Source organism: Bos javanicus, chromosome 5 (assembly GCF_032452875.1).
Source record: "Bos javanicus breed banteng chromosome 5, ARS-OSU_banteng_1.0, whole genome shotgun sequence".
In the NCBI taxonomy this organism is placed as follows: domain Eukaryota; kingdom Metazoa; phylum Chordata; class Mammalia; order Artiodactyla; family Bovidae; genus Bos; species Bos javanicus.
The window spans coordinates 25985484-26047245 of record NC_083872.1 but is presented as its reverse complement, the minus strand read 5'-3'; the positions used below and the strand labels follow the sequence as shown (position 1 = coordinate 26047245).

The window sequence follows — 61762 nt, the reverse complement described above, 5'->3', positions numbered from 1 at the left end:
TTTCTCCTCATCACTCATCCTTCTAGCCTCCAGAGTTCTTGAAATTAAAGCTCACATTCTCTAATTAGTTAGTGGATCATGGATTAGTTAGTGAACACACATCCACTTTCTGTTCACAAAAGATTTCTGCCAATGCCAAAGTAGGTGGCCATTAAGGAGGCGGCTTTAAAGGAATCCTAATTTCCTGCCAGAGTCCTAGGTAGGACTCACTTTGATGGAAGAGACTTTGCCCTGCTACAAGTCTTTAGTTCAGATTCCAGAGCATTTATTCTACAGATGTTTTAAGCAGCTAAACTGTTTTGCGTTGGGCCTTTAGCCATTGGATTTCTTTCAGAGAAGACAAAGAGGAAAGGCTGCCTACTGCAGGGGTTGAGATAAGACAGGAATGATCTCCTGGCCCTTATGGAGTTACCTATAACCAAGTCAAGACAGGGTGCTGCCTGCTCTGATGGATTCTCTCTGGGAAGCCTTAGGCTTAGGAGAAACTACCCCCTGCTCGAGGCACCAGAGAGAAGGCCACAGGCTGGAGGAGTGTCAGGAAGACCAGCTCAGGGAACCGGGGAGAGGAGTGGGTGACCATGGCCACTGAGAGCAGACGCTGTACTCTTCCGTTCAAAGGCAGGAGCACACGTGTGAGGGTCCCGTCTGGGGCTGGATTCTGGGGGTAGGTGCCTTCACTCAGCGAGTGTCAGGACTCCTCTCCAACCTCTCCCTCACGCCTGGGACGCACCGGCGGCTAGGCACGCGGGGATACATGAAACGACAGGCACATCCACAGAAACTCAAAACACACTCCCAGGGATCCCACACCACCGCCCACAGCGAAGTCCTGCCGCCCGCCGCCTGCGCTGCGCTCTGTCAACACGCACTCATATCCACCCGCGCGAGGCTCACGCAGCCTCCCGCACCCGGCGCCTGGGTGCGTGCGCTCGCCCTTGGGCTCTGCCGTCTTCGTGTGCCCCTGGCTGCCAGGCGTTCCTCCGGGAGGGGGAGGAGAGGCTGCGAGGAGTGAGAGACGAGCCGGCAGGCCGAGGAGAAGGGAGGGGGAGAGAGGGAGGGGAAGCCGGCCCGGGGAGGAGGAGAGAAGCGAGGAGGCGGCTCCGGCAGCGCGCGGCGGCGGCGCGGAGAGCTCGGACTGGGAGCCCAGAGCTCGGCTGGGCAGCGGGAGAGGAGGAGCCGCAGGAACTGCAGCTCTGCCAGCTTGGGCCGAGCTTTAGAGACCCCGGCCTGGCTGGTCCCTGCCAGCCGCAGGTGGGAAGGGGCTGGGCTGGGGGGCGCGGGTCTGCCAGCTGGGGGCTGAGCTGAACCGCGGTGCTGTCTCCTCCCTCGGTTCCGTAGACGGAGGCTGAGCATGGAGCTGTCCCCCCGCAGCCCTCCTGAGATGCTAGAGTCGGACTGCCCTTCACCCCTGGAGCTGAAGTCAGCCCCCAGCAAGAAGATGTGGATTAAGCTCCGGTCTCTGTGAGTCTCCGGGCCAGTGGGGATTGGGGGAAGGGATCTCAGGGAGCCTGAAAGGGGTGCGGGAGGTAGCTGAAGCCGGGCCGGTGGATTCACTGGGGCACACATGTTGGCAGGTGCGAGAACATAAGCTGCCCGGACACGCGTGGCCAGGCCACATGTGCAAGGCATGTGCACCGCAAGCCGGCCGCTTGGAGCGGGTTTAGGAGTTGCAGAGCTAACGAGGTGCCTGCTGACCCCCTGGGTGACACATGCGGCGCAGAGAGGCGGCACAATATTTGCGGTGTTGGCAGGGCTGCGGACGGGCAGCTTTCAGGAGGTGCCAGGCTGACTCACACGTATCTTATGTGCAGGGTTGGGTAGATGTGAGGCACATCACATGTGTGTACATGAGTGTCCCAGGGTCACAGAGAGGTCTGTAGAGTGACTGCACACAGATGCAGGTCCAGTGCATGGGGATACTTGTGCCAACCTGTGGGTCATACGTATCTCGGCTGGGATTGGTGGTTTCTGCCTCCTGCATCCTACAGAGGGTGGGGGTAGCGGAGGGGGTTGCCCCGTTCCTGAGCTGTTCATCTCTCTTGGGGCCTGGAAACACACTCTGCATACATATTAATGATGGGGACCCACCTAGGATCTAGAGAAGGGGGGAACCCTGTCCTGGGGGAGAGGGCGTGGAGCCCCAACCTGGGAGCTGGGGTGGTGGTGAGGGGAGATTGGTTGACTGGGGCAAGGTAACTGTCAAAGCCTTTTTGTCACTGTAGGGTCTCCCAAGGATCTCCAAGCACACCAAGGCATCTTTTCTTATTTTTGCAGGAAGAGGGGATGTGGAGAGGAATAAATGGGAAAGGGAAAGATTCAGGTGTCCCATACTCCAGTTCTAGGGAAGGAGAGGAAGTTTTCTTCCTGCTTATCCGAGAAGAAGAGGATTGGTTCAAAGACAAGCCATGTACCATGTTTATCTGTCAGCTGCCACCCGATAATCTCTGCAGTCTGTTGATCCTTAACCAGAAAGCAAAAGAAAGTGCTGCTCTCCCTGCTATGACTCCCCATGGCCCTAGGAGAGAGACTGCAGATGTTTGGTGAGGAAATACAGGGAACACAGCCTCAACACGCAGTTGCTCCCCAATATTCTCAATTGTGAGCACTGAAGCTTTTCATTTCTAGGTTCCGGCAGAGGGAGAGATGGGGATTGTATATGGATAGATGCTTATGATTGTGTTGTTTTAAAAATACTTCACCTGTGGCGATAAGATGATGCCTTTATGTTGGGCTGGTGGGTCTGATTTACATACCAGCTGCTTAGAAAGGCCTTAGGGAGAATGGAGGCACGTTGGGCAACAAGGCTTGAAATCCAAATGTGCTTCTCGGTCCCCTCCTTTGCTGCCTCTGGCCAGTGCAACTTGCGGGCTCCATGAATCCTTGGAATGAGGTGCTGGGATGAAGAAATGGAAAATCGGGTTGAGTCAGTTTTTGTTGGGAGGAGCACCCGGGTGATTCTTGATAGAAAACCCTGCTCTGTTGATGGTAACTAAGCTGGCAAGAAAGGTAGGTAGGGAAGTGGTTGAAAGGCAAAGAAGGGACCTCAGGGTCTAGAAATAGGACAACCCAAGCATCCCAGGATGCTTTCCCACAGCACGAGTGGCTCATCATATCTTCCCCTTGCCTCTGTTCCAGATAAGGGGCCCTGCAAAAGAGGTGGGTCTACCCATTCACTCTCTCCCACACCTTTCTAACCACAGAGCTTTTCTGGAAGCACATTGCAGTTGCTTCCTTTAGGGTGAGAAGTGGCCTATGGCAAGAAAACAGGACCCTCAGAAGAAGGCACTGAAACCCAGGGGAGGAAGGGAGTGGAGGCAGCTGCCCCTACAGAGCCTGTTAGCTGAGACATCCTTGCAGGAGATCACGGTGGACAAGGATCACTAATCTTATTGATGAGATTGTTCTGGTTTTCACTCGCTTCAGCAATCTGGTCCTTAAGAGCTCCAGCTACATGTCATAACTTATCCAGAGAAGTACCATCTCCTCAATATTAATTACCAAGGATAGATTCCCAGTCTCAAAGCAGAGGAAGATCTTGATACCAAGGTAGATCTGAAGTTGATAGCTTACTGGATTTGGCCCTGGGGAGGATTTGAATCCTGGGGAGGCTTTGCCAGTCAGATGAAGAGAAAGCAAAGGATTGAGGATTTTTCTGGGTAGGAGAGGGAGACAGCTCTCAGGGTGAAGTGGTTTCTGAAGAGGTGAGCCAAGAGGGCATTTCCACCTTAAATAGAATAAAACTCCCACCCCCACCCCAATCACCACCTGTACCCAAAAAGGCCCAGGTGGGAAGGAGCTATTTAGTCTGGAAACAGGGAGATGGGCATGATTATCTCAGGACTAGATACTGAATGGGCTTCCCTGGTGTCTCAGACAGTAAAGAATTTGCCTGCAATGCAGGAGACTCCAGGTTCGATTCCTGGATTGGGAAGATCCCCTGGAGAAGGGAATGACAACTCACTCCAGTATTCTTGCCTGGAGAATCCCATGGATAGAGGAGCCTGGCAGACTGCTGTCCATGGGGTCACACAGAGTCAAATGAAGACAGATGGAATATTCTGCTGCTCAACATGTCCTATCTCCTCCATCCTAACTACCCTTTTAATTTCTAATCTGGGACATTGAGGGTCTCTTCAGGGAAACTGGGCCTGGTGTTTTTTCTTCTGGCTAAAAAAGCCCATATGAATATAATTGTGCAGGGCAATTTCTTCTTGGGAAGGGTATCCAGGAATTCTATTTTCCATACTAGCATTCTGCCAAAGATAAATTCAGAATCTGGAACATATTAGCTGTCGGATTTCACCTCTACCTAGGGGAAATTTTCCTAAGTAAGCAGACTCATAAGCTGAGGCATGGGAGACACTGAGCCAGGCACTTCAGGGATAATGGATGAACCAGGACAAATTTCGGCATCTCTAACATTAAGATGAAGGACTGGGCTAGTCTGCCCACTCTTCTCTGAGACCAGAGAGCCTTGAGGAATGTGGGGGACGGCCAGTAGAAATGGAAAGGTTTTTCGGTGTCTTTTGCAAAACAAGAAAAACTATGAGTGGAGATTGGTTTGCCATCCTTAGCTCATTCATTCCTTCAACAACTCTTAATCGAGTGCCTCCTGTGGGGCAGATGATGTGCTGGGTGCTGGAGATATGGTGGTGGGCAAAATGGACTCAGTCCCTGATCCTGTGGAGCCTGTCATATGGTTTAACTCCATCAAAGAGAGTGGAGAGTAGGGGAGGCCCCCTGCTCCTTGTTTTCTGACACCCACCCAAGTGGTAAAATCCAACCATTCTGGTTTCTGCTTCATCGCTTACTTTGGAGGGGGGTTATACACAGTACAAGCACATATATGAATTCTCTCTCTCTCTCCCAGGATAGTACAAGCCTCACTCTTCTCTTTGCTCCAGTTTCTTCTGAAATTTTACAGACAAGACTTCCCTCTTCCTTGGCATAGCATAAAACAATCCCTTTCTCTTTTCCTTTCTCTACGTGGTGCACGCTCAGGCTTCCATGGTTTAGACTCAATGTCCTAAGCTGTGGTTCAAGGTCATTTCAGGGGAGCTGGAGCAAGGACACAGTTGGGGATTATTTTTGCCCATCTTTGTTGCATCAGAATCTAGTGTGCTACCCAGAACATAACAGGCCCTCAATAATTGCTCTTAAACAAAAGAATGAACAAATGAATGAATATACCTGTATATGTCACAGAGCCCAGTTCCGTCTCTGATTCTGTGGTGCATGTGTTCCTGTGTGCAGTGGGGGAGGGGAGTAGGCATGGGAATTGGAGAAAAGGAGAGGTTGTTTTTGTTATTGTTTTTAGAGGGTGATGCTCAAAAGTGCTGGGGTTTGAGAACCTCCGAACAGAGCCTGGAACTGAAGGAGTTACAGAAACAATCTGGAAATGTGAACAAGATGTATCAGAATGAAACTGTGAATGCCTGACATGTATACGCATGTATCTGGTGTATCTAGGTAAAGGCTGATGTGTGTGACAAGGACAGTTGGTGACGTCAGAGCTCCATAATGATGTTTCTTTGTTTGTATGTTTAGAAACAGTATGTCTGATAATAAATATGCACTTACCTGAATACCTGAAATTGTCCTATGTATGAATGAGATGATGTATTTGTGTATGTGAGTGTGTCTAGGTAATGGGATGATAGATATGTGTGATCTGTGTATGTGTTTGTGACAACTCAGATTTTTGGACAATCCTGGGGAGAGCAAATGCACAGGAGAAAGAAGCCGAAGGAAAGGACTGAATGCCTCATTGATGTCTTCTACCTTTAGTCCTCATTTTGTGTCTGCCCCACGGAATAAGCTTCTGTGGTTCTTTTTGTGCTGCTGTCCTTTCTCTGCACATGGCTGTGGAGCTGCCATGAAGACTGCGGGATAAACTGTGGCTTCTTGGGCCTCTGGAGAAGAAGGAGCATCATTTCTCTGAGGCCTTGGTGGGAATGGTTTTTAGTTCCTTCCTCCCTGGATTGCCCCTTCCTCCTTTACTTCCAACCCTGGCAAAGGGAATCCCTCCTCCCTGGGTTTTATATCCCCTCTCCCATCAGAGGTTTCTATTTTACCTGTCAACTTTGTCTTGAATGAGGCATATCTTGATGGTTGAGTGTGGAAAATTCCTGCAGTAAGCTGAGGGGGATGTGCAGAGAGAGGGGGAATTCAAATTCCGACCAGTGGAAGACCTTCACAAACCTCTGGTCACAATAGGTGGCTTCAGGGGAGAGACCAGGGAGGCAGGGTGATGGCAGTGGAGGAGCAGAGGGAATATTGGGAGACTTGAGTTCCTGTTCCCCCTCTGCCAAAGGCTAGCTGCATGATCTTGAAGTCACATAGTCTCTCTGTGTCCCTATTCTTTATTTGGTATCATCCATATGAAAGTGGTTTTTAAATGATAAACTCTGATGCTCTTTCGGCCTGGGAGAGCTTGCTGGGTGAAGAGGCAGCAGAGTAGTAATAAATGGGCAGTCACTGGCTTGGATGATGAGAAAAATCAAGATTCAAGAGGCAGGAATATGAATGATATAGTAGGTTTGAGTCCTGCTGTCTGGGGCCTGATTTGGAAGAGTCTTGGTGATGAGTGGTTGGAGGAGGTGAGGCAGGTGACTGAGCTTAGAGAATAGGAGGCTGGGTGGGCTAGGAGGAGGGCTGTCCCACAAAAGGTGTGGTCCTCTAAGGTCAAAAGAAAAGATGACAGACTTACTCTCTATCATCTTTTTTTCAATTGGGCAAACTAGAAGTGGACGGAACAATTGCCCTTGTAAGATGTAGTGGGTGCAGGGCGCCTAGGGACTGCTGTTGGTGAGTTCCAAAAGCATTGGGGAAATTCCCCTCTGGCATTTATCCTAAGTCTCTAGGCCTGGGGTGATATGATCAGCTATGACACATTCTATTTTAAAGAATCTGTGTAGTCCTTTAGAACCCAAATACCACTCTGGTTGCCCTGGAGGCTGGTTAAAAAGACGGTGGAGATCCTGCATTTGAGGTTGCACTTAGCACTTTTGCCAGGAGGAGGGTGCCATAGGTTGGGGATGAAGCTGGGACTGGAAGGCCAGGTGAGAGACCCAGGGGGAGGGAAGCGTGGATGTCTCTAGACCCCTTCCACTTGCCCCCTGTGCAGGGAGCTCCTGAATGCAAGCCAGGGGTTGTTTCACATCTTCCCCTCTTTTTTTTCAAACACCCCCATCAGACTGGGATGGAGGAGCTAGGAAACTTGAGAGAGATCTTTCCTCTTATTTGTGTCTTTAAAGGGATCATCAAGGACTTGTTTTCAGCTTTTCTGCTCCCTCTGTTTTCCTCTTTAATTTTTCCTGCATCTTTTCCTCCGCCCTTTCCCTCCTTTGTTTCCATCTCTCTCTGGCTTCTCTTTCTCTGCTGGGCACTATGGTGCTCTCTCGTGTCCCTCTTCCTCTCTCTCCCTATTCCCTTTGGCTTACCCCCTCATTCTGGCCTAGTCCCCACTCACCCTGGCCAGGAGTCTGGAAACATCCCTGCCCACCCGGGGGGTGGGGCTTCTCCAGGCCCAGGTATCCTTGTGATGGTTCAGGGCAAGGTTGCTGCAGGCACATTTGAGGCCACCTTAGGAGTCCAGCCTCAACTCCTGTATTCTACAAGGCCTTTCTTTTGTCTTCTCAGTGACCTCATCCTCCCAGCTCCTCTAGGGAGAAAGCCAGGTAATTGCCTTTGGGTCTCAGGGGACTGATTTTCACAGGTACAGAAGTTGAGTAGCTATTTTCCAGCTGTCCCCAGGACAGCAGCACAGAAAGGGGGACAGAACCAGGGCAGCAGGTGGGCTGCAGGCGAGACCACTGGGAGACTGGAAGTTGTTAGATAATGAGATTATCCCCTAAGGGAGGAAGACTTAATGGTCCAAGAGAACTGGGAGAGAATCCTGGGAACAGTGAGTGAGGCCAAGAGGAGACTTCAGGGGGAAGAAGGGCTACTCAGAAGGGAAAAGTAGAAAAGTTGAGTTGTGACCCGCCCACTGCAGGGAGGTCCCTAGTGCCAGAGCCCTCGCCCCTCTGTCCCCCATGTCCCCAGTCCTACAGTGGCTCCTCTCCCCGCAGCATCTTCTACTATATCTTCTCCCTGTCTGGGAAGAAAAGAGCAGGTTAGGATATAACTTCAGCATCCCAGACCTGGCAGAAGTCCACCGAGGGAGCTGGGATGGGGTTTTGGTGGCTAAGCAGGTGTGGTGGGGAAAAGGACATATTCAGGGAGAGGCCTGGGCGCTTAGGGCTGGGAGGAAAGCTGGAAAGCAGGTGCTCAGGTGGTACCATGTTGGATTCAGCCAAGTCCCCAGGTCAGTTGAGTCCACAGCTGCAAGGAGAAGTCAGACTTGCAAATAATCACAGTGGCTGCAGTGGGATGATTAGGCGGCCAGCTGGTGTTGGCACCGTTTAGGCTGAGAAGGGAGCTTGCCTTCCAGGGGGGCTTAATGATGCTCTGGCAGGCAGGACCTGGGGGCCAGAGAAGCTTCTTTCCTTCCTATTCCTTGGCTTCTCTGCTTCCCTGTTTATCAGCTCTTGCACATCTAACTTGGCACCATCCTCCTAGTTCTCGCCTCTGTGCCCACCTTGTTTGGAAACTTCTTGGGTTGAGCGTGCACGCATGCTGACAGTGTTGCCAGGCTCCCTAAACCCCAGCCTCTTGTCTACAAGCAGTAGCTTTAGCAACCCCAGTCTGAGAGAACTATAATAAATCAAATTGCACCAGACTCATCCCAAACACTTCTTTGTCCTGACTGTTCTCTTCCTTTCTACTCTTTGAAATGCCAAGAAAATATGCTGTTCTTTTTACTGAAGCAAGATGGACTGAAGATAGACATGCAGGAGAACTTCCCGGAAAGTTCATGGAGGTTAGAATGTAACCTCCCTATGATAAAGAAGAAAGCCACACTCTTCCTTTAAAGCATCAGTTTTGGGCTAAGTTGGGTGAAGCAGTGAGCCAGTCAAAAAAGATAAACTCCTACTCAGGCACCCTATTTTCCTAGTGTCTCCAACCCAGGCACTGAATCTGAGAACCATAATGTGTTACAGAGAGGGAAACTGATGCCCAGAAATAGTTGGTAAAGTGGGGGCAGGGCTGGGACCAGACTCAAATCCTGCTGATCCAGAATCTAGAGCTACTCCCATAGCAGTGGCAGTCAGTCCCTTGCCAAGCTTCCAACTCACTCTCCCATCTCAGGCCACCTTCAACATCTGTTAGGTTCCCCAGAAGCAGGGCATCTGCTGGGAACATCTGTTGGGATGTGGTTCGGAGGGCTGGTGGGGTGGTCTGTGTGGAGGTGGCTAACGAGCAGAATTAAATCGTGCAGGGAGGGAGAGGAGGTGTGGACAAGTGAACCAGAGCCAGAGTTCTGAGCTGGGTTCAAAGTTCAGAGTTCTGAGTCTTCCCCTCACCTTCCTGCCCACCCTCCTCTTTCCTCCGTCTTTCAGGGGCTGAAGCCGGAGGGAGAGGTGACTCATCTGTGTGCTGGGCAGGGAGCTGGGATGTCTGGGTTCTTGTTATTCTGGGCTAAGGCTCTAGCTACTTAGATTACCCACTTCCTCACTGATCTGAGCTGCGCTGGGCTGTTGCTAGGAACACCTGTTAGAAACGGTTCTAGGCAGGAGGCAGAGGGGGAGTTGCCTGCACACACACACACACACACACACACACACACACGCGTGTGTGTGTGTGTGTGTGTGTGAGTTGACTCCCTTCCCTGTTCCTCAGTGTTTCCCAGACATTCTTCTGCAGCACTTTTCAAATCTCCTTTCCTAACACTTTCTCCTGCCCCTCCCCCATCTCGCTCCACTTGCTGGGTTTCTTTCCTTCCCCCACTACCCACCCGCCTTCCCAGGTGCTGCCCATCCGCTCTCCACCCTCCTTCCGTCCAGCTCCTCTGTCCAGTGCCTAGAGAGCTCGCACCACTGCTGCCGTGTCCACCTGAGGATTGCTGCCTCCAAGGATGGCACTCTAGCTCTGTCACTAGGGGGGTTATTTTTATCTCTGGAGCCACCTCCGCCACTGTGCCCAGCCAGCTGCCCGAACCAGGGCTGCCTGTATAGCAATGTGAAACCAGGGGAGTGAGGGGAGTGGCAGTGCTTGGGAAAGGTGGGGGTCTGGCTCTTCCCGGTTTCTGGAGCTCTGTGCTCTGCAAGTCCCCAGTTTCTGCTTCCCTGGTCTCTGTGGAATAAGGAGCCAGGGAGGAGCCCCTGACATCTGGAATGGTGGTGGTGGGGATACAGGCTTTTCTATTTCAGGGGCCTTGGGTACAAGGGTGGGCACAGGGGGCTTTGTTCATGGAGCACTTGTAATGAACCTTTGCTGAATTAACAAAAACAAAAACTAAATGGTAATCTTTCACATATACACATCACTTTATAGTTCCCCAAATGCTCTTGTATGATCTCCTGTGAGAAGTGCATGAAGCTTGAACTTACCCATTTTACAGACAAGGAAAATGGAGCCCAGGGTGTCTTGTTCAAGGTCATACATAGTGCTAAAAGGCAGGCAAAATCTCCTGATCTTAATTAATATCCTCTTTCTATTGGATTTAGATGATTTCCTTGATTTTTTTTTTCAGTTTCTGAGATTTTTAAGCCTTTAGATCAGCCAGTTAATCCATTCCTCAACAGCCCTCCAGCCACTACCCCTTACACCCCTCTTTTCTGAGCAGGGGCAGAGTCACCTATGCTTTGCTCATTCCTTATCCCAACTCCTATTCTTCAGGGCAGGTGAGGAAGGGTGGGGATGGACCAAGGAGGGAGGCATGATAGTTGAACTGCTTGCTATTTTAAAACTACGTTTAATGGCTAGAGGAAAATTCACTCTGGGGTCATCACATCTATGCTCTTGCTCTCAGTCTCTTTAACTCAGACAGAAGTAGAGTGTAGCATGTGTGTAGATGAGTGGGTGAGTGGGTATGTGTGAAATTTTTCTCCCCAGGAAGGGATGGTGGTTGATCAATGTCCTTTCTAATTAGGAAGAGTTAATAACAGGCTGGTGAGATGAGCGTGGTGGGATGCACGCTGGGATGATGCAGCATGTAAGTACTTGGGGTGATGTGGTAAGCCGTTATTTCTCCAACTAGTTTTGGTTCTACTGGGCAAGGGAGCAGAGGGATGGACAAGATATCCTCTTTGGAGCTTTTCTAGTCTAAGAAATCTCTACCTTCCAGTAGGAGGGTTGGGGTTAGTGCCGACTTGGCTTGGGGGCTGGGCCTGGAGTCAGGTGAGGAGGGGGCACTGCCCTGAGTTGGTGTTTGCTGGTGTACCATCTGCCCCCACTCCCACCGCGTCTCTATCTCTCCAAAAGCGCTTTTCTACAGAGCAGGCGGAATGACTTGTCCCGCATCCCCGAGGGGCAGTGCCAGGTTTCTGACTCCAGGGCTAGTCCTTTCTCTCTAAAAACACTTGCTTCATGGCTACCAAGAGTCCACACAACCTTGTAGACATTTAACCTTCGTCCCTCTTTGCTGCTGAAGCCAACTTCCACTCGTCCCAGTAATTTCCCAAACTTCATTTGGTTATAATCCTTCAAGGCTATAGCACAGTGACAAAGTAGTTTAGTTTCTCCCTGCTTTTGGTGGGTAGGGGTGCGGTGGGCGATGAAGCAAGACTTCCCATCATAAAATCCTGGCTCTTAGCCCGTTTCTTTTCTCTTTCTTCTGTCATACTCATCCCCTCTAGTCGCTTTTCCTCATTCCTACATCAACCCTAGACCTCGATGAAGTAGATCGTAGTTACGCGGAACCCTCTTCACCCGCTGCGCTAGGCTTCACCCGGGCTCTCCTTAGCCCCGCCCATCCCCTCCGCTGACCAATCGCAGCCCCCATGCGCTTGTGTTGGTGACGTCACCCCTTAGCCAATCGGGAGGCGGGCTGGGGCTGTTTGCGCACATCCATTCCGCACCGCAGAGCCCGGGTTCTTCCCTTCCTAACCTGAGCGGGACCAAAGCCTGGAGGAGAGAGAGGGGGCCTTGGTCCCGCAGGCTCTTCGTGGGCTGTCCCGTCACTTCGCCCTCTGGGCTGGAAAAGACCTCTCCAGTCAGTTTACGGTTATTTCCCAGTCCCCGTTTGACAGATGAGAAAACTGGGGCTGGGAGTATTCAACTCGCCTAGCCTCTCGGTTTCGATGAGCAACTCCTGACTTTCAGTCACTGCTTGGGTGGGGGCTTTCCTCCTTGTTGAGCGGGTCTCTGGGTAAGGATACCCGGATCCCTAGCTTCAGCAAGCCCCTTTTCTGCAGTTTCTAGTTCTCTTCCTGTCTTGCTTCCGTCCTTGCAGGTGGGTTAAAGCTCATTTTGAAGAGTGGCCCCGGAAAAAAGACCCTGAGAGGGAGCCAAATCTGCCTTCGCCTAGCTGGGACGCTCTGGAGGGCTCCTTCCACTCCACTGCAGACTTCCTCTTCAGGACAAAGTCAGGATGGCTCCCTGTCCCTGTCCCTGTCCCCTTAAGCCTCCTGCTAACCCTTTCCTTCCCCCGAAAGAGGAGCCCCACCTCCTCAGAGCAAGGGGCTGGCTTATGCTATTTCTGTCCTTTCTGGGATTCTTCTGAGAACAGATTCTTGTTTTTAGTCTGATTCAGATGTGAAACTTTTCCCGCGGCCTCTCACCCAGTTGTGGGCTGGGTCTCTGCCTCATCACTCCTTCCAGCTAGGCTCCTCCTGTTCCCCTCCCCTAAATTCTCTCTGTTCAGTCAGTCGGTCACTTTTGCTGAGACTTAGAGAAGGAAGTCAGGGGCCTAAAAGGGAGCCACTCCCTCAGGGGCCCAGGGGCCTGGGGGGCAGCATTTTGATACTCTGAAGTAGAGAACTTTGATTCCCATGGCCAGCCCTGTTCCTGTGCAGAGGAGTCACCTCCAGGGTCCTATCCTCAGGTAGGCTCCAGGGAGGAAGGGAGGGGGAGGAAGAGGACCAGAGGACAGGCTGCTGTGGGTCTACTACTTGTAGTTTGATGGAAGAGCAGGATCAAGACTTGACAGTCCCATATGGGGGTGTGTGTGTGTGTGTGACTAAGCAGTGGCAGGTGACTTAGCAGTATTTTCCCTCTTTCGCTCCCTCTTGAACCCCAGCATTCTTAAGACCTCACATTCCTCCAATATCTCCTTATCTGGTCTTAAAAATCCAAAAGGGAGATAGGATTCTTCTTTCAATTCCTGGTCCCTTAGCTTGAGGCTACTCTGTCCTAAGCTCTCTACTTACGGTGATCTTTCAGGGAGTGTGTGTGCTGGAAGTAGCGGGAAGGGGCTTTGGAAATCACCAGATCATCTGATGGGGGCTGGGGAGCTGCACTTGTCTGGGGCATTGGGATTATTACTGCCCAGAAGCTACCTTTTCCAGCTGGCTACTTAGAGCTGGGAGAGACTGAGGCCTTCAGGGGTCAGGACCTGAGACTTTCCCATGGTGTGGGGAAGGTCAAGGAGAAAGAAGTGGAGATGGTGAACCAGCGCTAGGAGTGGAGTGGGAGGACTCTTGGGAGGAAGCTTCCAGTTTTCCTTAGGTCTGGATGAGGACTGGACAGGGGTGAGCATCCTACCCATCCAAGCAGACGAATGGCGAGGTCCCCTTAAGCGAGGTGGGTCTGGGGAGATCCTAATTCTAAAGGGCGTCGGAATCCGAGAGGCCCCCCACCAGGCCAGGAAGTGTCGTGGGGAAAGTTATGTAACTCCAAGAGGGGGAAGTTTAGCACCTGAATCCTTCCAGCTGCCCGAGTCCAGGCTCCCTCCTTAGACACCCCGCTTGTCAAATTTATTCTTTAATCTTTCTTTCCGTCCCTCCCCTCTCCTTCTGGTATCTGGATCATGTTGGGTTCAGATTTCAACAGGAGCTGTAAAAGAACTTCTGGACAAGATCGAGAGGTGGAGGCGGGAGGAACTTGGGGGGAGGGGTGTGTTGAAAGCCAGCTACAACCACGCTCTTCTCCCTAGGCTGAGATCTCAATTGTGAGCACTGGCAGATAGCCCCCCACCTGATTAATCTGCCCCCTTTCCCTTTTATTTTGTTCAGTGAACATTTGAGCACATGCTGTGTGCTCTGAGCACAGCTGCCAGGACAGACAAGAAGTCATCGTGAGTGCGATCGAGACACCCCCAGTTTCCTGTGAGTCTGATGGTGTCCACAGACAACATCACCCCATGAAGGACAGATGACTGACACTGAAGGAGCTATGATGCAGTGGGGTCCAGCCTCACTTTCGGTGTTTGGGGCACAGTTAGGCTCCAGTAGAATGAGTTTTAGGCTGGCCAACCTGATTGAGATGGACAAGCTGTGTGACAAGTCATATAACCACCCCCATAAGGTGATTGTGGTATGTAATTATAAAGGAGAGATCATGGTCATTATCATCCTCTCATTTCTTCGCTAGGGGGCTTCCTAATTACCAGCCTCCATTCAAATTAGGCTCACCGTTCTTCACCTGGACTTGGGATCAAGAAGACAGGTGCTTGCTGGATTCGAAGGGAGTGAGGTGTGAGCTGGGTAGGGCAGGCATGATGCTGGTCAGTTAATTTTAATACAAATCATGTTTATAGAGCCTCATTGTATATGCCAGGCCTTTTGCATGCATTATTTCATTTAATTCTCTTATTAACAGCTCTTCCCAGGTGGCTTCCCTGATGGCTCTGTGGTAAAGAATCTACCTGCAATGCAGGAGATGCGAGTTCCATCCTTGGATTGGGAAGTTCCCCTGGAGAAGGAAATAGTAACCCACTCCAGGATTCTTGCCTGGAAAACCCCATGGACAGAGGATCTCGGCAGGCTGAGGTCCATGGGGTTACAAAAGAATCAGACATGACTGAGTGACTGAACAGCAGCTCTTCACGGGTGGTTTAGTGCTGCCCACGTGACCAACGCAGGTAGTTTATTATAATCCTCATTATTTTACAGATGAAGGAATTGAAGGTTGAAAATAAAGATTCTCAAACTTTAGGGTGAGTTAGAATTATCTGGGATGTTTGTTAAAAACACAGGTCCTTGGACCCAAACCTTAGAAAATCTGGTTAAGTAGGTGTGTGGGGAGACCCAGAAAAATTTTTTTCACCAGTATCCCAGGTGATTCTGATGTCAGTGGTCCATAGGCCACACTTTGGTAGACACTGATGAAGAAGTAGTGACTTGCCCAGGGCTCATATCCAGGAAGTGAAAAGTTTGAATGTGGGATTTCTACCTCCCAGAGCTGTGCTGGGATCCTGCGTTTCTGTACTGGAAATAAGGTTGCACAGCCTTCCCCCCCACAACCCTCTAGGCCCATTGTGAGGATAAAAGGAGATAACGTAGGAGAAAGCACTTTTTAAAATGTAGAGCTGGCAGCATTGTTAAGAGATTATGCGAATACATGCAAATGAGCACCCGTGGGCTTGGCTGTTCATTTCGGGAGCTTGTGCTAGGATGTGTGTTTCCCAGGGTGGCTCAAGAAAGAAGGCAGAACTTTGGAGGTGGGCATTGACCCCTAGTGGGCAGAGTTTTCCGTTGTAAAAAGGGCTGATTGAAGTGGAAGATTAGGGCTGGGATTGGAGCAGGGGCCTTTCCTTCTTCCTGGGTTGTGTCCCCAGACTCGAGGGTCCCTGGCCATGGGGACTGAGCGGGAGAGGGCAGCCCCAGCTTGTGGCTGGGCCCTAGAGACAGTGGTACCTCTTGGCTGTGTGATCCCCGGTCGGCTCTCAGTCGCTACTTTCCAGCTCATTGGCTGGAAAGCCTTTATGTTGTCAGCCTCTACGCCTCCTCCCTAGTGAAGCCTGAGCTGGGGCTGGGCTGTACGGAACCAGGGCTCTTCCTCGTGGAGCTGCCTGCTCTTTTCACATGGAGGAGGCGCAGCTGGGAGGCTGGGAGTGCAGTTTGAGGATAGCCCACTGAGGAGGCTGCAGCCTCACCCTCCAGCTTCTTTCCCTTCCATTTTCCCTCTTTCCCTTCTGCCTCATCTGCAATTCAGACCTGTCTTTGGCCAGGACTGCTGGTCCCTGGGGTGAGAGTTGGCCGGTGATGCTTCCTGGGGCTGGCTATTTTGGGCGCCCCTATTCCAAAGCTGCTGAGACCCCAGGATTCTAGAGCTGCTTCTGTTCAGGAATGCCATTGTTCTCCCTCCCCCAGCATCCCTGGGAATCGATGCTAATTTCAGCCTCTGGTCCCTGACTCATACTCTTCTCCCTGACTCATAGGGTGACCTTGGGTTTCTGAAGCCCCTCACAGTGGGGAATTGTGCTGGCCACTGTTTCACCTCACCTTGCTTTTAGGTGGGGTGGGGCAGAGCTGCGAGAAGGAGCCAGAGGGGAATGTTTCATCGCTTTCTTTAAAATCACCACCTAAAATCAGAGAGCTTTGTGTACCTATGACTGCCTGGGCTGGTCTCAGGCAGTCATAAAGCAGACTTTTAAGAAACCACCCAGTTAATCCCCCAGAATTTGTGAGTGCAAAATATGAGGGATGGTCCCTTCAGGCAAAGCATCCAGTGAGACCCCTGACCCCACCCTCACCACTTTGGCTCTGGGGGAAGCTGCCTCACGGCAGAAATAGGGGAGGGGTACAGTCACCCTTTGCCAGAGGCTGTCTCTGGAGTGACACCAGGGAGGCAGGGGTTAATCTTGCGCTTTGTCCCGGTTGATGGATTCTGGAATCATAATCCATTAGCTCTGCCTGAATGGCGTGAGGCCCGGCGAAAGCATTCAGATTGGTCTTTGTTCTGTGTCTTCGCCATCCCTGCCAGGGACAGAGGGGCTGTGGACATGTACCCCCTCCCTGCCCAAACCAAGAGACATAATGAAAGAATGCTGGGGGCCCTTTTGATGGCTGTTGTTCCCAAAGTCCTCTATCAGAGGGAAATAGGCAGTTTCATCTCTTGGTTATTCAGACTTTGAAACAGATCATCCTCAAAACATCACCCCAGGGGCTTGTACCTGCCTAATTCTGCTGGGCCCCAGGCAATCTAAACGAGAGTTTTCAGGAAACACTGACTAAAGGGGAGGTGTTGAGAGGTCAGAGGTGGGCGGGGACTGTGGAAGAGCCTGGGGTTTAACTTTGGGGGGGTAGATAAACTTAGTGCAGGCGGTGGCAATGGCCTGTGATGAAAAACACTAGCTGCTGTTATTCTGTTAGAAAGATTAATGCGCTATAGAAGGCTGTGGCTGTTTCTGGAACACGCATCCTATTAGGTATCCTGTTCTCTTGACAAGGTAGCGGCGCCTAAGCAGGTTCTCTGTACCCGCACCCTCACAGGCTGCGCTACATGGTGAAGCAGTTGGAGAACGGGGAGGTAAACATTGAGGAGCTGAAGAAAAACCTGGAGTACACAGCTTCTCTGCTGGAGGCCGTCTATATAGATGAGACTCGGTGAGAGTGGTGACGCGGAGCGGCGGGGAGAAAACCCACACACAGAAGAGAAAGATGCCAGCCAGACACAGTGATCCAGGGACGGGGAGTCAGACAGAAAGCTGGGGATAGACACGCGTGACAGGGCCAGAGGAGGGAGGCCGGGAGTGAGGACAGATAGATCTATAGGTAGAATTATCAGCAGAGATAAGGAGGCAGAGGAACAGACTTGCAGAGAGAGACAAACACAGATTATCAGGAGGAGAAGACCTTTCCAGAGCTGGCAGGGACCTTAAAGCTCATCGCATCCTCACCTTCTTCCCAGGGCAGAGGCCTTCCAGACCTGGTCTGCCCAGGTCACACGTGGCTAGTGGGGCTTCAAATGTAGCAAGTGTGAGCTGAGATGTACATGTATATGTAGAAAAACATGCTGGATTTCAAAGACTTGGAAAAAAGAATGTAAAATGTCTTATTAATATATTTTATATTGATTGCATGTTGAAATGATAGTACTTTGAGCATATTAGGTTAAAGGAAAGTTATCATTTAAGGAGATTTTACCTTTTGAATATGGCTGCTAGAAAACTTGAGCTTCCCAGGTGGTGCTAGTGGTGAAGAACCCGCCTGTCAATGCAGAAGACATAGCAGACCTGGGTTCAACCCCTGGCTTGGGAAGATCTCTTGGAGAAGGGCATGGCAACCCACTCCAGTATTCTTGCCGGGAGAATCCCATGGACAGAGGAGCCTGGCGGGCTACAGTCCATGGGGTTGCAAAGAGTCAGACGTGACTAAAGCAACTTAGCACGCACACAAGCACTAGAAAACTTAGTTATATATGGCTTGCATTTTATTTCTGCTGGACGGTGTTGCTGGTCTGGAGCATCCTCGACAGGTGATATCCATGCCACTGGCTGCTTGAATGCTTCCAGAACTGGGGTGTTCACTCTCACATAGTGACCTGTTTCATCATTGGCAACATCAGATACAGAAACAGAAGTAAAAAGGCTTAGCAAAAGAAAGTCAAGGGAGGGTCAGCGAAGGGAGAGGCTGGTGTGAGAGTTTCCAGGGTGTGGGGTGTGGCTGGGCCCAGGGTCTCCAGGCTGTGGAAGCGCCTGCAGCCTTTCCTCTGTGACTCCCGCTCTGGGGCCTCAGGCAAATCCTGGACACGGAGGATGAGCTGCAGGAGCTGCGGTCTGATGCGGTGCCTTCAGAGGTGCGGGACTGGCTGGCCTCCACCTTCACCCAGCAGACCCGGGCCAAAGGCCGCCGAGCGGAAGAGAAGCCCAAGTTCCGGAGCATCGTGCACGCGGTGCAGGCTGGCATCTTTGTGGAGCGGTGAGGCTCCCCACGTCCTGCCTCCCTCGGCCCCTGGCGGTGGCCCTCTTTCCCAGGGGTGTCTTCCAGGACTCCACTGTATCACCAGCCCATGTGCCCCTGGCCCAACCGCCCAGCCCCGCCTGATCAGACCCCATGATCAGACCTCACTCAGGGGCTCCTTTCCTTCTTCTCCCTCAGGATGTTCCGGAGAACGTACACCTCTGTGGGCCCCACCTACTCCACTGCCGTCCTCAACTGTCTCAAGGTGATCCCGGGGAGAAGGTTAGGGGTGAGGGATGGAATAGTCCTCAGGACTTTCAGACTCCTCTGGGGTGATTTTTACTTCCTTTTTTAATTGTCATTTCCTTGGTTCTCAAAACAACTTTGACCCACTTAAGAGGCAAACTTCTGACTTCTTGTCTCTCCCATACTGAATGATATCCAGGAAGAAAGAGGCCTGTTTACTACTTATTTTCCTGCTTCCCATGTGTCTGTAATCATTGGGAAGTCCTCCTTGAAGTCTAACTGCAGCCCTTGCTGCTGCTGGGATGTCCGTCTTGGGAGTCTCCCTGCTTAGTTCCTTGTTTCTCCATAGAACGTGGACCTTTGGTGCTTTGATGTCTTTTCCTTGAACCGGGCAGCAGATGACCACGCCCTGAGGACCATCGTTTTTGAGCTGCTGACTCGGCACAACCTCATCAGCCGCTTTAAGGTCGGGCAGCCTCCTCCCTCTGCCTCTGGGCAGGGTTCCCCACTCCCACCACCCTGCTCCCACAGGCACATTCTACGGGCTCTCTGGCTCGGTCTCACTGTCGGGGAAGTCACCCTGTGCCCACCGCAGTCTGGCCTTTCCTCCGCTTGCTGCAGTCCCAGCCTCTGGCTTCATGTACTGCTTTCCAGGGGAAGGTTCTAGCCTGTGGCTGTCCAGCCCAGGGTTCTTTCCTCTTCTCCTTTGCTCTGGCCCCTAACTTGTCCTCTCCAGCCTGGCTGCAATTCAGCCCCCTGTTTCAGCCCTTCTGCCCGTGGACACTGGAGGCCTGGGGTCCAGAGGCTGTCAGCTGGTGCTCTGCAGGACTAATGTCTCTCCATTTGTTTTTTTTTTTTGGTGGTGGTGGTGGGGCCTCTCCTCCCCTCCCCCTCCGGCTCTGTCCAAGGAATTTTATGGAAAGGATCAGCTCTTGGCAAGGCTAGGTAGGGCTGGAGAATTGCTCTTCAGCTTGGCTGGCCGGGAAGAATATGGGATTAAAATCTTCTTCAGATCCTGTGCCAGGAGAGAGCGTCTTTGGGGAACAGGGGCTGGAAAAAATCACTTCCTTGTGGAGAAACCACAGTTGGAGGATGAGGGGGATATTAGGTCTGCACTTGGGTGGAGTGACAGTAGACGTTAGATCGGAGAAGAAAGCGTGTGTTCTGAGGGGGATGCATGGTGTGTGCTCAGTTGCTCAGTCGCTCAGTTGTGTCTGACTTTGCCACCCCATGGACTGTAGCCCACCATGCTCCTCCATCCATGGAAATTTTCAGGTAAGAATACTGGTGACATGGGTTGCCATGTCCCATGGAGGGGCTTGAGGGGTGGTCAAAGGAGTCCAGTAGGAAGGCCCTCCCAGAGGGCTCTGGAAAGTCCTCTGCCACCCTCTGCCTCCACCTCACTATAACAGAGTATTGGTGTGTGAGAGCCTTTCCTTGACCCTTGACTCCTCCTTTTACAACAACTCTCAAGAGAGTTCCCAGAAGTTTGGTAAGATGCTCTGAGATTCTCTTCAGGCCTCCCTAAGGCCTGTTCTTCTGCCATTTCATTTTCTTCTTTGCAATCCTGCCCTCTCCAGGACAGAGAATAGCAGGGTCTTCTTTTTCCTAAGATTTTTCTCAGCTCACATTTCTCCAAACTGGCTCTCAGACTTCCTCCAGACACCAAGGAAGGATGGTTCTGGGGGACCCCAAGAGTCACTACCTCAGGTTGGGTTTTGCCCACCCCCAAATTGCCTTGCCTTAAGGCAGTTAGAGAGAGGGGTCTTCATGCTCTAAAGTCCTTGCCCAGTAGAGACCCCAGTTGGAGCAGCTCTTTTAAGCTCCACATTCCCTTTCTGGGCACCCGGCCCCTCTCCTGCCCCTCCCCTTCCCTTCCCTTCCTCCAGGGACTCCATGGCAACGCAAAAGCAAGGGCAGTTGTCATGGAAACAGTCCTTTAAAATTCCCTGAATTTGGGGCACAGCCCTCCAGGGGTGGGGGCGGGGGATGTTAGGGTCTGACTGACTAGGGCACCTCCTCTGTGTCTCGCCACCGCTGCTCATCTCTACAGAGGGTTCCCCAAGCCCTGAACCCTGCTCTCCTCGCAGCCTCAGAGATCCAGGGGCAGGTGGCAGACACCAGCCTTGCCCTCTGGGGGCCTTGGGCCTTTGAAGGAGGTGAACATGCCCCAGGGCATATGCAGAGACCTGGAGAGCATTGAGCCCGATAGAGCTCTGGCTCCTGGTGCTTGTGTGTGTGTGTGTGTGTGTGTGTGTGTGTTTAGTGGACAGAGGGTGGGGGAAGGCTTCTCAGAGGTAGGGGTGATCTACCTTGGCTAGAGGGTCCTCTCCAGGTCTTCTTATTCTTTCCCCTGCTTCTGAGCCCCTCTCCATGGTATTGGTTTGGGGATGGGGTGGGGTGATTGGAAGGAAATTTTCTTTCCTCTTCTTAAAAATCTCCAGGGAAATAATAATAATTATAGCTACTCTTGGGAGAGCACTTGCTAAGTACCTTGTACTGTACTTATCTCATTAAATTCAAGGTAGGTGGTAGTATCTTCACCCTTCCATTAAGCATCAGAGGCACAGGGAGGCGCGTGGCTTGCCCAAGGTCACGCAGCCAGCGGGTGTGGAGCCAGGATGCGAGCCCGGTTCACTGCAGGGCCAGTGCTCCCCTAGCCCTGCCGTCTCTTCATGAAAGGGCCTCACTGACCTCTGTCCTCGGTGGCCTGCCATTTGCACATCCTCCACAAATCTCAGTTGCCCCTCTCCCACTGCAGATTCCCACTGTGTTTTTGATGACTTTCCTGGATGCCTTGGAGACAGGCTACGGAAAGTACAAGAACCCTTACCACAACCAGATCCACGCAGCTGACGTCACCCAGACGGTCCACTGCTTCTTGCTCCGCACAGGGATGGTGGTAGGTGCCCTGGAGGTCACTCTTCTGGGATTCAGGGTCTTATGGCTGCAGACTCGGCGAGTCCAGCCTACAGTTGATACACTCATTTCGTTTTTCTCTCTTCGGGTCCTCTTCTTTGGCATCCCAAAGTCTTTACAGAGTTGGATTGGACTTATTCACTCTAGAGAATTCCTGGGTGGACCGTAACTTCCTGGGCAGCGCTGGGGCTGTGTGGCCAGATGCAGAGGGAATATTGTTAGTAGGGATGGAAGAGGGTCTTTGGCAGTTCTGGGAGCTGAGAAACCTGACTGCATTTAGCCCAAGAGCTGGACGTGAAGAATGGAAGGGCTGGGATGAGCGGTCCAGCCTGTGTGTGGAGGTCTTTGGGTAGTCGACAGGGCGTCAGCCCCCTCTGATTGTCTGTCTTTCTCCCAGCACTGCCTGTCGGAGATTGAGGTCCTGGCCATCATCTTTGCTGCAGCCATCCACGACTACGAGCACACTGGCACTACCAACAGCTTCCACATCCAGACCAAGTGAGGGGTGGGGATGCGGCAGGCGAGGGCGGGGGGCGGTGGCGGGACAGGGGGCTGTATGTGGTGACCTTGTGCTTTGCAGATCGGAATGCGCCATCCTGTACAACGACCGCTCAGTGCTGGAGAATCACCACATCAGCTCGGTTTTCCGAATGATGCAGGACGACGAGATGAACATCTTCATCAACCTCACCAAGGATGAGTTTGTGTGAGCAGAAGCCAGGCGTGGGCATCCCTGGAGACCCCACATCCCAGCCCCCTCTTCCTGCTTCCTAGGCTTCCTGTCTAGCAGTGCTGATCACTCCTCGGGTTCTGTCCCTTCAGAGAGCTGCGGGCTCTGGTCATTGAGATGGTGTTGGCCACAGACATGTCCTGCCATTTCCAGCAAGTGAAGTCCATGAAGACAGCCTTGCAGCAGCTGGAGAGGTGACATCTGGTGGGGCGTGGCTGGGGAGAGGCCAGAGTGAGGGCTATGTGAATTGGAGGGCATCCACAGGGCAATGGGTGTGCCAAGTCCTTACCAGGATGTAGAAACTCTCCTGGCTCCAGGTATCTGAGGGTATCTGGTGTGTGTGATGGATGCGCACCTGGCTTTGGGTGTGTGGACAACTCAGGCACCTGGACTACTGCAGAGCGTTTGAGGTGGGGGTCTGAGACTGGTGTCCTCAGGGAAGCTTCAGGACAGGTATACTCTGGAATGTCATGGAAAATCATTCAGCCCTCTGGACTCGTTTCCCTATGTGTGAGAAGTGAAAATGATATGCCCCCCTCCACAATAGCTCACTGCCAGCCCCCACTCTAACAGGGCTACTGGGAGAGTTGTGTGAGGTTAAAAAAAAAAAACAACACAGAACAAATGTCCTAATTACATCTAATGTTGCTTAAAAGTGGATGGGGAAAAAAAAAAGTGGGTGGGAGTATATAAATGTAAGAGAGAACAGACTGTGTTTGTGTGTGTCCTGAAGGTGTGTGTTAATGTACGGTGTCTGTGTGTGGGAGAGTGGGCAGGGTCGGAGCGTGTCATTGTTGGCGAATCATAATAATAATTATTATAATAATAATTATAGGTAATGTCTACCGAGCACTTATTAGGTGCCAGACACTATTCTAAATACCTATATGTTGTATGTCATTTAGTTCTCAGAACAACTCTCTGTGGCAGATCCTGTTTTGATTTCTGCTTAGGACTGGGGAAAATGAAATATGGAAATTTTAAGTAACTTGCTGTACATCACACAGTCAGTGTTTGAAACATACAGTGGGGATTTGATTCCGGGCCCTTTGATTCTGAGAGCTTGGGCTGTTTCCTATACATATGTAAGTGTGTGTGTGCACGCGTGTGTGTATGTGTATCTTGTCTCAGAGGGTATTTGACGTTAGATCTGAGAGACAGAGTGTGATGGGAAGTTAGGAATGGTCCAGGCTTCCTTTTCCTAAACGATCAGTCTCCCTTCCCTTCCACCTGCCCCGACAGGATTGACAAGTCCAAGGCCCTCTCTCTGCTGCTTCATGCTGCTGACATCAGCCACCCCACCAAGCAGTGGTCGGTTCACAGCCGCTGGACCAAGGCCCTCATGGAGGAATTCTTCCGCCAGGTAGGGGGCATCTTTGTCTGCCCTTGCCCATGGGGCCTTCTCTCCTCCATGTTTTCCAAGTTCCCTGTTCCTCCTCCAGCTCCTTGTTTAGCTGTCTGCAGCTGCCAACCTGATCCCAGACCCATGGGATAGAATGTCATCTCCGAAAAGCTTAACAGTCATTGCTGGCAGTGGCATTTGCATGCTGCTCATTTCCAGGTCAAAGGCACAGAGCTCCCTCTTCTCCCCCGGCAGCCCCTCTACCCGCAGCTGCACCCCAACCGGGTAGACTGAAATAAGTCCCCACCCTGTCTGCTCCCCAGGGTGACAAGGAGGCCGAGCTGGGCCTGCCCTTTTCTCCGCTCTGTGACCGCACTTCCACCCTCGTGGCGCAGTCCCAGATTGGTGAGTGTCCCTTCCTGCAGGGAGGAGAGGGTTGGGAAAGGTCAAGGATGCTGGCTGGGCTGGGTCGGGACGGCTCCCAGTCCCCATTCCCGTCAAGGCGAGCCGCTATGCTGGAGCGTGGAGGGCTGGGGTGGAGTTCTCTGGGGTCACACAGATATCATCACAAAGGTTGCCCCCACTGGGAACTCTTGAGCCCCAGGTGACTGTTCCGTGCAGCTGGGGGCACCGGCGTGCCGGCCGAGTCCTCTGTGCAGCTCCCCAGGTCAGCTTCTCCCTGCATTATCTGTACTGCAGGTTTCATCGACTTCATTGTGGAGCCCACGTTCTCTGTGCTCACCGATGTGGCTGAGAAGAGTGTCCAGCCCACCGGGGACGACGACTCGAAGTCTAAAAACCAGCCCAGGTGAGTGAGGGTGGCTGGGGTGGCCAGAGGGCCCACAGAGAGAACCGACTGGTGGGGGAGGTGAGAAACAGCGACTCCTCTGTTGTGGGTCACACGTGGGGGCGAAAGGATGGGCGCAGAGGGTGTGGCCTGCACCCGCGCCCCCTCCACCATATTTTAATTTCTCCTATTAGCTGTCTTTATTGCCTTTCTGGCTAATGCTGTTTTCATTTTCCTTCTAGCGGAAGGGAAGGTATGGAGAGGGGTGGGGACTGGGGGGTACTCAGCAGAGGGAAAAGAGAAGGATGAGGCTTCCATCTCCTCTACTCTTGAGGGCTGGGAAGACCATCCTGGGGTGGGCGGGGTCTCACCTCCACAATGTGGGTGGGTCCTGCTTATAGCTTCCAGTGGCGCCAGCCTTCTCTGGATGTAGAAGTGGGAGACCCCAACCCTGACGTGGTCAGCTTCCGCTCCACCTGGACCAAATACATTCAGGAGAACAAGCAGAAATGGAAGGAACGGGCGGCGAGCGGTGGGTCCACTGGGAGGATAAGGCCTTGTTGGGAGGGCGGCTGATGGAGCAACTGTGCTGTGCTTAGTCGCTCAGTCCATCGACCCCATGGACTGTAGCCCGGCAGGCTCCTCTGTCCATGAGGATTCTCCAGGCAGGAGTACTGGAGTGGGTTGCTATGCCCTCCTTCAGGGGATCTTCCCAACCCAGGGATCGAACCCAGGTCTCCCGCGTTGCAGGTGGATTCTTTACCACCTGAGCCACCCACCAGGGAAGCCTGAGCAGCAGTGGGTCCATTTTCCCGAAGCGCCTTGAGCAGCCCTTTGTCCGACGCCTTCCCCAAGTTGGGAAAAGGAATCAGGCACAGGCTGACCCACCTGGAATGTTCTAGAATGGGGGCTGGAGAGTAGATAGGGACAGCAGTATTCCACCGCCCAAGGGGCCCTGTGCACACGGGCGGTCTGTTGGTACTGCCCTGAGGCTGTGGTAACCTGGTGGCCCTGGCTGAGGCATCTCTTCCTTAACGTGGGGCTGAGGGCTGTGCATTTTAGCAAGGCTGGGGAGCCTCTCCCCAGGTGGGCACAGGTTGAATGTAGCTCAGCTTGAAGGAAGGGGGGGTGTGTGAGAATCGCTTCCTTCTTTCCACATATTCCTTGGGTTTGGGGAAAACATACTGCTCGGTCTGGTCCCAGCTTCCTTCCCGCTCTCCTGCAGGCATCACCAACCAGATGTCCATTGACGAACTGTCCCCTTGTGAGGAAGAGGCCCCAGCCTCCCCTGCCGAAGACGAGCACAACCAGAACGGGAATCTGGACTAGCGGGGCCTGGCCCAGGTGAGCCTATGGCAGTGGGCGGGCAGGAGGGCGAGGCGGGCGTCCCACAGGCCTCTCGGAAGGGGCATCTCTGGGCTTCAGCAGAGGCGAGGTTCTCCCTCTCTCCTTCCAGGCGGTAACCTGGAGGAAGTGAACACAGAGGCCTGAGCTGGGACCTAAGTGAGGTGCAGGGGGTGTCCTGCTTCTTGGTCCAGGCCCTCCAGGAAGAGAGGGGGCAGCTCCCCAGTTCGGGGTGGGGCTGAGCAGCTCTGAGTGAGGGTCAGGAGAGGCACAGCCAGGCCCCAGGCTCTGGAGCTCAGCGGGGCATGACTTCATTCCAGCACCCCCCGTGCCCTCGTGCAGGGCGCTGAGTGGGGGCAGGCCTGAAGAAGGTAAGGCAGGCTGGAGATGAAGGCAGAGATCAGAGCACTGAGGTCTTCTGTTCCCTTAGGTCCTCACTGAGTCCTGAGTGTTCGATGTCATCAGCACCATCCATCGGGACTGGCTCCCCCATCTGCTCCGAGGGAGCATGGACGTCAAGGAACAGAAAACCCACCCGAAGGACGAATGCTAGAGATTGTGGGGTTGGGGGAAGGGCCCCTCCCCACCTGACACCCACTGGGGTGCACTTTACTCTCCTGGTGGCAAGACTGGGGAACTTCGGGCTCCCAATGGTCACTGTGTCCATCTCCCTGCCTCTGGACTCTCCCCATGGCCAGATGACTGGTTGGAGGGGAGCTTCCTGGAGGTTTCCCAGGGCTTGGGGGGAGGGTCAGAGATGCCAGCCCCCTGGGCCCTCCCCCATCCTTTTTGCCTCCAAGTTTCTAAGCAATACATTTTGGGGGTTTCCTCAGCCCCCACCCCAGATCTTAGCTGGCAGGTCTGGGTCCCCCTTTTCCTCCCCTGGGAGGGGCTGGAACAGGATAGGAAGCTGGGGGTTTTCAGAGCTCTGCACAGGGCGGGGTGTGGGCTCCTTCAGGGCATGGCACCTTTCTAGGGCCTGGGAATGGGGGCATCCTCTGTACCCCAGACCTGCACTGCTTCACCCCCACCCCCGCCCAGACTCTGCAGTCTCCCCTCTCCCCCATTCTGGAATGGCGAATGGGGGAGGAGGAGCCAGAGCCACCAGGGGCTGAGGGGGGGCGGTCCTCAAGGACTTGGGACGGGTCTCAGCCCTGGGGCTTGTCACCTGTCCTGAACCTGTCGCCTCCTTCCCCTCCCCTGGGGCCGGGAGGCTCCCATCCGACCAATGTCTGTAAAGTGCTTTGAGGTCTCCCCAGCAGAGCACCTTCAGGATGCGTCCTAGAGCACAGGCAGGAGAGCTGGGATGGGTCAAGGGCGCATGGGGAGGGTGACAGAGAGGGTCCCTCCCCTCCCAGCCCTGGCCCAGGAGGCCCCTTCCTCGGACAAGTGGGGAGTGGCGGGTGGAAGGCAGCCGGCAGCCCAGCCAGGCCCCCACCCCTTCCTCTCCTCAGGCTCCTCTGGCCCCGCTCTGTCCCAGAAAGGCCCAAGTCCAGTGACTGCCCTCCTCCTTCCTTGTAAATACCAGACATGCATTTGTACAGTGGGCCCTGTGCGTGTGAAGTATCCACGGTCTTTCAGACCTGCCACCTGCCACTCGTCCCTCCTACCCCACCCAGAGAGGGGTAGAGACGCATGTGACTGACCCCTGTCCTCGGTCTCTCGGAGCCCTGCTATAGCCAGAGATCAATAAAGAAGGGAGACCAGGCCTGGCTGCGTGTGTTGTTTGCCGGGTGAAAGTGCACTGGGCGTCTTCACGTGCAAAGTCTCTTCAAGCTGACAGAACCCTGGTGCTTGTGTGCCCTGTTATATACGGAGGCCAGAGAGGTGAGGTTCTGCCTGAGGGTGCACAGCAGGGCTGGCAGAAGGGGACCTTTCTCTTCTGAAGTGCTTTTTATTCTCTCCAGCATACTACTTCTTCTAAAGAGGGGTGAATCTTGTCTTCCCTCCGCTGCCTGGAAAAGTCAGAAGCGGTGGGCAGGAGAGGCCTGGCTGTGGCGTCTGAGAAAGGTTATTCACCTCTGCTCAGCTTCTGTCGTTTACCCTGGCCCCCCAGTGTCAAGGACAAGGGGAGAGGTGACCTTTCCAGTTCCCAGCAAGGGCCTCTTCGTGAATGGCCCCCGTGGCCTCAATCTAGCTTGGCTAACAGGTTGGAATCTGGGTGGTGGTCTCCTCCCAGCTGCAGAGAGAACACATCCTGAAGCTTGGGAGTCACCAAGTCTCAGAGGGCAGGCAAGGAGGCATCGAAGCTACACACCCTCTCTTTCCCAAGGGCCAAGGGCCAGGGTGCAGTTCCTGGCTTTGTCCAGCAGAGGGCGCCCATAGCACCATCACAGCTGGCGGGGCCTTAGGGTTCCAAGGCCCCTCCCAGCAAGTAAGGGTAGGGCTGGAGAAAAACACCTCCCTTCTCAAGGCTCCTGCCCAGCTTCCCTTTTTTCCTCCTTCCTGGAGGCAGTTGGGCAGAAGGGAGGGGGCTGCAGAAAAGGCAGGACAAGAGGGGAGGGAGAAAAGATTCTTCAAGTTGGGAAAGAAGGAAAATGTCAAGGACTTAACACCAAATTTATCACTTTTTAAAAACAAGAGATTTTTCCCCCAAAGTGAGGAAATAAGAAACAAAATCCAGTGTCCATGCATTCTCAACTGTGGTCTTGATTCCAAGACGCCTCCTCACTCTCAGACCTGTTGCGAGGGAAGCGGGTAGAAAGAGAAAGTGAGTGAGAGGCCTGAGGTCCTACGGTCCCTTGCCCTGCTGGTGTGCCCAGCCATCCCGCTAGTCAGGCATCTAAGTGTGACGTCCCATACTAGCCCCTGGCCCCTCGTCCCATCTACATAGGGGAGGGGAGACTGTCAGCGTTCATGAGGTCATTTCATCCATGTCTCCACTCCAGGCAAGACCACTTGGAACAGTCTTGGAGCGGTCATCCAGCCTGGACAGATGAGGCTCTCCCTTTGGGTTCCAAATGCCCTTTATCAGAAAACCCATGGTCTACTTCCACCATCCATTCCAGGAGCCAGAAGTCCTCAGAGTCTAACCTCAGTGGCCCCTACGGCAGCTGACTCCCATTTCTCTTTATCCATCATGTGTACGTGCTCAGCCGTGTCTGACTCTTTGTGACCCCACGGACGGTGGCCCACCAGGCTCTTCTGTCTATGAGATTTCCCAGGCAAGAATCCTGGAGTGGGTTGCCATTTCCTCCTCCAGGGGATCTTCTGGACCCATTGATCTAACCTGCGTCTCTTGCCTCTCCTAAGCATTGGCAGGCAGAGTTTTTACCACTGAGCCACCTGGGAAGCACATTTGTCCATCAGGGGAGATGCAAATCCTCTGGCCATAGGGGATAGCTTTTCAGAGGTGGGAGTCGGTCCTTTGTTCCCTTTCCCTGACTCTAGATCTCAGCCCTCGCCCTCCTCACATAGCCTGCTCCCCTGTAGACTGGGCACACAGCCTGGGGGTCTTACCACGTTGGCTCCCTGGGAATCCAGCAGTGGTCATTGGATTGAGGGTCCCTCTGTGCTGGGTTTCTCACCGCCCCTCTCCTGAGTGTTAGGGATGGACTCTGCAGGCTCTGAGAAGGGAGAGCAGGTGGCAGCAGGGAGAGCTAGAGTTCACCAGGGCTTGGAGAGAGGGAGCTGCTTCTGCTTACCCCGTCCCATACTCCAACAACCCTTGAGAAGAGCCCAAGACCAGCTGAGGGCAAGGGGGCAAGACCCACAAAGTTTTCTCTGGTCATAATGACTACTTAGGTTCGCTATTTTTTTGAAGTCTGCAATCAGAAAAAAAAAAAAAAAAACCCTCTAAAAAAAGCTTAAAAATTTGGGTATGGTCTCAATGTGTGGCTAAACCTGACCTGAACAGACAGGAGGCTTTTGATAGCTTATGTATCCCACTTAGTGTGCCCATTCATTTCCCTGCAGAAATATTCATGTGTTTGACTATAGGGGGACTTTGCTGGGAGTATGATGGAACACACAGTATATATTCCGTTGTCACCTTGGTAAAGCTGGAAAAATTCTGACTTCTGGCCCACATCTGGGATAAGGATCCATGGACATGCAGCTTCCATTTCTTGCATGCTTTGTGTGTGTTCGCTGCCGAGCTAAGGACCAGTCTCATTTAATTTTCACAAACAACCCAATGCAATAGGCGCCATCATTATCACTTAGCTGACTGAGGTTAAGTAAGTAGCTCAAAGCCTCGGGGCTGGTGTAGTGGCAGAGCCAGAATTCCAGCCCAGGAAGCTGCTTCCATTCTAGCAGGCACCCCTCCGCCACCCACCACATATCAGGGAGCTGGGAAGTCCAAGTGGGAGGGGATGGTGTCATTCAGTAAGAAAGGTGAAGAGATGCAAACACATGCTGGTTAGGCAAAGGATCCATATTCTCAAGACAGTTTCTGGCTACTGCTAGGCCCCTCCCCACAGCCAATAATGCTGGCCTCCCAGGGCTGGTCTCTCCCCAGTCTGAACGTACTGTGTGTTTTCCCAGAGGTGCCCGGCCGTGACTCCACTGCTGTGTCTGTGATCCCGGGTGGGCAGGACTCCTGGGTCCCCGTGCTCTCAGCGGCTCCTTCAGGCTCCTCTCCAGGCTCCTGTTGCCCCAGGTGATGTTCAACCATCATCTGGAGCTCTGGGGGCGAAGAGAAAGGGGGAGAGCATTGGACGAGACTGCCCTGACTCCTCTGTGGACCCTCAGCTTCGACAGCTCCACTAGAGGGCCAGTGCACACTGCCTGTGTGGTTTGACTTTCCTGTTCAAGGAAGGACATTCATTGGCCAATAAGGAGGGACTAAAGCTAGACAATAAAATGTACTTTCTTCAAAGCTGAGAGAGGGGAAGGGGAGAGCCTTTAAGAACAAAAGATCCTCCTGACTTGCTGGGATACCTAGTCTCCCTGTGGGCAGGAGAAAAGACTCCATTTAGATTCAAGAAAAATTTGAGTACCTTCTCTGCTGTGCACTGTGCTGAGTGACTTCACATACTTTACTTAATGGCCAAAGTGAGGTAGTATTCAGGGGCCCTGGAGGTTAAGCGGGTTCTCCCAGGCTCCCCAGCTAGTCGGTGGCAGAGCTGGAATGCAGCACCTCCCCCCCGCCCCGCCTCCCCCGTCCCCCAGGCTCCAGCAACTCTCCTTTCGCAAAGGCAGGTTTAATGATTTCCCAAGGATCCTTCCAAAGGGATGTCGTCCTGGCTACTGCTCAGCATCAGGTGTGGCGGGGAAGGGTTTTCCGAACCTTTCATTGTGGGTGTGGTCCTCGTCGCCTTCTTCCGTTGCCGTGGAGACATGGACAAAGTGGGCTGTGAAGGGCGCAGGGCACAGGTGGGCGCCCACCCTTTTCGCCCTCCCCTCTGCCTTGCCATGCTTGTAGATGGAGACTGGGGAGGCGTGGGCCTCAGAAAGTGGGGGGAAGGAAACTCTTGCTTCCCCAGCCCCTACCCTGCCCATGATGGTGAGCAAGAAGACTGTGTTGGGGGAATGCAGGGGACTGAGTGTGCACCTCCACTCAAGAAGAACATGTGAAGGGCACAAGCAGCGGGGAGACAAAAGGTCCTGCAGGTGGGGGGCAGTGGCTGGAGACATAATCCTCTAATAAGTCTGGGGGTTCTCTGCACTGGGCTGAGCAGGAGGGGCCAGCTCACCTTGAGAAGTGGGTTGGGGATCCGGTCTTCATCTACCTCTGAGGGAAGGAGGGAGAGGAGAAAGTGATGGGGATGGGAGATCCAGAGGGGCCCTGGGCAGTCTGACTTCTCAAGGGGAGGAGCCCCCCCTTGTGATTGGTCTCTCACATCTGCCCCTAGGAAGCTGGTCCTGATGGGCTGCCCTGGCCTCCTCCCTCCAACCCCATCCTGCTCTGCCGGTTGGCTTTATCTCCTGCTTCTAGTCTGGTCCTTGTCTCCGTAGTTAGCCTGCATCTACATCCTTGCCTCAAACCTGGAGGTTCCTGAAGGCAGGCTTTGTGGTCCTTCTGCTCTTTTCCTCCTGAAATATCCATCTCTGCCTCCTTCCAACCGTTCTCCCTACCCTGGATCGAGAATTGGACCGAGCAGAGGAGAGAACGGCAAACTTGTCCTGTACAGGACAATCCTTTTAAGTAGTTGGAGGGAAGTTGGAGGCTCAGGCATCCAGATTGCCAGTTGGGCTTCTGAGCGTCACTGTCTCTCTTCCACTCTCCCGCCAGCGCCCCTGACATTCTCTGAGACCTTGCTGTCTCTCCAGACCTGGATGGGGACACTGGTGACCAGAATGCCAGCTGCTCCCTAAGCTGTTTCTAACCTTCCCGTCCCCTCTGGGGGCTGTGAAAATAGCTGATGGAGGCAGTCCCTCCCCCTCACAGCTGTCACCGCCTCTGGGGATGGGGGCAGCGGCCTCTCGGTTGCTGGAGAAACCTGGAAGGCTGTTGCCGCAGCAACCAGCACTCCACTGACCACCCCAACTGCTGGGGGGCTTAGGAACCAAGTGGTCTCCTGCTCAGTCTTTCCAAAGCAGAGGACACCCTCCTGCTAATCCAGCTGCTACTTTCGTGCCTCCGGGACCGACCAGACCTCTGGCTCCTCAGACCTGCCCTGCTATCTATCTAGCACCCACCTTCTCTCACTGGCACCTAGCTGTCTTCAGCAGCCCCCACTCCCTTTAGTGACCCATCCTGGGGTTTACCTGGGGATGACTGGTCACTGGTCAGCACAAGGGTGGCAGGGGTGGGGCGGCGCCTCCGGATCTGAGGGAAGAGGTCAAGTACATGTGGAAGCGTCATGGCCCCACGCACACTCAGCAACATAATCCACACCACCCACTTAGCACGCCACATTACACTGAACCCTCGATCCCTGGGGGGCATTCTTGGGCCCTCCCTCTGCCCCGGGGACCCAGAAGACCTCCCCCACTCTTTGCTGCTCCCCCCAGCCCCCTTTCTGTCTCTGCATCTCCCCAGATCCTGGCCCAGCTCTCCATCTCAGCATCTATATCTGTGCTAATGCATTGATCTCCGGCCCATTGTCCTTCCGTCCATCCTGGATCAATGGTCAGAAATAACCCGAGAGGGAAGAAAGCATTGCCCTCAGTGTCCCAGCCCACTCCCCAAAAGGACATGAACCTGTTGTGGGCCAGCACCAGCGGAGAGCACCTCTCCAGCCCCACCCAGCCTGGGAGGGCAGCACAGAGAAGGCAGGTCTGATCTGAATGCGCCTTCTTCTGGCCTGTGCCCCTCCCTCCCTCATTTCCTCTCTCTTTGGACACACTGCCTTTCTGATTTGTCAGGAAATAACGGTCTGGAGAAATCCTTGTCATGGTAAATATCATATGAGGAGGAGCCTGAGGCAGGACCATGGCCAGGGACTAAAGCTAAGCTGAAAAATCTTATCCTGGGCTCCCAGGTCCCAGTCTAAGAAATTAACAGATAAGAGCTGATTGACTGCTAGGCCTCTGAGCCCTTCTTCCCCTGCCTCTGTTCTTCGGTCTTGTTGCCAATAAAGTTGATTGTTGAAGAAGCCAGTCCAAGGACTCTTGGGGCGTGTAGTTTTTCCCCTTTCTCTGGAGGTTTGGAACCTTGGGGTTGGAGTCCCTGCAACTCCCTCCAGGGCAGAGGAGGGGAGGGAAGACTAATGGGACTAGGAAAGAGGCTAAAATTATCCAGGGCTGAGAGGAGGAGGCTGAGGACACTGAATGATCACATCCCTATCTCTCTGTGTCCATTATTTAGAATCATTACCGGAGTCGGGTAAAGGGGTGGGGGTGGGAGTGGAAAGACGCCTGCCCTTTTCTTTGCCCAGAAAGTGGGTATCAGCCAAAGCAGGGGGCAGGGTTAGTCTATTGAGGGGCTCCCCAAAGAAGAAATGGGTGTGTAGAATAGGGGTAGGTTGGGGTAGGCACTGTTTTCTCAGGAGAAGCTAGCAGTGTCTGTTTGGGGTGACATTTTAAGGTCCCTGCAATACCAGTTCTGTGCGTGTGTGATCGTGCACACATACATGCATGTGCTACACAGACATTATTTGTGAGTCCACCTCTGGCTATTCCTGGTGCAAACGTGCTGGGGGCCCTCAGGTGGGTAAGTGTGCTTCCTGCATGTGGAGTGGGGCCATTCTCCTAGGAGAGAACTCATCCCGCCCTGGGGGAGGGGTGCTGAGGCAGGGAGAGGGTGTGGTGGGTGGGGATGAGCGGGAGTTGGGAGCCTGAGAAGGACACTGCAAGTATGATGGGAAGGGCCTTGGGAGGGCAGGAGGACTCTGACCTTGGACAGGTCCCTTCCATAACCAGATCCCTTGCTTTGGACAAGATTTCTAAGCGCTCAGAGTCCTTGAGAATTTTGATGTCCTACAGGAGGAGGGAAGTTAGACTCCTGGAAGTACTCCCAGGTCCCTGAACTACTAGGAAACGAGTGTCGGTCTCTTTCATTTTCCTTGCCCCTATCACAAATTCTAGCTTTCAAGGACGCTTGGTGCCTTTGCCTCTGATTTATTTCCAAACCAGTTACGCCAAGGACCTGGTAGCTGTGGGCACCCCTCCATGCCCTGCCACTCTGTGCTCCATAACTCAGAGTTTCCAACCCTGCCACCCTCTCAGGTCGATCTGGCTTAGGTGCTCCTGCCAAGCCTGGAGTTTTTTGCCTACACATTTGGGTAACGGCAAGAGGGGCTGAAGTTGGACTGCAGGTAGAATTTCAGGTGGAGCAGACACAGATTTCTGAAGAGGAGAGAAAAGCAGGCTGAAGTCCCAGCCTCTTTTTCTCTCTGGCTCTATAGCATGGCCTCCTCCCCTCCCCTGCCCCCCAGACCTCTAGGCCAGCTGGCCTACCCCTTCCTCCTCTCAACACACACCTCCACCTGCCTCCTCTAACACCAAACAGAGGCAGGTGTCAGGCATGGGCACTTGCTGCGTCAGTGGCAGGCATTTCTGCTTGGAACCTCACCCCTAAGCCCCTGGCTCACTCACACTCTTGGGCCCCTTTCCCTGGATCTGAGGTTATTTTAGCCAGTCTCCTGCCTCCTGGCATAACAGCCTTTTTCCTGACCCCAAAGGAATGCTCCCCATGCTCCTGGCTGTCCACACTCCTCATCCTCAGGAGGTCTGCAGTCTCCCCACCCTCCCTCCCTGCTGTCACACCTTTGAGGTCTGGAGATGTGGCTTCCACCAGGCCAGGGAGAGGATGGCGATGCAGGTCCCTAACCCCTCCCCACACTCTGGAAAGCTAAAGTTACAGGGAGTGTACTGAACCTTCACATCCAGACCTTATTTCCCCAAACAGCTGGAGCAGCAGGAAGAACACGCTCTCCAGCCCATCCCAAGAGCTCAGAGCTTTTTCAGGTGGGGAGGCCCAGCCAGAGCCCCTGCAGCCAGGTGGGGAAGCAGGGCAGAGACCTTGTGGGAAACGAATATTCTTTAGGAGCAGGGATGTCTAGGCAAACGGACAGAGAAGACCAAAAGCGATGGAGCAAAGAGCAAATATTTGGCAAATGGGTGGTAGTAGCCACCGCGGGTGGTCACCGTCTCCACACACATGCTCACTCTCCCTGACACACACAGTTGCTCACACACTCTCATACACTGCCGCCTCTGCCAGGCTGCTCTGAGCTAAAAATAGGCCAGGACGGGAGGCTGGGCCACGGCCCTGGACTCCCACCCTTGAGCCCAGGCCAGCATAGTGCTTCACCGTGTCTCCGCTCAGGCTTGGACCCTAGCCCCTAGAAAGCCCCCGCCTCGGCCTCCCGAAGGCCATTCTCCCATGCCCTCCCCACCCCCCCTCCCCACTACCGATCCAAAGGACAGGAGTTGGGAACAAGGACCCACGTGTCCAGACTTGCAGAGAGGGGAGCCAGCCTGCACGCACGACCACTCCTCTCCCCAAAGCCCCAGCCCTCGCAGTTCTCCTCAACCCCTTCTCGTCCTCACTCTCTGGACTCTAGCAGGGTCGCCCCCAGTTAGGAGAGGGCTGGGGGGGCTCTTTCTCCTCTTTCAACTCCCTCGGTTACCTGTCCTCTCCCTTAACCCCTCCAACACCCTTGGGCGTCCCCACCGAGCTCAGAAACTCTGGCGGGGTTTGACTGGGTGGGGGATGCAAGACTGGTGAAGGGGGGGGAGGGGTCGTGTCCTCAGGCAAGCCCCCTCCCCCAGGGCTGGGGAAGGAAGGGAAAGACTTTCGTGAGGACTGGCTTCGAGGGCAGGCGTTCGTCCTTCTGTCTATCTCGGAGAAGCACAGATGGGGAGATGGGGCTCCCACGGTGGGGGAGGGGAGAGAAGACCCCCCCCCCCCCAACACAGCGCTGGCCCTCGCAGGGGCGCACCGCTAAGGGAGGACTGAGCGGGGGTCTGGGGTCGCACAGTCCGAGGTCCCTCGTCCTCTGCCGGGCGAGACCCCTGCCGCCCCGCCCCGCTCCGCACCTGCTCGGCCGCCTCGGGGTCAAGGTGCGGCTCCAGAAGCGGGACGGTGAACTGGATCTTCCGGGGGCTGTGGTCTTGCTCCATGGCGGGGGCGGCGGCTGCGGGCGGGCAGGCGGCGGACTCGGGGCTGGGGCGGGCGCGCTGCCTCTCCGCTCCGCTCCGGCCCGGCCCCAGCCCGGCGCGCTCGGCTCCCGGCTCCCGGCTCAGCGGTCCCGGCTCGCGGCCCAGGGGACTCCGCAGCCGCCGATTGGCTCGGCCCCCGCCCCTCCCGGCCCCCTCCGCCTCCCCCCGCCCGGAGCCTTAACCCCGTCGTGGCCGCGCCGCCGGCTGCCGGGGGTCACCGCCCCGCGGAAGGGCGAGGAGGGTGTGGCCCGGCCCGGGTCGCAGTAGACACGGCTCGGGCGGGGAATCCTGAGTTCTAGTGGGGTGGAGGGAGGTGGCGGGGGGTGGAGGTGCGGAGCGGTCTCGAAGAACTTCTCCAACCTGGGGCAAAATCGAGGGGCTGGGAAGGTGGAGGGGCGCTGCCAGAGAGGAGGCTGCAAACGCGAGAGGAAGATTTCCTTGCCGATCTTAAAGGGGTCGCTTCAAAGAGAAAAGAAGGGGAATCTGGGCTTGCAGCAGGAGGGATTAAAGTTAGACTAGGAGAGGGACTTTCCATTGAAAGGAAAACGCTGGCGCGGAGGTGAAAGCTTGGAGGGGAGGTCTGGGGTCTGGGCACAGGTCTGGTTTCACTCTGTGGCAGGAGGGGGAAACGAAGATCTTAGAGGGTCCCCAGAGCCTCTTTCTTGATGGCAGTGGGTGGAGGGCTCAGGGAGCGAGGACCATCTGGGACTCAGTAGGAGGAGAAACGGGTGGGGAGCCAGGAATGCTTGTGAAATAGATTTCTCTTTCTGCTTGCTAAATTCTGGGGATGTAAAGCAGGTGGAAGGCCTGCCAGAGGAGAGTATTCCTTGCTGGTGGAGAGGGACACGCCTTTGGTGGGGTGGCTTGTTTACAGATGGGGTTTGGTTTCAAGTTCCACTGTTGGCAGAGTAATGAAAAGGATCTGCCGTAATTGAGGAGATGGAGGTGAGACTGTGCGAAGAACTCACTAGTTTGGTGTAGGACCAAGATGCCAATACTATGAGTGAGGCAGACGGAATATTCACCAGACCTGGTGGGCACTCTGCCAGGGGCGGGGGCCACCGAGTAGAGGGAAAAGAGGTGCTGGGCGCTGGGGGCGGGCAAGGCTGGATGATGCCTCTTTAGGCAAGGAGGAGAACTGGGTGCAGGGAGCAGGGACAGGAGTTCTGAGGGAGGGGCTGAGCAGGGGCCTGGGCCAGAGATCTGTTTCTTTAACCTTAAACCGAACCACTGGCTCCTTCTACACAGATTGACGCCTGGTCCTCTGGGGACCCTGGGATCATCCTCCCCTCTAAGGGGTCAGCCTAAATCCTCAGTTGCCTCCTCTCCCGGGCAGCCCTTCCCTGGCCTGGATTTCACATTGCCCCTTTCCCTCTTACCTCCCAAAATAACCTCTGGCCTTCCCCCTAACCGTATCCCTTTACACACCACAGGCCTGGCTCAGTTTTCTCAGGGCAAGGCTGGGGTTATAAGGGACCCAGTAGGCCAGCCAGACCTCTGTCTGCTGTGAACTAGCCTCTGTTTTGCTGTTGCTCCAGGAATGACCCCCTACACCCAACCTATGATTGTATGGTCCCTTTGTGCTCTCTTTGATGTAGCAGGGCCAGCCCAGAAAACAGCTGGTTCTGAACCCCAGATACCCGCCTCCCCCAGTCGCTTCTCTCCTCCGCACAGGTGGCCGTGGTGGGAGTACATGGGCAGGCACTGAAGCGAAGAGGATAGGATAGGGTGGGAGACACAGGGGCTCAACAGGACGCGCTCCCTGGCTTTCCTTCCACTCACCTCTCTCCTAACCACACATACACAGAACCAAGGCCAAAGTGTCCTTTAAATAGGTGACTTGTCCCTCCCCTCCCCTCGCCTATTCTGCCAGGACCCTGGAACCTAGAACTTGAAGTCAGGATTCCCACAGCCCTACAGAGCAGCCCAACATGCTGCCCTCCATGGGATCACAAAGAGTTGGACACGACTGAGCCACTGAACAACAACACATCTAGGCCCTCAGATGCCCCTCACTGAGCCTTGATTTCCACATTTAAAATGGGCAGAATTTTCCCTACGATAGGATTGACAATCATAGGAGGTAAGGTATCTAGCATGTAGGAGGCCCTCAATTAACTGATAACTGCTCAGAGTCGGATACCACTGAAGCAACTTCACATGCACACACACACACACACACACACACACACACACACCATTAGTCGTGTTATCTCCTGGCAGACAGCAGAATTAGGGGAGTCACCTCTCCAGGCTCTGTCACCCAGCTTGTTACATGCCCTTCAAACTTGGGTTTGGTCGTGGAAATTCCTCTCAAAACCTCACATCCACCCTTCGTGTTCCCTTCTCAAGCTTCAGATTCTCAGACTCCCTTCCCTGGAAGCTTCAGGTCAGGAGAGGGCCCAGAGCGCTCAGGCTTTGAAGAGATGGCTGATGGGGGTTGCGTGGGAAGAGGGGTCCTGGGAGCAGCCGGTGCTGGGGTGGAGGCAGAGGAGGCGAGAGCGGGAGGGAGGAGAGGCAACTCGGGCTTCTGGCTCAGGGAGGAGGCTGGGGATGGCGGGGGCAAGCGCTTATGGGGAGCGGGGAGGGGAGTGTGGCTGGCTGCAGCCTTGGGTGCTGGGGTTGCCGCAGGAGCTAGAAGGTGTCTGTCTGTGAAGGTGTTGGGTGATGTCATTTTGACCTTTCTAATGCCCAGAGCTGGGTGGGTGACTGTGGGTGTCTGTTGCTTGTGGGTGGAAGAAGACAACGTGTGTCGCTCGCACACGGGGCAGGGAGTTGCCATGCCTGCTCTTGGAGCCCTTCCTAGAATGAGTGAGAGTCAGCGCCTGCCCTGTCCCAGCCCTTCCCCGCTTGCATGTGTCTGTGCAAGGTGTAAATGTGTGTGTGTTTAAGCGTTCACATCCCTGCTGCAGTCCTGGCCCACTGGAGGAGCAGTGGCTGTTCCACGTGGTGTACTTCTGGGTCCATGAAATATTTAAGGTTACAGGGATGTGGCGGCCATGCAATTACTTTGCACCTCCCTCCGTTCCGACTCAGGCTTAATGGGGGCTGCTCTTTGTGGCTCTCAGCACTTTCTGCATTTATTTGTCTGTCTTCTTCGTTCCTCACTAGCCTTCTCCCATGTTACTTCACTAATCCCCACACCCAACCAGGAAGGAGGGCAGAATTATGATCTTTATTTTACTTTTCAAAAGCAAGGGCATGTAGAGAGGTGATGCTGGGAAGGTCTATCTGGGTTGGGATTTGGGAGGTCAGAGTTCAGTTCCTCCCCCTGCTTCCAATTCTCTGGGCCACCCTGGAGTAATCACTAGCCCTTCTCCCCAACACACGCATGCACACACACACACACACACACACACACACACACACACTGGGCTTGGTTTCCTCATCTGTAAAACGAGGAAGACCAGGTGATTGTGCAGGTTTCTTCCTGTTCTAATTTTTGTCATTCTGAGTTAGGGTTGCTCTCATCACATGGGCAGTCTTCCCAGATAGCTCTGATGGTAAAGAATCCACCTGCAATGCGGGAGACCTGGGTTCGATCCCTGGGTTGGGAAGATCCCCTGGAGAAAGGAATGGCAACCCACTCCAGTCTTCTTGCCTGGAGAATTCCTTGGACAGAGGAGCCTGGTGGGCTAGAGTCCATGGGGTTGCCAAGAGTTGGATGTGACTGAGCGACTAACACGCATACACAAGGGCTTCCCAGGTGGTACTAATGGTGAAGAAGCCCCCTGCTGTCGCGGGAGACATAAGAGACACGGGTTCGATCCCTGGTGTGGAAGATCCCTTGGAGAAGGAAATGGCAACCCACTCAGTATTCTTGCCTGGGAAATTCCATGGACAGAGGAGCCTGGTGGGCAACCATCCAATAGGGTTGTAAAGAGTCGGACACGACTGAAGCGACTGAACACACACACTGTCACACAGGCAGGAAGTCTCAGAATTAGGGTTAGAACCCAGGAGGTGGAGCCCTTACCTCTATCTTTGTGTCTCCCTGCTGGCCAGTGTGGCAGGGCGGAATTCCTGTCCGTTGAAAACATGATGCGTGCACACTTGCACACACTCAGCTGAGACTTTACACACCCGTAGGAGTAAGAACTCTAGCCAAGTGGTCCCCCTGGGAAGCCATATGTTCCCACCAATTTGCTGCAGTTTCTCAAACATCTCTGGAAATTCTTTTGGAATCAGCTCAGAATGTGTGGCATCTGCTCTGTAAATCCTTACTGGGGAGCCAATCTTTCTCCTTTGGGGTGGCTCTGCTCTTCTGGAAATGAGGGAGAGTCTTTAGGGGTTGTGCCTTATGAAGAAGGAGGGGAACCAGGTGAGGAGCAGAATTGGACCTAGAGGTGAGGTGTGGGCACCCTGTGGTGAAACTGTCTGTTCCCTGGGCTCCAAGCCCCATCTAGAAGGCATCTCCGAAAGAGAAGTTTCCAGAGCTTCTTGTGAGCCCCAGCAGCACCATTGGGGTAGATGTGTGGCCTCTCGGGGGATGACTTAGAAGGCCCAGCCTCCGCCAACTGCATGGGTCCTAGTTTGCCTGTGAAAAAGCCCATCGTTGCAATTCTACCAGGCTTGGGTGCACACCCCCTTGCAGCTGGCACTCTTGGGAATGGGGCCAGAGCTGGTGATTCAAACTGAGGGATGCTCATTTCCCAAGTGCTTTGCCTCTTCTTGAACCACAAGACTGGTAGAGATGGAAGAGACTTAAAGATCAGCCAAACCCACCCCCTTGAGCTCAAGAGGGGAAACTGAGGCCAAGAGAGAAGACGCAGCTCTCTCAGGGACTCAAACCTGAGGCCATACTTTCCCCAGATTTGAAGGCTATGGCAGGGCCACAGCCGGACCTGAAACAGAGGCATGGACCCCAGGACCTCCTGAGATATGATTTAGCCCTGTGATCATCACCAGTCTGGAAGACCCAATCTCTTGCCTTCTACCTCAACTCTCTAACAGGTTGAATTTATATTTCCAACAAATTGTTATCAGGTATTCGTGTGTCCCAGGCATTCTGTTCCGTGCTGGGGATACAGTGGAGCACAAAACAAGTACAATCTCTGTCCACTGGCATCTTACGGCCTAGCAGGGCTCTGGGTGGAGTAGGGTAATTAAGCAATTATAAATGATAGATATTGCAAAGTGAAAGTACAAGAATGAGGTGCATCCGGGGAAGGAAGAAGGTCAATGTGACCTCTGATTGCTCAGATAACAATCTCCTGGGTTCAGATCCCAGCTCTGCCATGTTGGGCAAGATGCTTACCCTCTCTGGGCCTTGGTTTCTTTATCTGTAAACAACAGGTATTAATGCCTCTATTATCCTAGTGATGATGGGATGAGGTGATATCCACAGGAGTGACTAGCTCAGTGCCTGGCACCCATCAAGCTCTTGAGAAATGAACATGAGTAGCAAGGAGCTCATCTTAGTTAGTGTTTTCTCCTTTGACTCTGGAAAAGGCAGGGATGGAGAAATGGAAGCTTCACAGGGCACCTGAAGTTGATGCTCCGTGACAACCTGGAGGGATAGGGTGGGGAGTGAGGTGGGAGGGGGATTTGGGGTGCAGGGCACACCTGTATACCTATGGCCAATTCATACTGGTGTAGGGCAAAAACCATCAAAATATTGTAAAGTAATTATCTTCCAATTAAAATAAATTAAAAAAAAAGAAATGGGAGCTTTGGGAAGGGGTCTGCAGAACACCCCCTGCCCCTTTTTAGCCAGAGCCTGCTCTCTGCACCCTTGTCTGGTCAGCTGTTCTTGATGGCCAGCTGTGTCCTCATCAGCATGGATGATCACCCTGTCCTGCTAATTAACACCCGCCCTGTTAATGATTAAATCTAATGACTTTGACTTGGGAGTGGGATGGAAAATTCCCCAGCCACAGGACTGGACTGAGGTAGGTTACTAGGAGTAGGAGGGATGGGGCGTTGTTGAGGGTGGATGGCTGGGAAGCAGATGCCTGGTTTCTCCTGGGGCTGCTCAGCAAGAGCAGGATGGAAGGGGTCATTTGAAAGTCACAGCCCATCCTCCTCCCCCACTCCTCCCAGGCTTGGCAGAGGTCATTGGGCCCCAGCCCAAGCCTTGGCATTTCTCTTGCCAGGGCTTGGCCCTTGAATGCGGCTCCAGCCAGAAGAACAGGGGGAGACGGTGTGTTAGTTCAGGCTGCTGTCACAATGTCCCACTAACTGGATGGCTTAAAACAGTAGGGATTTATTCTCTTACGGTTCTGGAGGCTAGGAGCCTGGAATCCAGGTGTCAGCTGGGCCCTGCTCCCTCTGAAGTCTCTCAGAGACAATCCTTCCTTGCCTCGCTCAGCTTCTGATGGCCCCAGGCATTTCTGAGCTTGTGGCAATGTAACTCCAGTCTCTCCCTCTTTCTTTACATGGCTTTCTTCCCTCTTGTATGTCTTTCTGCATCCTCTCCTCTTCCTGTAAAGACATCAGTCGTTGGATTTGGGACCCGCCCTAAATCCAGGATAATTTCCACTCAAGATCATTAATTAACTACATCTGCAAAGACCCTATTTCCAAATATGTTCACATTCTGAGGTTCTAGGTAGACACGAACTTTTTTGAGACTCTCTTCAATGGACGACAGATGGTGAGAGTGCCTGGAGGGGCAGGGAGGTGGTGAGTGCTCCAGGAGGCTGTGCTGGAGCGGTCCGGGAGGTCTCTCCCGTCCCCAAGGAGGAGAGGAAGTGCTCAGGACCCATGGGTGGGGGAGGACTGGCTCTCAAGAAGCCTAGAAAGAAAGGCTACTGATGGTACAGAGACAAAGGGATGGGAGTAGGGGTGCTCTGGATTGCAGGAAAGAAGGCTGAAGGGACTTTGAAGGGGAAACCCTGGGCCCCTGTAATTTAGTCTCGTTGGAGGGGAGAGTGTAACCCCTATTACATTATACATTGTACATATTCTATATTACACGTATTACTGTGTATGTCATATACTATATATTATATGAAACCCACAACTTGTCGTGTAATAAAAGAATAAAGTTGCATTTTGAATACCTGATGAGTTTGATTTCATGATGCAATCCTTTATACTTTATCGGGCTGGTGGGCAGGGAGAATTTATTTGCTTGCTCCTTGGAGAAAACCCAGGAAAGCCTTCTAACTGTTCTGCTTGCTCTCAGATAAGAGACAGGCTCAATTCAGAAATTACAATGACTGCATCAATCAGTATATGAACCAAAACCTGAAACTTAAAAAAATTTTTTTTTGGCTCGCTATTCTTTTAGTCTTTTTTTAAAAAAATTGAAGTCCAATTGATTTACAATATTGCATTCGTTTCAGGTATAAAACATAGTGATTCAGTTTTGTTTCTTTTTTTTTTGCATGTTACATTCTGTTATAGGTTGTTACAAGATATTAGGTATAATTCTCTGTGCTATACAGTACATCTTTGTTGCTTATCTGTTTTATGTATAGTAGTGTGTATCTGTTAATTCCACACTTGTAATTTGTCCCTCTCTTCTTTCCTCTCCCCTTTGGTAACCATGAATTTGTTCTCAATGTCTATGCGTCTATTTCTGTTTTGCATATAGATTCATTTTATTATATTTCAGATTCCACATGAGTGATGTCATTTAGTATCTGTCATTCTCTGACTCGTTTCACTAAGCATAATATTCTATTTAGCACCACTCTTCTGTGGACCTCTGGGCCTTGCTGCAGTTGGCGGCTGCGAAGAGGCCGGTGGCTGGCTTCTCGGCTCCCTCCTCCCCTGCCCCTATGCCCCAGCCCTGCCTGGTGGGGGTGGTGCAGAGCAGACTGGAAGGGGTAGGTGAGTTTTTACATGCTTGGCACTCAGGCTCCTCCTCCCTTAGCTGGCAGTGTTCCTGCCCTTCCTCTCGGATGTTCTCTGCTGACCGTTCTCTCAAGGGTGCTTTCCTGGCTCCTCAGAGCTTTGTGAGCAGCCCTGTCCGCCTGTATTTCCTTATCCTGGGAACTTGAGCCTCCTTCCTCAGCTGCTAGGGTCTCTGTCCCTTGAGGAAGCCGTGTTGGGCAGCACCCAAGATGGATGTATGGGGACACATCTGTTTCTCTCCCAGGACCGGGAACTCGGTTCTTCCTTGGCCAGGCAAACTCTGGGAGCCCAGGCTGTCACAAGGCACCAGCTTAGCTAGCCTGCTCACAGGCTGGTCCCTCATCCTTGTCTCTCCTTCTGAACTTCTGGAAGGCATCCATGCCCCAGGATTCTTCTACCCCCCACTCTAGGGGCCACATATTCTGTTCTTGGGGTAACCATGCCAGCATCCGCTAGGTTTGCTGTAAGGGGGTAGGTCCCCTCCCTTTCCCTGGGAGAGAGGGGATGGGGTTCACAGCACAGCTTCCTCCATGCATTTCCTCCTTGCAAAATCCTCCCTTTGTTACTGGATGCAATGGGTCCATTGCTTGGGGTGCTTAGCCAATGAACACATCAAGTACTTTTGATTAAAGCAGAAGAATTTATTACTTGTGACAGGTAAGGAGACATGGAGATAATTCTCAAGGGTTGTCTCTCATAATAGCAGGATCAGGGAAGTTTAAGCTAAAATGCCTGCATATTCACGAAAGGGTGAATGTGATCATCCATGTAGACGTGGAATTCCAGACATACATGTGCAGTGTGACATGTTCAAACATAGGTTGCATGTTCAAAAATGGCTGCAATTCCGGCCCTTGGAGTGGGAATTTTAGCATTAAAATGAGGCACAGGATGTTCTAAGTTGACAAAATCCAGGCAGCTCATTGAGTGAAGTCATGAGGGTCAGCCAAGGTCAGCATCTTCATTCTCTGGGCTGCAGTGAATCTGCTGGTTGAGTGGTTGAGGGGCTTTGGATCCTGCAGAACAGCTCAAGACTGTGCTTCAGGCTGATCTTTACCTTTGAAACAGAATTGAGTGCCTTTATTATTACTATTCAAAAATGTATTTATTTATTTGGCTGTGCCAGTCTTAGTTGTACCTAGAGGGTTCTTCATTGCGTCGTGCAGGATTTTCTGCTGTGGCTTCTCTCTAGTTGTGGTGCCGGGCTCAGTAACTGCCCAGCGGCATGTGAGATCTTAGTTCCCTAGCTGGGGATCGAACCCATGTCTTCTACATTGGAAGGCAGATTCTTAACCACTGGACCACCAAGGGAGTCTCTGAACTGGATGTTTTTAGACTGATTTATTATCTTTCCTATGATTACTTCTTTTCCTGAAAATAGTTGTTTGTTTCTGCATTCTTTTTCTTTTTAAAATCATTAATTACTGAGACTTACTCTTTCCACCTGAAGACCTGGGAGGTCATAGTTCACCTTTCTCCTAAGCATCAGTAAAGAGAACACAGAAGGGTTCTGAAATGTATGCTCTGGTTCTTAAGTTTGTCCAGTGCATGTTACAATTTCTCTTCTTGCCTGGTATTCTACTTCTGTAAGATATGACATACTCTGGTTTAACCCCATCCCTTCCTGGTAGCTCAGCTGGTAAAGAATCCGCCTGCAATGCAGCAGACCCTGCTTGATTCCTGGGTTGGGCAGATCCACTGGAGAAGGGATGGGCTACCCACTCCAGTATTCTTGGGTTTTCCTGGTGGCTCAGCTGGTAAAGAATCCGCCTGCAATGCGGGAGACCTGAGTTTGATCCCTGGGTTGGGAAGATCCCCTGGAGAAGGGAAAGGCTACCCGCTCCAGTATTCTGGCCTGGAGAATTCCATGGACTATTCCATGGTGTCCCAACGAGTCAGACACGACTTAACGACTTGGGCTTCTCTGGTGGCTCAGATGGTAAAGAATCAGCTTGCAATCCAGGAGCGCTGGGTTCGATCCCTGGGTTGGGAAGATTCCGTGGAGGAGGGCATGGCAACCCACTCCAGTGTTCTGGAGAATCCCCATGGATGAAGGAGCCTGGTGGGCTACAATCCATGGGGTTGCAAAGAGTCAGACACGATTGAGCGACTAAACATACACACACTTCCTTGTTACTGTCTCGCTAATACCTCCTCTCCCTAAAATGATGCCTTTTTGTATCCTTGATTCTTTTTGTATCTTTGATCTGGGGGTCAGAAACTAGTTCTTAAACATTTCTTTTGAAATTCTTCATATGATGATTTGAAATGTCATCTGTTGTATCTTGGTGCCCAGTTGAAATTCTGATTTTAATATTCTGTTACAAAATCATTTGGGACAGTTAAGATTGTGCCTGGAGAAAGGGCCATTAGGTTTTAAATTCATACCAGCATCTTCTCTGTGTCAGGAAGGAGAGAATATCAAGCACATAGCCCTGAGGTGGAATGGTCACCAGGGGAAAGCAGATCTTGCTTCAAACCCTGTTTCCCTCCTTGGACTCATTGAGGCTGGATTCTTTCATTCAATTCTTGGAGACCAGGTGGTGCCCAGGTGCTGGGCCACGTGGAGGGGCTCACTCTTCTGGTATCTCGACTGCTTCTTCAGTGTTGGCCCTGCTTTCTGACTTTCTGCAGTCTAACCACTGTTCTTCCAGTTGAAGGATCAAAGATGTCAGTCTGCATTTGACAGTAGCATCCAGTTAGCAAACACCTACTCTGTATCTGGACTAGTCATTAAAGCCACACTTTCTGCCCCAGAGAAGCCTAGCCAGAGCCGCAGGAGACATGATGCAATGCAGAAGAGCAACTGCTGCTGTAGAGGCAGAAACAAGGGCTTTGTATCAAATCCATAGAAACAGAGAGTAGGCTAATGGTTGCCAGGGGTGGGGGAGGCGAAAATGGATGAAGGGGATCCAAAGGTGCCTTCTCCCAGCTGTGAGATAAAAAAGTTCTGGTCTGTGACATACGGCATGGTGACTGCAGTTCACAATACTGTACTGTGTGTTGGCAAGTTGCTAAGAGAATTGATCTCAGATGTTCTTATCACGCACACACACATACAATTGTAGCAATGTGAGGTGATGGATGTGCTAACTAAAATTATCGTGGTACTTATTTCATAATATATATATATCAAGTCATTACATTGTACACCTTAAGTGTATACAGTGTTATATGTCAGTTATATCTCCGTGAAGCTGGAAACAGGAAAAGTGAGGGCTTTGGGAGCACTGAGGAAGGGGAAGGAGCTGGAGAAGGCTTCACGGAGGAGAGGAAATTGGAGTTGGGTTTGTTTAAAGATGAGTGGACCTTTGGGGTAGAAGAGGCATGAGATAAGGAGGAGCCAGACTGACAAATCCTGGGAGACACGGGAGTTGATAGGTGATAAGGGAAGTGGGGGTGGTGGAAACTGGTGGGTCATCAGGGCTGTTTGAGGACTGAGGGGGCACTGGGGCCCAGTGGGGGACTCTTGGGAAGACTCCCATTTTCTGCTGTCACAGAAGCAGAGCTTCCCTTTCCACTCTCCAGTCTCTAGAAGAGGGTCTGGGGCTAGATATTGCAAGGATTTTATTGAATCTGAAAGTTCTCTGAGCAAATGGGGAGATGGGTTCCCTGAGCTTCTCAGAGAAGAAACGTTTGAAGGATTTGTTGTCATCTAGCCAGGACTAAAGATGACTCTGTTAGGGATGGATGACTTTGCATAACAGGAGAAGCGGGGGCATGGAGTCAGATCGGCCTTGGAACAAATCCCAATTCTTTCAATACCCGGGTGACCCTGGGCTGATTACTTCTCAAGCTTTTTCCCTAATCTCCAGAATGGGACCAATAATTCCTCCAAGATAGGGATGCAGCAAGGACTGAATGAGATAATATACATAAAATGTTCAGCACAGTGCCTGGTAAGCATCATTAAATGGCAGCATTTATTATTAGAATGATACTTGCCTTCAGATGTTTCAAAGATTGTCACATGGGAACAACCAGCCTGATCTAGTGATGCTGGTGTGAAAGAAAGATTTCAGCTGGCTGGGAGAAAGAACCTCTAATAAGCAGAGCTGCCCAAACCTGGAAGAAGCTGCATGTGTGTAAGGAGATCTCAGTCTCTGGAAGTACCCGGAGGCTGTCTGGGCAGAGCTGGACCTTTAAGGACTCTTCTTTGGGATCCTAGGTTATTCTGAAACTGTGCATTGGAGTCTATGAATGGAAGCTTCCGTGATTCCCCTTGGAGGAGAAGGGCCTCTGGGACAGGGGAGATGAAGCCAACAGTGGAGAGAACCAGTGCCTGTCCTGGTCCTGGGCCAGACACCCAGAAAGAAGCCTTAGCTTTCCTGTCTCACTGGGTGAGGGAGTACAGTCAGGAGGCTCTGAGGAGGTTGTTCTGTCCCCACTACTGTCTCCCCGTGATGGAACTGCATATTCTATGTAGGAAGTCTAGTGGGGGATATTCTTTTTAAAGACCCTTCCCTCACCCCCAGTAAAAGAAAGTCCCAATTCTGGGGTTCCCCTACCTGTACAGAGGCTTCCCTGGCGGCTCCATGGTAAAGAATTCCCCTGCCAATGCAGGAGATGCAGGTTTGATCCCTGGGTAGGGAAGATACCCTGGAGTAGGAAATGGTAACCCACTCCAGTATTCTTGCCTGGGAAATCCCATGGACAGAGGAGCCCCGTGGGCTATAGTTCAAGGGGTCGCAAAGAGTTGGACAAGACTTAGAGCCTAAACAACAACAACTATCTGTACATGTGTTGAGAAGCCCTTCTTGAGACACAACCTCAGGCTTCTGCGCTGCAGAGCCTGTACATTTGATGCTGCACCTTGTTCTCTGGGAAGGTGGTCTCGTATCTGCCTTAATCCTATAGAGGCTGGGGAAGTGAGCACTGGATCTCTGAGCAAAGGCTTCTCAGCCCTTCCCGGGATCTTTTCTTCCCAGCCACTCTCAGGGATGGAGACCCTTATCTTCAGTCCTGTCCCCGTGCCTCTTTCCATTAGATGGCTTTGCTCCCTTCTTCCCCAGGGGATGGGATTTTGAGTGAACACATCTAGCTTCTCTTGGTTTTTGTTACTTGTTCTTTCCTAGGAAAGGAGTGGCTAAATTCACTACTCATTCATCCAGTCATTCATTCATTCATTCAGTTCACTCAAGAAGTCAATTCATTCATTGGACTCCAACTGTTTACCCAGTTATTATTGTTCAAGGCACCAGGGAGAAAATGGTGAATGCTAATGGTTGACAAGTTCTCAGGCTTCATGGAGCTTACACTTTCTGAGGTGGAAACCATATACACAAGTAAACAAGTATATAAATAATGTCGGAGCACAGTAAGTGCAATGAGGGAATAAACAGGGTGAGGTGACAGAAGTAACGGGTGGAAAGGGAGATGGGGCTGGGCACCGAGTCGGGTAGCTGAGAAAGCTCTCCCTGAGAAGAGATGTTTGAGCTGAGACTTGTAGGATGAGCAGGAGTCAGCTAAGCAAAGAGGAAGAAGAATGGGGTTCTAAGCAGAGGGAGCGGCCATGAGGGTGAAAGCTCTGAGCTGGGCAAAACACTGTGTCCCATGAAGGAGGCCAGCATGGCTGTGCGGTGTGGAGTAGGAAAGTGGGGCGGGATGAGGTTGGGGGGATATAGCTGGGAGCATTTGGCCCAGGGAAAGGGTTTGGATTCTACATGAAAGTGCAACTGACGAACACTTAAGTGTTTAAGCAGCAGACTGGCTGGCCTGATTAGATATATACCTTGAAAATATCACTTGTCTAAATGCTGAAGGGAGGGTGGCTTGGAAGGGGTAAGAGTAGAGGTAGAGAGGTTTAGTCAGGAGGCTGTTGCTGACATCTAAGTGATGAATCACAGTGGTGGAACTAAGGAGAAGGTGAGAGAGGGGGGAAGTCAAGATATATCCTGGAGATAGAATTCAAAGCCTTATTGATGTGAAGATTGAAGAAAGAGCACGAATCAAAACTGACTCAGGTTTTTGGCTTGAATAATTGATTATATGGAGGTTATATTTAGTGAGCTAGCAAGATGAAGTGGACAAGTATATTAAGATACTAGTTCAGATGCAGTAATAAGGTCATAATACTGCAGCTTTAACAAAAGTTAAACAGGGGTAAGGTGGTGGCTCTGCAGTAGTCAAGATTCAGGCTCTTTCTGTCTTGCAACTTTTCTTTTTTTCAATTTGTCTGTTCGAGGTCTTAGTTGCCACATGCAGGATCTTTAGTTGTGGCATGTGGGATCTAGTTCCCTGACCAGTGATCAAACCTGAGTCCCCTGCATTGGGAGTTCTGAGTCTTAACTGCTGGACCACCAGGGAAGTCTCTGCTACTTTTTTTTTTAAAATGTGGTTTCTATTTAGTGGTTTATGATGGCTGCTCCAACTCCCACCCCTCATCTCATTCCAGTCATTGGGAAGGGGAGAAGAGAGAAGGGGAGGACACACTCCTTTGTCAAGGACCTCGCCCATAATTGCCTTTGTCATATTTGCTTATACCCTACTGGCCACAGTCTAGTCACAGGGTCATATCTAGCTGCAAGGAAGTCTGGGAAATGTAGTCATTAGCTACATGGAAATCATGGCAGAATCAGTAGATTGGAGGTCTGGACAAGGTGAATGCATGTGGGCTTCTAGAGTAAAGGAGATGGACTGTCAGGAGGTTGTAGAGAGAGGGTGAGATTCTTGAACTGGAGATTTCTCAGAGCCTGTGAATATATGAGATTATGTGGCAAAGGGGAAATAAGGATTTAGATGGAATTAAGGTTGCTGATCAACTGGCTTTAAAACAGTGAAATTATCCTAGATTATCTGAGTGGATTCAGTGAAATCATAAGGCACCTTAAGTGCGGAAGAGGGATTCAGAACAGAGAAACAGATTGCTAGCAAAGTGAGAACTTGGCTGAATGTTGCTGGGTTTGAAAGTGAGAGAATGGGGCCATGACCCGGGGAATGTGGGTGACCTCCAGAAGCTGGAGAGGACATAAAAGTGCATTCTCCCCTGGAGTCTTCAAATAGGAATGTAGCTCTGCTGACATCTTGGTTTTAGCCTGAGTGAGACCCATCTTGCACCTCTGAACTCCAGAACTACAAGATGATAAATTTGTGTTGTTTTAAGCCAGTACATTTGTGGTCATTTGTAATTAGAAAACGAATACAGCTCCCTCACACCATACACACAAATGAACTCAAAGTGACTTAAAGATCTAAATATGTAAGATTACCCCATAAAACACCTAGAAGAGAACTCAGCAAAACTTTCTCTGACATAAATTGTACCAGTGTTTTCTCAGATCAGTCTCCCAAAGCCATAGAAGAAAAATCAAAACCAAAATAAAACCAAAAATAAACACCCTAAGACCAAATGGCACCTAATCAAACTTATAAATTTTTCCACAGCAAAAGAAACCATAAAAAATATGAAAACATAATGTACAGAATGGAGAAAACATCTGCAAGTGATTGGCCGACAAAGGCCTAACTTTCAAAATGTAAAAACAATTCCTACAACTCAATAACAAAAAAGTTCAACAACCCAACCAAAAAATGAGCAGAAGATCTAAATAGAGATTTCTCCAAAGAAGACATACAGAAGGCCAATAGGCACATGAGAAGATGCTCAATATCACTAATTATTTGAGAAATGCAAATCAAAACTACAATGAAGTATCACCTCACAGTCAGAATGGCCGTCATCTGCAAATAACAAATGCTGGAGAAGGTGTGAAAAAAAGGGAACCCTCCTACACTGTTGGTAGGAATGTAAATTGGTGCAACCGCTATGGAAAATTGCATGGAGATTCCTTGAAAAACTAAAAATAGAGCTACCATACCATCCAGCAATCCCACTCTTAGGCATACATTCAGAGGAAACTCTAATTTGAAAAAATATATGCACCCCAGTGTTCATAACAGTACTATTCACAATAGCCAAGACATGGAAGCAATCTAAATGTCCACCAACAGATGAATGGATAAAGAAGATGTGGTACATACACACAATGAATATTATCCAGCCATAAAAAAGAATGAAATAATGCCATTTCAGCAGCATGGATGGACCTCGTGAAATAAGTCAGAAAGAGGACGACAAATACCGAATGGTATCACTTATATGTGGAATCTAAATTAGGATATGAATGAACTTATTTACAAAACAGAAACAGACTCACAGACATAAAAAACAAACTTATGATTACTAAGAGGAAAGTGGGTAGGGGATGGATAAATTAGGAGTTTGGGATTAGCAGATGCATGCTGTATATAAAATACACACACAGCAGAGTCTTACTGTATAAGCACAGGGGACTATATTCAACATCCTTCGATAAACTGTTATGGAAAGGAATATGAAAAAGAACAGATATATATGTATGTATACCAGTCAGTCCAGTTCAGTTCAGTCACTCAGTCGAGTCTGACTCTTTATGACCCTATGAACTGCAGCACCTCAGGCCTCCCTGTCCATCACCAACTCCCGGAGTCCACCCAAACTCATGTCCATTGAGTCAGTGATGCCATCCAACCATCTCATCCTCTGTCGTCCGTTTCTCCTCCTGCCATCCATCTTTCCCAGCATCAAGGTCTTCTCTTTTTTAAAAATTATTTATTTTAATTGGAGGCTAATTACTTTACAATATTGTAGTGGTTTTGTCATACATTGACATGAATCAGCCATGGGTGTACATGTGTTCCCCATCCTGAACTCCCTCCCACCTCCCTCCCCATCCCATCCCTCTGGGTCATCCTAGTGCACCAGCCCTGAACACCCTGTCTCATGCATCGAACCTGGACTGGCAATCTGTTTCACATATGATAATATGCATGTTTCAATGCTATTCTCTCAAATGAGTCAGCTCATCGCATCAGGTAGCCAAAGTATTGGAGTTTCAGCTTCATCAGTCCTTCCAACGAACACCCAGGACTGATCTCCTTTAGGATGGATTGGTTGGATCTCCTTGCAGTCCAAGGGACTCTCAAGAGTCTTCTCCAACACCACACTTCAAAAGCATCAATTCTTCGGCACTCAGCTTTCTTTATAGTCCAACTCCCACATCCATATGTGACTACTGGAAAAACCATAGCCTTGACTAGACGGACTTTAGTTGGCAAAGTAATGTCTCTGCTTTTGAATATGCTGTCTAGGTTGGTCATAACTTTCCTTCCAAGGAGTAAGCGTCTTTTAATTTCATTGCTGCTGTCACCATCTGCAGTGATTTTGGAGCCCCCCAAAATAAAGTCAGCCACTGTTTCCACTGTTACCCCATCTATTTGCTATGAAGTGATGGGACTGGATGCATGATCTTAGTTTTCTGAATGTTAAGCTTTAAGCCAACTTTTTCACTCTCCTCTTTCACTTTCATCAAGAGGTTTTTGAGATCCTCTTCACTTTCTGCCATAGGGTGGTGTCATCTGCATATCTGAGGTTACTGATATTTCTCCTGGCAATCTTGATTCCAGCTTGTGCTTCCTCCAGCCCAGTGTTTCTCATGATGTACTCTGCATATAAGTTAAATAAGCAGGGTGACAATATACAGCCTTGACGTACTCCTTTTACTATTTGGAGCCAGTCTGTTGTTCCATGTCCAGTTCTAACTGTTGTTTTCTGACCTGCATACAGGTTTCTCAAGAGGCAGGTCAGGTGGTCTGGTATTCCCATCTCTTTCAGAATTTTCCACAGTTTATTGTGATTCACACAGTCAAAGGCTTTGGCATAGTCAATAAAGCAGAAATAGATGTTTTTCTGGAACTCTCTTGCTTTTTCAATGATGCAGTGGATGTTGGCAATTTGATCTCTGGTTCCTCTGCCTTTTCTAAAACCAGCTTGAACATCTGGAAGTTCACGGTTCACATATTGCTGAAGCCTGGCTTTGAGCATTACTTTGCTAGCATGTGAGATGAGTGCAATTGTGTGGTAGGTTGAGCATTCTTTGGCATTGCCTTTCTTTGGGATTGGAATGAAAACGGACTTTTTCCAGTCCTGTGGCCGCTGCTGAGTTTTCCAAATTTGCTGGCATATTGAGTGCAGCACTTTCACAGCATCATATTTTAGGATTTGAAATAGCTCAACTGGGATTCCATCAGCTCCACTAGCTTTGTTCGTAGTGATGTGTCCTAAGGCCTACTTGACTTCATATTCCAGGATGTCTGGCTCTAGGTGAGTGATCACACCATCATGATTAACTGGGTCATGAAGACCTTTTTTGTACAGTTCTTCTGTGTATTCTTGCCACCTCTCCTTAATATCTTCTATTTCTGTCAGGTCCATACCATTTCTGTACTTTATTGAGCTCATCTTTGGATGAAATGTTCCCTTGGCATCTCTAATTTTCTTGAAGAGATCTCTAGTCTTTCCCATTCTATTGTTTTCCTCTATTTCTTAGCAGTGATCACTGAGGAAGGCTTTCCTATCTCTCCTTGCTATTCTTTGGAACTCTGCATTCAAATGGGTATATCTTTCCTTTTCTCCTTTGCTTTTTGCTTCTCTTCTTTTCACAGCTATTTGTAAGGCCTCCTCAGAGAGCCATTTTGCTTTTTTGCATTTCTTTTCCATGGGGATGGTCTTGATCCCGGTCTCATGTACAATGTCACGAACCTCAGTCCATAGTTTATCAGGCACTCTGTTTATCAGATCTAGTCCCTTAAAACTATCTCTCACTTCCCCTGTATAATTATAAGGGATTTGATTTAGGTCATACATGAATGGTTTAGTGGTTCTCCCACTTTCTTCACTTAAATGTCTGAATTTGGCAATAAGGAGTTCATGATCTGAGCCACAGTCAGCTCCCAGTCTTGTTTTTGCTGACTGTATAGAGCTTCTCCATTTTTGGCTGCAAAGAATATAATCAATCTGATTTCAGTGTTGGCCATCTGGTGATGTCCATGTGTAGAGTCTTCTCTTGTGTTGTTGGAAGAGGGTGTTTGCTATGACCAGTGCGTTCTCTTGGCAAAATTCTATTAACCTTTGCCCTGCTTCATTCTGTACTCCAAGGCTAAATTTGCCTGTTACTCCAGGTGTTTCCTGATTTCCTACTTTTGCATTCCAGTCCCCTGTAATGAAAAGGACATCTTTTTTGGGTGTTAGTTCTAAAGGTCTTGTAGGTCTTCATAGAACCATTCAACTTCAGCTTCTTCAGTGTTACTGATCAGGGCATAGACTTGGATTACCGTGATACTGAATGGTTTGCCTTGGAAATGAACAGAGATCATTCTGTCGTTTTTGAGATTGCATCCAAGTACTGCATTTCGGACTCTTTTGTTGACTATGATGGCTACTCCACTTCTTCTAAGGGATTCCTGCCCACAGTAGTAGATATAAGGGTCATCTGAGTTAAATTCACCCATTCCAGTCCATTTTAGTTCACTGATTCCTAGAATGTCGACGTTCATTCTTGCCATCTCCTGTTTGACCACGTCCAGTTTGCCTTGATTCATGGACCTAACATTCCAGGTTCCTATGCAATATTGCTCTTTACAGCATTGGACCTTGATTCTATCACCAGTCACATTGACAACTGGGTATTGTTTTTGCTTTGGCTCCACCCCTTCATTCTTCCTGGAGTTATTTCTCCACTGATCTCCAGTAGCATATTGGGCACCTCCTGACCTGGGGAGTTCATCTTTCAGTGTCTTATCTTTTTGCCTTTTCATACTGTTCATGGGGTTCTCAAGGTGAGAATACTGAAGTGGTTTGCCATTCCCTTCTCCAGTGGACCACATTCTGTCAGACCTCTCCACCATGACCTGTCCATCTTTGGTGGCCCCACATGGCATGGCCTAGTTTCATTGAGTTAGACAAGGCTGTGGTCCATGTGATCAGATTGGCTAATTTTCTGAGATTGTGGTTTCAGTCTTTCTGCCCTCTGATGCCCTCTCTCAGCGCCTACTGTCTTACTTGGGTTTCTCTTACCTTGGACGTGGGGTATCTCTTCATGGCTGCTCCAGCAAAGAGCAGCTGCTGTATATATATGTATATATGTACCTCCATCTAGTCAAGGCTATGGTTTTTCCTGTGGTCATGTATGGATGTGAGAGTTGGACTGTGAAGAAAGCTGAATGCTGAAGAATTGATGCTTTTGAACTGTGGTGTTGGAGAAGACTCTTGAGAGTCCCTTGGACCACAAGGAGATCCAATCAGTCCTTTCTAAAGGAGATCAGTCCTGAGTGTTCATTGGAAGGACTGATGCTGAAGCTGAAACTCCAATACTTTGGCCACCTCATGCGAAGAGTTGACTCACTGGAAAAGACCCTGATGGTGGGAGGGATTGGGGGCAGGAGGAGCAGGGGATGACAGAGGATGAGACGGCTGGATGGCATCACCAACTCAATGGACATGAGTTTGGGTAAACTCCGAGAGTTGGTGATGGACAGGGAGGCCTGGCGTGCTGCGATTCATGGGGTCGCAAAGAGTCGGACATGACTGAGCGACTGAACTGAACTGATGTACATACATATCTCTCTATATAAACCTGAATCACTTTGCTGCACACCAGAAACTAACACAACATTGTAAATCAACTATGCTTCAACAAAAAAGAGAAAACTAATAAAAGATGAAAAAAGTTTTCTCTCAGTGGCTGTGGGATGAGACTCTATGGCAGCTGGTAAGGCAGAACATTTCTCGGACCATGTTTCACCCAGGAGTGGAGTTGATGCATAAACAGGAACGTTCCTGAATAGCACTGTCTCTTTCTCTGCTGCCGTCTCCTAATGCAAACATACACACTTGGATAGGCTTCCCTGCCCCGCCTCTCCCCTGTGAATGTCTGCTGTTTCCCTCTCTGGGCAGTGGCTTAGGCAGGCAGGAAGGAGAGGAGGCCCCCTTCAGTCTTGTGTCTCAATTGTATTCTCCAGCTCAGCTGGCCAGAGAGGTCAGAGTGCTGTGGGTTGTGGTACGGTCATTAATAAACCGATACTTTGCCTCCCTTCTGCCCTCTGTTCTCTGGGTGCTTTCTCCACTGACCAGATTCAGAGTGGGAAGGGATGACAACATGGTGGGCCTTCCTATGGCCCTGATGATAAAATCAAGGACTGGCCTTTGGGGACCCAGTACCTGCGTGTTTGTGTGTTCAGTCATGTCAATCGTGTCTGACTCTTGGTGACCTATGGACTCTGTAGCCCGCCAGACTCCTCTGACCATGGGTTTTCCAGGCAAGAATACTGGAGTGGGTTGCCACGGCCTCCTCCAGGGGATCTTCCCGACTCAGGGATCAAACTCCCATTTCTTCAGTCTCCTTCATTGCAAGCAGATTCTTTACAACTGAGCCACTGGGGAAGTCTTTGAGGACCCAGTACAGTGGATTTAAAAAGGCAAAATACTCTGGTTACCTCTGGCCTGCAGCTTTATAGGTACAGTTGAAGCTGGAAAGAAATTATCACAGTTCCATGTGGGTACAGAGCACAAAACTTAATTTTACTTCAGATTATTTGTGCTTATCTTTAGTAGGAGCATGAGTAAGTGATGCTCAATTGAGTGTCCCAGATCCCGATTATCTATGCTCTTATGAATTTCACTTAGGGTCACAGAAGGAACCATGGAGGGGTTTTGCTTATGGCCTGTCCCCAGGTTCCTAGAATTATTTCCTGCTACACAGTTTCAAGTTGGCTTGGAGTTGTACCTTTATCAAGTTGGCCCTGTGTATTCAGACATTGTTCAACTTGCTGTGGGATTAACCACAGACGTGTGGTGGACCTCATACTGATAAAAAGGCCAGGACCCCTCTTATGGAGAAAATACTAATGTGTGTGAAAGTGAAAAAAAAACTCAATTTGGAATTATCACAAACTGAAAGATAACAGAGAAATGAACAAAGCTTGTACCTGGAACATTCTGTCTCTAGAAATCAGACTTATTCAGGAAATCAAGCGGCATGGGGTCCATGTGAGATACAAGTCTTAGTCTCGTAGTGAGAAAAGTCAGCAAGTAAGGGGAAGGAGAAAAAGAAGGAAGTTCTATTGCTCAAACTAGGGGAAAAGAGAAGATTTTCTTGAGAAAAATGTTGAGTTTTTAGAGAGTATGCTTGGGATGCATGAAGAGAAAAAGGAAATATTTTCACACCTCAATGATTTTAAGGGCAGAACTAGAAAGGAGCACAATATTCATTTCTAGATCAAGGAGGACGAATGGGCAGATTTGACAATGCAAAGTGGAGTGAGGCCGCTAGAGGGAGCATGGACCCAGGAAACTAGTGTAGACAGTTGCCCAGCAAGAGGGAGGAAAGGACCAGGTGGTTTGGTGGGAGCAATGTGGGTGTCATTAGGTAGGTAACTTTTGAATGGACACGGTTATTTGAGTGGTGTGTACATTTCCCATGCCCACACCCAGGAATTTGTGGCGTCAGGACACATAGTCACTGAGAAGATGAAACATACACAAAGGGGAATTAATCAGGAAAGAAATAGATGTGGTTACCTCGGAGTTAAATTGGGACTACCGGCAGAATTATTTTAAAGTTCTATGTATTGCAGGATGACAAAATATCTTAAGTGCCCCTCTTTGAGAGGAGGCATAGTAGGCATGGCCTCATCCCTCTACGGCAAAATAAACACCCAAATCAATCCTCCATTGTGTTGCAGAAAAAAGCCAATTCTGACTCCAGGATGGAACTGTTTCTTTAACTTTCTTTCCATTGCTTTTGTTATTATAATCATACATAATGGTCTTCCTCAGAATCTGGCCACTCTGCCTGGCTGTTAAACTAAAGTGCCTTTGTTCAGAACCCTGTCTACCTATAGATGGCAGGAAGGAAGAAACTAACTCATCCCTCTCTCCTCCCCTCACCCTCCCCTTGCCATTCTAGGAGATATTTACAAGATTAATGGCCTTTATTTGGAGAAGGCAATGGCAACCCACTCCAGTACTCTTGCCTAGAGAATCCCATGGATGGAGGAGCCTGGTAGGCTACAGTCCATGGGATTGCTAAGAGTCACGACTGAGCGACTTCACTTTGACTTTTCACTTTCATGCATTGGAGAAGGAAATGGCAACCCACTCCAGTGTTCTTGCCTGGAGAATCCCAGGGACGGGGGAGCCTGTTGGGCTGCCGTCCATGGGGTCACACAGAGTTGGACACGACTGACGCGACTTAGCAGCAGCAGCAGCATGGTTTGTTTCCTCACCTCCCCCCATCTCTGATCTGCAAAAGAACCTGGCATCCAGACCCTGATAAGGTGGTTATTTTGAAACATTAGTCTGCCGTCTTCTTGGTGAGCTGACTCAACACCTTGTCTCTGATTCATTGGCCTATCATGTGGCTAGCAGAGGGAGCTTGGACTCCGTAACAGTTGGAGGTTTCTCTCAGTTGGAGTTTAAATTCACATGTTGGGAAAGAGATGGTATGGACTGAGAGCATCCTGGTGAGGTGCTACTCTCTCAGATACCACCGAGTTTCTCCTATGTGCGGTGCAAGCATTGGCAACTTGATTGGCTGAGCTCAGTGCCCCCACCTGTCAGGAGGAAACTCGTGGAGATGCCTGGTCATCACCTCTTGTGTTCCAACTGTATTCTGCCCTGACTGAGTAAGCTAGCTTTCTGCCCCTGTTCTGCCATGAGCTGCCCACTGAAGAGCACATTCAAGAGGAGCACCGACCAGACAGGCTCTTCCCCAAGCAGCAGGTGCAGCAGCACTAGAGAGCCTCTGTGCACTCATGAGGCATTTCCACAATATCTTTCTCTTGCACCCTGAACTCTCACTAAGAGTTTCTTGGCCTCCACCCTAGCCTTGAAAAAACCCCTACAAATAGCCATGCACTAGATTCTGAACACATAATGGCCCTAATGTCTGAGCTCAGGAAAACACATTTATCAGCTTATTAAAAGATGTGATACAAGATACTGATGAACAGCCAGGTGGAGAGATACACAGGGCGAGGTCTGGGAGGGTCCTGATGGCAGGAGCTTCCGTCCCTGTGGAGTTGGGCTGCACACCCTCCTGGTCCGTGGATGTGTTGCCAACCTGGAAATTCTCTGAATCCAGCACTATTGGGATTTTATGGAGGCTTCCTCACATAGGCATGATCAATTATTAACTCCATTTCCAGGCCCTGCCCTCACTCTGGACAAGTGGGGGGAGGGGCTGAAAATTCCCAGCTTCTAACCATGGTTTGCCATCCAGGAGCTCACCCAGAGCTGCCTCAATACAACGAAAGATGTTCCTAGTGCCCTTATCACTTAGGAATTTACAAGGGTTTTAGGGGCCCTGTGTCATAAATGGGGCCAAAGACCAAATGTTAGAATAAGGGATGCTCCTAAATGTGGTCATCACTTAGGAAGTTATGAGGGTTTCAGGAGCTCTGTGCCAAGAACAAGGGGCAGAGACCAATATACACATTTTCTATTATCTCATGTCTCCCTTCCTGTCATCCTATCTGTCCTGAAGAGTCTTCTCTCCAGTTGCAAGAAAAAAGAGATTTATTACTTTATTTTCCCATGCTCTTTCCCCCACAATGAGTTCCATATGCCTTGACAGTGAAAACTGGCTGCAGTTGAGGGAGATTGGCACACATTTGTAGGTGAATCTGGCACGTAGGAAGCACTTGGTGGATGTTTGTTGTGTGTATAGATGGAGTCGCCCACCCTGAGTTGAAGCAGAAGTCTTGGCAGATGAGGGTATAGATGAGGAAGAAAAGTGAAGAAGGAATGAGAAGGCACTAGATGGGGCCTGGGAGCACAGCATGCAGTCAGAGAATGTGCAGGGACCTGAACCTGGAGCTTGGAGAACCAGGACAGTGCAGCATCTCCCTGAGAAGAACATTCTAGAATGTTCTGTCCAGTTCTACAGACAGAGTGAAGAGCATCAGGACTGTGAAACAGGCACAGGATTCACTGGGCTCAGTGGGCTTTGGGAGAGCAGTTGCTGCAGGCTGGTGGGGGGGGCAAGGCACACTGCAGGCCAGTGAGGTGGGCATCATGGGTGAGGGAGCCTGGGGGCAGTGGTGCGTGAGGTGGAGGGGAAGCTGGAGAGAAGGGCCAAGACTTCACAAAGAATATTTTGGGATATGGAGACTTGAACACATTTGTAAACTGAGGAGGAAGTAAGTAAGTAAGTAAGTAAGTGTGTGTTAGCTGCTCAATCGTGTCCAACTCTTTGCAACCCCATGGACTATAGCCTTCCAGGCTCCTCTGTCCATAAGGATTCTCCAGGCAAGAATACTGGAGTGGGTTGCCATGCCCACCTCCAGGGGATCTTCCCCACCCAGGGACTGAACCTAGGTCTCCTGCATTGCAGACAGATTCTTTACTGACTGAGCCACCAGGGAAGCCGGTGGAGGAGGAGGAGTTTAAAATCAAAAGAATGGGGTGACTAAAGGAAGAGTCCTGGTAGAGTGGGGGCCTTGGGCCTTCCTTCCTGGTGCTACAAAGCCAACGCAGAGCCAGGCTTGGGATGCAATGCTTTAATAAAGGACTTGAGGAGCTGAGAGATGGTGGTGATGGGGCAAGTGGTGTGGTTGCTGTAGGCACTTGCAGCGGCCCACCTGGGCTGTGGGCATCCCCCTTACTACGGCTTCAC

At 51.1% G+C, this 61762-nt stretch overlaps 3 protein-coding genes across 11 annotated transcripts in view; 1 reads left to right on the top strand and 2 right to left on the bottom strand.

The window, feature by feature from the left end:
* Nucleotides 1–1038: 1038 nt before the first annotated feature.
* PDE1B (phosphodiesterase 1B) lies at nt 1039–27684 on the top strand. 6 transcript variants are annotated; one of them, XM_061415795.1, is made up of 17 exons: nt 11885–12409; nt 13998–14090; nt 14877–14920; nt 17199–17312; nt 18444–18626; nt 18807–18873; nt 19204–19320; nt 21616–21756; nt 22171–22271; nt 22354–22479; nt 22596–22697; nt 23746–23866; nt 24169–24250; nt 24545–24653; nt 25034–25164; nt 25858–25976; nt 26407–27684. In XM_061415795.1, the coding sequence occupies exons 3-16, from the start codon at nt 14877–14879 to the stop codon at nt 25959–25961; spliced, it is 1542 nt and encodes a 513-aa protein (XP_061271779.1). In that variant the 5' UTR covers nt 11885–12409; nt 13998–14090; the 3' UTR covers nt 25962–25976; nt 26407–27684. The 6 variants fall into 6 exon arrangements, with proteins under 6 accessions (XP_061271776.1, XP_061271781.1, XP_061271779.1 ...); XM_061415794.1 differs by having other exon boundaries at nt 11885–12868; XM_061415792.1 differs by lacking the exons at nt 11885–12409; nt 13998–14090; nt 14877–14920 and adding exons at nt 1039–1251; nt 1339–1461.
* An 832-nt stretch (nt 27685–28516) lies between these two features.
* PPP1R1A (protein phosphatase 1 regulatory inhibitor subunit 1A) lies at nt 28517–36540 on the bottom strand. 4 transcript variants are annotated; one of them, XM_061415789.1, is made up of 7 exons: nt 36345–36540; nt 32628–32688; nt 31613–31650; nt 31207–31270; nt 30447–30602; nt 29436–29542; nt 28517–28655 (listed from the first exon to the last, which is right to left on the bottom strand). In XM_061415789.1, exons 1-6 carry the CDS (start codon nt 36426–36428, stop codon nt 29466–29468), a joined length of 480 nt encoding a protein of 159 aa, XP_061271773.1. In that variant the 5' UTR covers nt 36429–36540; the 3' UTR covers nt 28517–28655; nt 29436–29465. The 4 variants fall into 4 exon arrangements, with proteins under 4 accessions (XP_061271773.1, XP_061271774.1, XP_061271772.1 ...); XM_061415790.1 differs by having other exon boundaries at nt 31207–31237; nt 36345–36519; XM_061415788.1 differs by lacking the exon at nt 28517–28655 and adding an exon at nt 29968–30073 and having other exon boundaries at nt 31207–31237; nt 36345–36532.
* Nucleotides 36541–61631: 25091 nt separating this feature from the next.
* LOC133247253 (glycosylation-dependent cell adhesion molecule 1) overlaps nt 61632–61762 on the bottom strand; it is a 2911-nt gene continuing 2780 nt past the window's right edge. Inside the window, exon 4 of the mRNA XM_061415786.1 lies at nt 61632–61762. This exon is cut by the window's right edge and continues 119 nt beyond it. Coding sequence (XP_061271770.1) covers nt 61751–61762 — 12 coding nt within the window. The 3' untranslated portion in view covers nt 61632–61750.

Excerpts from the sequence above, each read along its gene's own strand:
- PPP1R1A (XM_061415787.1), bottom strand. The coding sequence starts at position 36,428 with ATGGAGCAAGACCACAGCCCCCGGAAGATCCAGTTCACCGTCCCGCTT. Across the intron at positions 30,074-30,446 it reads CACCTCTGGGAAAACACACA|CTCGGCAGCGAACACACACA; the intron begins GTACGTTCAGAC and ends ACTGGTCCTTAG. Across the intron at positions 29,543-29,967 it reads ATTTTTCCAGCTTTACCAAG|AGCCTGCAGAGTCCATCCCT; the intron begins GTGACAACGGAA and ends CTCCCTTCTCAG.
- PDE1B (XM_061415792.1), top strand. The coding sequence starts at position 1,352 with ATGGAGCTGTCCCCCCGCAGCCCTCCTGAGATGCTAGAGTCGGACTGC. Across the intron at positions 1,462-17,198 it reads TGGATTAAGCTCCGGTCTCT|GCTGCGCTACATGGTGAAGC; the intron begins GTGAGTCTCCGG and ends GCACCCTCACAG. Across the intron at positions 18,627-18,806 it reads GCTGGCATCTTTGTGGAGCG|GATGTTCCGGAGAACGTACA; the intron begins GTGAGGCTCCCC and ends CTTCTCCCTCAG.